The 70906-nt window shown below is 31.9% G+C and overlaps 3 protein-coding genes across 4 annotated transcripts; all 3 read right to left on the bottom strand.

Annotated features, from left to right (window-relative positions):
- Positions 1 to 20632: 20632 nt before the first annotated feature.
- On the bottom strand, positions 20633 to 22207 carry LOC142639398 (mitogen-activated protein kinase kinase kinase 18-like). The gene has a single exon (XM_075813588.1). The coding sequence runs from the start codon at positions 22082 to 22084 to the stop codon at positions 20633 to 20635; it is 1452 nt and encodes a 483-aa protein (XP_075669703.1). The 5' UTR covers positions 22085 to 22207.
- Positions 22208 to 25633: 3426 nt separating this feature from the next.
- On the bottom strand, positions 25634 to 31832 carry LOC142640652 (aspartic proteinase-like). Of its 2 annotated transcripts, none has more exons than XM_075814834.1 (14): positions 31691 to 31832; positions 29919 to 30298; positions 29743 to 29803; positions 29309 to 29403; positions 29089 to 29201; positions 28820 to 28988; positions 28686 to 28725; positions 28475 to 28539; positions 27788 to 27901; positions 27623 to 27687; positions 27353 to 27506; positions 27154 to 27273; positions 26119 to 26207; positions 25634 to 25945 (listed from the first exon to the last, which is right to left on the bottom strand). In XM_075814834.1, the coding sequence occupies exons 2-14, from the start codon at positions 30288 to 30290 to the stop codon at positions 25861 to 25863; spliced, it is 1542 nt and encodes a 513-aa protein (XP_075670949.1). In that variant the 5' UTR covers positions 30291 to 30298; positions 31691 to 31832; the 3' UTR covers positions 25634 to 25860. The 2 variants fall into 2 exon arrangements, with proteins under 2 accessions (XP_075670949.1, XP_075670948.1); XM_075814833.1 differs by lacking the exon at positions 31691 to 31832 and adding an exon at positions 31658 to 31682.
- Positions 31833 to 55612: 23780 nt separating this feature from the next.
- LOC142641043 (WRKY transcription factor 6-like) lies at positions 55613 to 58540 on the bottom strand. Its single transcript, XM_075815400.1, has 6 exons — positions 58140 to 58540; positions 57932 to 58024; positions 57669 to 57833; positions 57080 to 57481; positions 56588 to 56701; positions 55613 to 56391 (listed from the first exon to the last, which is right to left on the bottom strand). Exons 1-6 carry the CDS (start codon positions 58428 to 58430, stop codon positions 55771 to 55773), a joined length of 1686 nt encoding a protein of 561 aa, XP_075671515.1. The 5' UTR covers positions 58431 to 58540; the 3' UTR covers positions 55613 to 55770.
- Between the last annotated feature and the right edge of the window lie 12366 nt (positions 58541 to 70906).

Genomic DNA, 70906 nt, shown 5'->3' with positions numbered 1-70906 from the left:
TCATTGTTCCTTTTTTCTCGATCAATATTTTCAGTTTACTATTCACAACACTTTTCTTGTGGAGTAATGCTATGAATACTATAAATTTTACAAATTGACGTATTATCAATCATAAAAAATTCATTCAAACATTTATTTATTATATAGTTTACGTGGCATACATTCTTATCACATTAGTTTGTGAGCTTTCTATAGTAGAATTTATAGTCGTTTTATCTTTGGGAAATTTTATATCCTTAACGTTTTAATGACACTTTACAATAAATCTTAAGTAACAGGTTGTTACTGGTTGTTATTGTTGAGAAAAAAATTAATTTCAGTGGTGGGTTGAAATTTGAACCAGTAACAACTTACTACTTATGATTTGTTATGAAAGTATTGTAAAAATTTTGCTTATCACATTTTTTTTTTCATAGCAATTCAATTAGTGGTCCTCATAAGTAACACATTATTATTAAGAGAAAGAATATTTAATGTCCTTTTAATACTCCCCCCCCAACTAAAATCCTAGTTTCTTCATTGGTTTAGATATTTGGTTTTTAAGGTATTAATTGCAACAAATTGATGTTGTTGTAATAAGTGATGGAGACATGAATTTTTTTTTTCAGGATCAAAGCTATTACACACAAAGTATTTCTGTAACAAGATCTAATGTATATTATTTGGATAAAATTTAGTTATAAAATTAGTTGTAGCCTAAGACTACAAATTTACTTAATATCTTTTTATTAAAGGTGAATTTTGACAAATTCACTATTGGATTGCATTTTCTTTTTATATCCTCCATACTTGCAAAATTTCAAGAAAATTAACGATCAATAGCTATATCATCAATAAATTTTTTAAATTGCAAGTTTTTGTAATTTAAAATTATGTACAAAATATAAGCTTATAAATCATATAGTAAATAAAATCTGATTGATACCAAATTTAAGATGTGTACTAAGAGCGTAAAGAACATGTAGTTCAACGGTTAGATTTTCAAAATATGTTATAATATTTATTTTATTGAGTGAGTTTGTAACCTTAAGCTACAACAAATTTTGTATCTAAACTTCGTCTATATTATTTTCTTTTATATATGTATAACACAAATATGTCAATACGTAAGTCTTTACAAAATATAAAATAATATTTTTTTTCTTTGAGTTAGTTTGTAAACTGTGAATTATCTTTTAAATAATATTAATCACAATTAATATTTTTAAACATTTTATATCAAGATATTTCGTTAAATGTTTTATAGATTACATGATTGTTGATACCCATTTTCGCGACACATTTCTATAAACCCGATTCAACCAAGCTCGACTTTCTTGTGGGCTCAATTCATGTATTATATTTTATTTTATTCTTTTAAGTATGGCTCAAGCTCATGTGATTTATGGGGGAAATTAGAGATGTGTGGTTTGGAGGGCATGGGTCAGTTCCTTTCGGACCTTTTGCATGAGCCCAACCTATGCGTGCTACCAAGTGGGCAAGGGATACCGGTAGCACCTCAAGCTTATGGAGGAGGTCTTGTATCCAAAATTTTCACCCAAAAACATATTTTATGCTCTGGGTGACTGTGGACCAAGTTTCTGTCCAAACCCCTTTTTTCCTTTAAACATAGTTGGCTCCCATTGGCCAACTCCATATGCTAGCCCTCACTTAGGTGAGCCTCCCAATGGTCTGAAATTTCTGACCAAAGGCAACCAATTAGAGAAAACCCATTTTATTTCTAAAATCATGCTAAACGCATACAAAACTCTTCCCTAAACAAAAGCAACCCAAGCCAAAACACCAAAATAGTATCATAGGGAATAAAAGCCTCTTCCATTACTCAAAAACCAGCAAGAGCAACACCCCGAACTCTATATAAAACTCTCTCTTCAGCTCATAAAAAAACCAACCACATTCTACCTAGATACCTAAAACTTCAGAGTAAAAACCCATTCATCCAATTAACAATCTCACAATTCTGAATCTTAGGGGTGGAAATCTGGGTACAGGGGAACCTTCCCTCTCTTCCTCACAACCTCTCTCAATTTCCTCTTCTCGATGACTGTAGGTCGAAGTTTCAGACTTGTTGAACCACGTTTTTCTCATAGAGCTGAAACTTGAGAGCAAAAACCCACTGGGCTAAGAAACATTCTCACAATTCTGAACCTTAGGAGTGGAAATATGGGTATAGGTGAACCTTCCCTCTCTTCCTCACAACCTCCCTCATTTTCCTCTTCTCGGTGACTGTGAGTCGAAGTTTCAGACCTATTATGTTTTTATACTTTTTCTACACTTTTGTTTTTAGCATTTTGATTCTCTCTTGTAAAAGCATCATTAGCCTTTTGTTCATTATACATTTGGAATTTTGGGCTTGATTCTCCACAATAAACACTTCTAAAGAACCCAAGGGGAGATTTGTGCCATTCTCACATTTTTTTTGCCCTTGTCACAAAACGTCCCCAACAATGATTAATTTGTATACACTAAAAATTTTAAAAAGTAAGAAACATATAAAATTTAATCAATTTTAATAAACATCATTTTACATTCCTCAAGATATACAAGTCAATATATATATATATATATATATATATATATATATAACAATTGTACAGCCTAAAGAAAAACCAAATTTTTTTCCCTATAGATAACAAATGTAATATGGATAGGTAAACTCCTAACAAAGAAATTCGCGATTGTCATTTCTTCTTAAAAAATAGTGTCTATATCTCTAATTCTCCAATTAAAAAATGAAATAAATGGTTTTAAGTTTTGAAAAACGAAGAAGACAATCCAAAATCATTATAATAATAATTGTTTTTTTTTTTTAAATCATTCTAATTCATTGTTTTAGGAAATAGCCTTGTAAAGGACAGATAGTCATCGGCCTTGCTTTCTTCTTTTTTGGGCTTGGAATTGTTTGTTTCTTACCTTAGCAGCTTGGGCTAGCTGCTGATTGTAATGTCTACGGGTCCACTCATATCTCCTCCGTACCCTCTTAAAGTTTTTAAAAAATAGTGTGATGGGCCAGTTTCTCTTGGGCCTTCTGTTTTCTTTTTGTTTAATATTTTCCTTTAATTTTTTTTTTTTAAAATGGTGTTGAAATGAAGGGCTAACGAGTAGGGCAAACCTCATTTCTTTAGATTTAGGTCTTATAGATTTTTTAGGGTACTTTACTGAATAAATTTTCTTAAATCTTAACCACACTTTAATAATTTAATGGTCTAAATTTTGCCATGTCAATATTACATTAACAATAATCTTAATTGTTTTGTTTGCAACATTATTTTATTATTTTAAGAATATTTTTAGTGAAATGCTTACATGATAGAATCTAGACTATTAAATCATTAAAGTGTGGTTAAAATTTAAGGAAATTTATTGATAGAGTACCTTAAAAAATCTAGAGGATCTGAATCTCATTTCTTTACCAGCCCAAATTTAATTATATTAATTCAAACAAAATTATATTAAAGTCAGTAAGACACTATGGTTATTAAAAAAAGGCCTTTTTCCTCTATGCCATAAAAATTGGTACAAGTAGGAAAGATCTTTTTCCTCCAATTTGATGGATGAAACTTAAGTTTACCAAACTCGAATTCCATTTGGGTAAATTTTTACGGTCCGGAACTCGAGTTTAGCAAACTCGAGTTCCACATGGTTTTTTTTTTTTTTTTAATTCTAAGTTAGACCTATAAAAGTTGGACTTCGAGTTTGTTAAAGTCAATTTTGAGTTGAAACTTGAGTTTAGTAAACTTGAGTTCTAGAATCAATCTACTTAACTAAATAAGTTTAGATGCACTTATTCACCTAGAATTTTCCCAAAAAGTTACTATTCAGCAAATTTTGCCAAAAATTGTGCATGTCGTGAATTAGGATCCTAACCATTCATTTTTTTTTTTTGAAACTCTAACCATTCATTATTAAATAGTTAGTTAAGATTTTGTTATATAATTTTTAGCTTAATAGATTCCAAAATAATACTAATAAATGTTTGTTTAGATACCATGATGTGAAAAAAATTTAACAATTGTAATCTTAGATTTAAAGAACTATTTTAGGGTTAATAACCTTAAGAAATCTTATCTGTAGTTGTTTTATTAATGTTCTTGTATCTTTAACACTCATAATTTTATAATTTGTTTATGTTTTTTAAACATTGAGACTAATTTTTACTGTGTACACAACCTCAAGATGATGCCCTCAAAGAATGCATATAAGAATTGAGCCCCAGCTATATATATATGGTTGAAGAGGCTGAGTATTATTACTAGACAAGTAGAAAATTTTTTTGGTTTATAGATTTATGTTGTGTTTCTATTTCTAAACGTAAAGCTTATTAGTGAAATTCTTGTCCCTTGGATTGCACAGGGTTTTCCTTATTCCTTGCGTTGATGATAGACAGACTACATTATTAAATTAGAGAGCTTCAGCATCTGAGAAAAAACTTGAAAAGGACAAAGAAATTTGAGGAAATTTGAGGAGACGAAAAAACCACAGGTTAAGCAGCTGGAATCTGAATCAAAACAAAGCCAAATTAAAACAGACAAATGTCCCATAAGCCAGCGGAAGAATCATAAAAGAAACAGTTAAGAAGCAGAGGTTGGTGGAAGGCCTTATAGTTTGCTTGAAGTGGAATATCTCTCATTAAGACCCAATATGGATGTATGTGCACTCGTCCCAAAAAAGTATACATATGTTATATATATATTTTATTTATGTTAGAGATGCAACAATGCAGTGCATCATATAATTAGATTAATAACTCCTTGGTATTCACCTGTAAATTACATGTACGTTGTGCTAATTAATTGTTGTAACTCAATTGCATTTTCCTGTTTCAACTTCTCAAAGTACAAAGATGGGAATCATAAAGTATTAAGGTGCTCCTATAATCCAGTTCTGTGAAGAGAGGTTGCACAATTACTATGGTTTGGAAGGGCCACTTCAAAATTTGATTAACAGCCTGTTTGGTTAACTGGTTGACATTGACTGAATTCATCAAATTTTGTATAGGGAAGGTGATTGTGTAAAATGATCATTCCGAGTGGAACATTGAAGATTTTGATTCCCAAGACAGCTCTGATCTACTTGAACATCCGTATTTACCTCATATTGAAATGGTCTAATTCAACACAAGTACCTCAGATAGATTAGAACAGAAGTAACTCTATTTTTTTTTTTTTTCTTTTATCGAACAGAAGTTCTTACAGATAACAGAACCATCAATTATCTTCTCTTTTAGCCAAAAAAAAAAGGGGAAATAGAAGCAAAAAGCTAAAATGTATGTTAGCATCCTTTATTTGGTCTAAAAGGAAGGCATGAAGGGTCTGATTTCAAACCATTTAGGCTCTTCCTTTATTGTTTCTCAAAAAAAAAAAAAAAGATTTTCCTCTAAAGGAACCTCTCTTGAAATCCATTGAACCAAAGAAATCCATTTATTTATTTCCAAAGCCAATGGAAGAATATATAATAAAGCGAAATTGCTCAATTTATGCTTGCTTTTCGAAGTTGTATGTACTTTCAGCAGATGCACCTTCCATCCACCTTCAAAACAGATACAATACTAATTGGATACAAGGAGTAAATAATGATAAATCAAAGGGAAAAAAGGATTGAGTCCAAGAAAATTTTAAGAATTGATTTAATAATTACAAAAAATACAACTTCCACTTGAAATAGTCTTGAGCTTTTCACACACCAAATGTTAACATACAACCAAAGTTAGAAGAACCTCTCTTGAAACTCTACCATGCATGAATATCGATCGCCTCTTTCGGCCTTGACCTTGAATGCCAATGCAAAAAATTTTATGTCCAAAAATCATTTTAAACAATGGATATGCAGTCATAAACAAGAAGAATTTAACAATTGATAGATGTTCCATCTCTCTTTCTTATTCTCTCTCAAGAAATCACTTTCTTCTATAATGGAAATGACTGTCAACCTCCAAGTTTATATAGGCGTGTAAATATTCCAATGCTTTCATTACAGCAATATGCTCACATTACTCATATTTACTCATATATATTATTGTTCCTCCTCGTGTAAAACCAACTAAGAATTTTATTTTATTTTGTTTTAATTTAATTTTCCCATAACTCCCATGTTTTACAAAATAACATTGCCAATATAACATGCCAAAATTATCTATGATTGGCAGCGATGATTAAATTTTCAAATGCAAGTCCTTCATGCCTTTCCATTTTAAGCAAACGCAAAGGACAAGTAATCTATATTTGGCAAGGAACAAGAAATAATAATTGTAGAAATTTCGCTGGGTAATTGAGTTAGTGATAACTACTTGTGCATTCACTTTGCATGGAAGGAAAGATTCGAGAAGAATAATAGGAAATTTTTTTTTTAATCTTCCTTCATTTTTTAAAAAACATAATCCATTGTTCATATATCTAATTTTTAAGGCATTAATTGCAACAAATTGATATTGTTATAATAAGTGATGGAGACATTAATTTTTTCAGGGATCCAAGCTACTGCACACAAAGTATTTATGTAACAAGATCTAATATATATTATTTTATTTTTTATATATATATATATATATGTATATGTATGTATGTATGTATATATATATGTATGTATGTATGTATGTATGTATGTATAACACAAATATTTCGGTCATGTTAGTCTTTACAAAACTTAAAATAATATTTTTTTTTCATTGAGTTAGTTTGTAAACAGTGAATTATCTTTCAAATAATATTAATTACAATTAGTATTTTTGAACATTTTATATGAAGATATTTCGTTAAATGATTTATAGATTACATGATTAATTTGTATACACTAAAAATTTTTAAAAGTAAGAAACATATAAATTTAATCAGTTTAAATAATAAGCATCATTTTAGGTACCTCAACATATACAAGTCAATATATCTAACAAATAAATAAAACAATAGTATAGCCTAAAGAAAAAAACAAAATTCTCCCCATAGATAACAAATGGAATATGGATAGGTAACTCCTAATAAAGGGGTGAGGTGTATTCAACGGCGGCTTTAGAAATTTTTTTAAGGTGGTCACTAAAAAATTTAAATTATACAAAATCTAATAAAAAATAACTTAAATATTTGCTACAATTATGAGTCGAGTCACTAAGAAGAGTAAATTTTTTGTGACTACAAAGCCAAAAAGAATATAAATGTTATCACAATAAAGGAGAACTGACAGCCACAATATTTTTCTTGGTATCATTTTTTAGGGAAAAATTAAATTAGAGATTATTTTTATTCAATAGGTTGAACAAACTACAAATTTGAATGTTTAGCGATTTTTATCTTTTTGTTTTATAGCACGCTTTTTGTTGAATAATTAGATAACTTGTTGTTGTTTGGTCTTATCTTGTTTATGCTTGTTGTTAGTTGGGCAAATATTTATTGTTATTATTTAAGTTTTTTTTTTTTGGTAATTTTATCAAAGGGATTAAGGATTATGTTTGGTGGGGCAGAATTAATTTTGGAGTAATGCTATGTCCAGAATGTTTTTACAATAAATTTTATGCAAAAAGCTTTTATTGGTGGGTAAAAAAACAATATTGATATTGAGTTAAATTAGAATTAGTAACAACTTATCACATTGGATTTGTTGTAAAATTATTGTGAAAATGTTGTGAAAGTTGTATTATTCTTATTTTTGTTGAATCCAACTTTTTGTAATTCTCAAGTTGGGGTGTTCAGCATTTTTGTTAGGGTGGTCACTATAGGTTAGTTTATCATATAATTCTTTTTTGACAAATGTATAGATGCAATTTTTTGCAAGTTTATGACCACCCAGGCTTGCAAAGTTGCATGTAGAGCCACCGGTGGGTGTATTCACCTATCCATTGTTGGTGCATTGTTCATGCTAAGTAAAGAGACTTAGGGTCCGTCCGTTTGGGTAGAAAATAGGGAGTATGGAAAATAGAGGAAGGAAAATATTGTTTTCTATTGTTCGTTTGGGAAAGGAAAATAAGAAAGAGAGAAAATTGGGGAGAAAGTTTTCTCTTCGGGTCCACTTTTTTTTTTCTTCCAAATCGGAAGGAAAATCTAGAGAGAAAAGTGTTATGGTAACATTTTTACAAAATACCTTATTCCCACCTTTTTTTTTTTAATGTTCTCTCTCTCTCTCTCTCTCTCTCTCTCTCTCATCCTGACCTGAAACAACGTTCTTTTTTTCTTTTTTTCAACGTTACCTAAACTCTCTTCTTCTTTTTTTCACGTGACCTGAACGTTCTTTTTTTTTTTTTTTTTCAACGTTACCTAAACTCTTTTCTTCTTCTTCTTTTTTTCACGTGACCTGAAAGTTCTTTTTTTTTTTTTCAACGTGACCTGATCTAATTTTTACATTATAATAATAAAAATAAAAATAATAATTTATATATATGATGTTATAAATTTAGATTATGTATTGAGTATAAATAAATCTATTTTTTTACATATTATGTAACAAGGACATAATAGTCAATTTATATAAATTACATTTTTCATCCTTCCATTTTTCTCTCTAACTGAACAAAAGAGTTTTCCACCCTCCCACTTTTCTACCCCTCCAACCAAACACACAAGAGGGAAAACTAAATATTTTTCATCTTCCCACAATTTTTCACTCTTCCACTTTTCCACTCTTCCAACCGAACGGACCCTTAGGTACAGGTGGAAATGGTCAATGCTCAATGGTACGGTGAATTAGAAAACCATAAATTAAAAAAGAGTTATAGTTTTCATCAAAAACATCTGTTCTCAAATAGGCCACCAAAGGTTGTGGCAGGCAGCCTTTCTTTTCGCTGGTCACTCTAGGACATTTTAATTGGGCTGCCAGCAATTTTGTAGGAGTGGAGAGAGAGAGAGAGAGAGAGAGAGAGAGAGAGAGAGAGAGAGAAATTAGGGAATGATACTACATAATTCTTATAAATGGGTACTGGACACATTTATTGTTGGGTTGGTTTATAAACCTCTCTTAGTAAAATTAGTAATAACTTTATAAAATAACACCATGCGTTGTTAGCATGATGGTTACTCCATTGGTCACTAATTTTTACTGTGTATACAGCCTCAAGATGATGCCCTCAAAGAATGCATGTTAAAACTGAGCCGTAGCTATGGTTGAAGAGGCTGAAAATTATTGCTAGACAAGTAGAAATTTTTTTGGTTTATAGATTTATGTTGTGTTTCTCTCGTTAAACTAGAAGCTTATTGGTGAAAATCTTGTCCTTTGGATTGCACAGGGTTTTCCTTATTCCTTGCGTTGATGATAGACAGACTACATTATTATATTAGAGAGCTCTAGCATCAGAGAGAAAACTTGGAAAGGACAAAGAAATTAAGCCAGGATTCTGAGCAATTGGAAATGAGGAAATTTGAGGAGACGGATAAGCCACAAGTTAAGCAACTGGAATCTGAATCCAAACAAATGTCCCAGAAGCCAGCGCAAGGATCATAAAAAAAACAATCAGGAAGAGGTTGTGGAGGGCCTTATAGTTTGCTTTGTAAAGTTGTGTATTTTACAACTATTTTATGTTGACTTTAATTCTGTACCAAATTTTATTGTAATTTTGTTCAATCTTTTGTACCCTATATTTTATGTGAGATTTATTTGTAAGGGTTGTGTGTAAGAGAGAGAGTGTGAAGACTCAAAAGTATCTTTTGAAGACAAAAGAAGTTTTCACGGGTAGCTCGCGACTAGCCATCCCATGAAGTGAGGCATGTGCCCAGCACATGATTGGAATACGAAGAGTCATGACAGATGGTGACGGTTTTCGCGAGTGGCTTGCGGGTAAGGCCTTCCTATGAGATACTCGTAAAACAATCAGTTTTGTTATTTTATATTATCTGCTTCACTACATCCTCATACACACTATATATATCATTATTACCTATATATTGAGTAAAGAGTTTTTCAGAGAGAAAACCCTAGTATCAAACCCTTAAGAGTGTGAGATTGTCATACCCACAATTTTCTACACCATCCATTGTGGTTTTCTTCTACTCCTACCTCTCTATTTCCAAATCCTTGAGAGGTTGATAGCTCAAACACTTACCACACTTATACTGAGTGTCCAGTGAGGTTTTAGTGTTGCTAGGAAGTATTGGAAGAAGTCAAGCTTTGGCGGATGCAATCGGGCGCATTGTGGGATCCAGAAAGCTAGACAAGATACAATTCCAAGAAGCCTTGTTGGAGTAGGAGCTTGGAGAGCTTAGGTGCACTAAGTAGACTAGGCTTGAAGGGTTTTTTGTTATTCATGTATCCCAACTTATTGTCTAGTGGATCGATTTACTGCTTGGAGGGCGGCAGAGAGGTTTTTTGCCGAGTTTTTCGGTTTCCTTTTTGATAACACATCGGAGTGTTATCTTGTATTTGCATCACTCTTCCCTACTCTTTTAACTTTCATTTTACTGCTGTGTTTTAATGAATATGGTTTAAAATAGTTGTATTGTTTGTTCACTCGCATTTATTCTATTCCACACTTAGTTTAAGTTAAAGTAAAATCAACCGAGCCGTAATTTTTAATTTGGGATCTAAACAGCTTTCGTATTTTTAACACCAATCCAAGCTTTCAGGCTTGAACGGTAATATATCACTCATTAAGACCCAATGTGGATGTATGTATGTTTACTTATCCCAAAGAAAAAAGGTATGTATTTTATTTATGATAGAGATGCAACAATGTTGTGCATCATATTAGATTAATAACTCCTTGGTACTCACCTGTAAATTACATGTACGTGGTGCTAATTGTTGCAACTCTCAATTGCATTTTCCTGTTTCAATTTCTCAAATTACAAAGATGGGAATCATAATGGATTAAGGTGCTCCTATAATCTTGTGGTTTTCTGCAATTTTGTGAAGAGAGGTTGGACAATTACTATGGTTTGGAAGGGCCACTTCAAAATTCAATTAACAGCATGATTTGTTAACCGGTTTACAATGACTGAATTCATCAAATTTTGTAGGGAAGGTGATTGTGTAAAATGGTCAATCCGAGTGGACCGTTGAAGATCTCCAAGACAACTTTGAACTACTTGAACATCTATATTAGTTTACCTCATATTGTAATAGTATAATTCAACACATGAACCTTAGATCAGAACAGTAGTAACCCTTTATTTTCCCTTTTTCTTTTGGAACAGAATCATCAATTCTCTTAACTCTTGTCCAAAAATGCATATTAGCATCCTTTATTTAGTCTAAAAGGAAGGCATGGATCGAAATATTTCAAACCATTTAGGCGGTTCCTTTAGTTATGAAACGACAAAGCAAATAAAAATAACAAAAGTATTATCATATATATATATATATATATATATATATATATATATATATATATATATATAATTTCTAAAGCCAAATCAATAATATATTATAACGGAAAATTGTTCAGTTCATGCTTTCTCCTCCAAGTTGTATGTAGTCTCAGCAGATACACATTCCATCCACCTTCAAAACAGATATGGTAAATAATAAATCAAGGTAAAAAAAAGGTTATGTCCAAGAAAAATTTAAGAATTGATTTAACAATATCAAAAATACAGCTTGCACTTGGAGTCTTGAACTTTTCACATACCTAGTATTAACATACAACTCGAGTTAGAGGAACTTCTCTTGAAATTCTATCATGAATATCGATCGCCTCTTTCGGCATTGCCCTTGACTGCCAATGCAAAAATCTTTATGTCCAAAAATATTTTTAAACAATGGATACATTGGATAGCCAGTCATAAAGAAGAATAATTTCACAATTGATAGGTGTTCCATCTCTCTTTCTTATTTTCTCTCAAGAAATGACTTTATTCTATAATGGAAATGGCTGTAAACCTCCAAGTTTATATAGGCGTGTAAATATTCCAATGCTTTCATTACAGCAATATGCTCACATTACTCATATTTACCTACCATACATAGACTTATTAATATGCTCACAATTTCAAAAGTTGTCATATATATTATTGTTCCTCCTCGTGTTAATTTAATTTTCCCATAACTCCCATGTTTTACAAAATAATAGTGCCCAGATAACATGCCAAAATTATCTATGATTGGCAACGATGAATAAATTTTCAAATGTATGTCCTTCATGCCTTTCCATCTTAAGCAAACGCAAGGAACAAGTAATCTATATTAAGTAATCTATATTTGGTAAGTAAGGAACAAGAAATAATAATTGAAGAAATTTGGCAGGGTAATTGAGTGACTGATGGTTAGCTACTTGTGCATTCACCTTTCATGAAAGGAAAGACTCAATAAAAAAAAAGATTAAAAATCTTCTTTCATTTTTTAATAAACATAATCCATTGTTCATATATCTGATTTTTAAGGTATTAATTGCAACAAATTGATATTGTTATAATAAGTGATGGAGACATGAATTTTTTTCAGGGATTGAAACTATTACACACAAAGTATTTCTGTAACAAGATCTAACATATCTCATTTTCTTTTATATATGTATAACACAAATATTTCGGTCATGTTAGTCTTTACAAAATTTGAAATAATATATTTTTTTTTCATTGAGTTAGTTTGTAAACTGTAAATTATCTTTTAAATAATATTAATCACAATTAGTATTTTAAAAAAATTTATATCAAGATATTTCGTTAAATGATTTATAGATTACATAATTAATTTATACACACAAAATTTTAAAAAGTAAGAAACATATAAAATTTAATCAATTCAAATAATAAACATCATTTTTCGTTCCTCAACATATACAAGTCAATATGTATAAAAAAAAAAAAAAATAGTACAGCCTTAAGAAAAAACATTTTTTTTTTCCCTATAGATAACAAATTTAAATGCAATATGGATTGGTAACTCCTAACAAAGAAATTCGCAATTGTCATTTCTTCTTAAAAAAATAGTGTCTATATCTCTAATTCTCCAATTAAAAAATAAAATAAAAGGTTTTCATTTTTGAAAAACAAAGAAGACAATCCAAAATCATTATAATAATAATAATTGTTTCTTAAAAAAATCATTCTAACTCATCGTTTTAGGAAATAACCTTGTAAAGGACAGATAGCCATGGGCCTAGCTTTCTTCTTTTTTGGGCTTGGAATTGTTTGTTTCTTACCTTAGCAGCTTGGGCTAGCTGCTGATTGTAATATCTACGGGTCCACTCACATCTCCTACAAACCCTCTTTAAGTAGGGATGGCCATTTAAATCCGACCCGCGGATACCCGGTCTAGCCCGACCCTAATGGGCCGGGTTTTACCCGGTCCGATAAAGAATAGGGTCGGGTTTGGATTTAAAAAAAAAAACCCGAAGCGGGTCCGGGTCGGGTCCGGGTTTTATCAAAAAAAAAATCCAGACCCGACCCGGATAAATACCCAGTTAAATACCCGGTATATGAAATTACTAAAATACCCCTTATATATATATATATATATATATTTTCTGATTTTGTATGGAAAACCCTAATCTCTACTCTCTACTCTCTCACACTCACACCAGCCGTCTCTCAACTCTCTACTCTCTACTCCCTAATCTCTACTCTCTACTCTCTACTCTCTCATACTCTCTCACACTCAGCCCTGCGCCCCTGCCCTCTCGCCTCTCTCACACTCACAGCCAACCGCCCTCTCGCCTCAACCCACAGCTCTCGCCTCGCGGCCTCGCAGCCTCGCCTCGCCTTGCGGCCTCGCGGCCTCGCCTCGCCTCGCCTTGCCTCAGCACAGATTTGAGGCAATGATTGTTTTTGCCTTTTGAAAAGCTCAGCTGGGTTTGATTTGGTTTTGTTCAATTTTGTCATGTTTTGATTTGTGATTATTGTTTATGATCTGGGTTGTGGTTGTTGAGGAAATTTTTTCAGCACAGGGAAAAAAGATTGGTTGGGCTAAATTTGGTTGGCCTCGCGGCTTAATTTTTTTTTTTTGGTTGGGCTAAATTTGGGCCCAATAAGTTAAACGGGCCCGCGGGGCCCGGCGGGGCGGGTCTGGGCCCTGAGAAAAAAACCCGATTATTATTCGGGCCGGGTCCGGGTTTTGGGTATTGGCTCGCGGGTCGGGTCCGGGTATGCAAAAACCTGGCCCGAACCCGACCCGTTGCCATTCCTATCTTTAAGTTTTGAAAAATAGTGTAATGGGCCAGTTTCTCTTGGGCCTTCTGGTTTCTTTTTGTTTAACATTTTCCTTTATTTTTTTTCTTCTTTAAATGGTGCTGAACCGAAGGGCTAACAAGTAGCGCAAACTCCATTTCTTTACCAGCCCAAATTCAATTATATTAATTCAAACAAAATTATATTAAAGTTGGTAAGACACTATGGTTATTCAAAAAAAAAAAAAAAAAGGCCCTTTTTCCTCTATGCCATAAAAATTGGTAAAAGTATCAAAGAGCTTTTTAACTTAACTAGTTTATAATTTTTAAGGGTTTGATTGGTAAGAGGATTTTTGTTTTTGTTTTTAAAACAATATAAAAACAGTTTTTTTTTTAAATTGAATTTGAAACTAGTTTTTAGATAATAATTTTTATATTTTAAGTGTTTAGCTCCTACTTTTAAGAACAAATTTCAAAATACTAAAAACAAAAAATAATTGTTTGGAAGACCATTTCTATTTTTGAGATTTTAAAAAATATATATTTACAAAAAGTAACGTGTAAAATCGGTTAATTTTTTGTGTGGATAATAATAAGAGAATAGAGCTCATCATTTTTTTTAATGATAACTTTCAAATTTGAAGTGTGGGGATTCTTTTTGTGATAAAGATAAGCCCCTTAATTTAAGAAATAAAAGAGTTTAGACAAATATGTGAGGTCCAGTGTTTTCAAATTATTTACAACTATGTCACTAAAAACATTTTCTATATCATGAAAACACCCCTAAGTGTTTTCAAAATCATGTTCTAAATCAGGAAAATAGGTAACAAGTTTTAGAAAACTGTATTTAGAAAATATTAGCCAAACAATAAATTTAAATGTGGGACCCACCATTTTATGGATTGCAAAACAGAAAACTATATTTAAATAATTTTACCAAACAGGTTAAAGTTCAAATCTCCCTACCTCCATATGATCAATAAAAAAGAATGGTAAAAAAAAATTGAGAGAGAGAGAGAGAGAGAGAGAGAGAGAATTCAAAAAATCGTATATACAAAAAAATAAGTTAAAATGCTGAAAAGAAAAAAAAAATCCAACTTCACACTAATCACCCTAGAAAAAAGGAAATAACTAAATAAATAAATCCCCTCCCTAATCCCACGGATAAGGTCAATAAAATTGTTTTCAAGTGCCTTGTCCCTAATCCCACGGATAAGGTCAACCAATAAATCTAGATATATTCCTAACAGGCTAATAAAAAAGACCTCAACTCACCAACCAATGACCCAATACCTAAACATGTTTTTTTCGAATATCCACTTGCCTTCCCAAAGTCACTCTTGGATTCCACATTTTTCTTTAGTTGCATGGAGACTTTGACCTGCAAATTAAAGTGAGCCATTGCTTTGCTTCACTATCAAAAACAAATAAATTAGTATTGGATAAATAATGATAGAAATATATTTTATTTAGTCAAATAAATTAGTTTGGATTATGATTAGTTTTATATATTAATAGATTATAGGATGTTAAAATTTATTTTTATCTATTTGGAAGTTAATTTGGTATAAATTCAAACTGTATTTTGATAAAATAAAAAAAATGAATAGTAGTCATAAATTTTAGAGGTTTAAATTGTTAACTAGTTTAACGTAAAGGTTCAAACTTCCTTTTAAGTAGTCAAATTATCAAATTAGGAGGCATTGGTTTCTTCAAAGTAACAAACAAAAAATGTTGGATGACTTGTCCATAACAGTTGCACTACTAAAGCTATTCCCAAAGTGCTGTACACAGCGTAGAGGCAGGGATATTGGTCGATGATAGTCTTGAACCAAAAACAAAAAGGATCTTGGTGGAATTAGCACACCTTGCTGCAAATCCTAAACCTAACCAAAATAGCTTCTAGAGAGTAGAGACAATGCGACCATCGTGGAGGATGTTAGGATCCAATTCCAAACAAAGATGTCCCATCATATATATTACTGAGTTGCTTGTGAGTCGTGACCACCATTTAAAGTTGTGCAAGAGCAAGCAAAAGTGACGACCAAATGCTTCATCTGCAGAGTCTAGGCCTAATTTACTTATTTTTGCCACCAAAAAAGAAAACCTTTGCTACAGATTTTTGGATAAATTTAATCATGTGATTGCCCAATCTACCCCTAACAATAACTAAAGGGAGCATACCACCTAATAATAATTATATTATCTGCTTGGCATATTGGCCAATCTTCCCCTAATAATAATAATTAAATTCAACTATGTTACTGATTGTATCCAAATTTTGATGTGTGGGTCAAGACTCCTTTTTAATAAGTGAAGTCTAACACATGGTATTTTTAACATTTTTATTTTTATTTTTTATAAATGGGAAATAGAGTAGAGGCATGGTTTGAACTCATATCACCTACTTCAATATATACCATAATAAATTACCGATTATCCTAAAAGCTTAATTATTAATAATTAGGCTTGAATCAATACTTAAGGAGAAAGAGAAACTATTATAACAGAGTGTTGGAAGAGTTATTAATTGGAGGCTCTCACTATCAAATTTGTTGTTGATGGTACTGATTAGGCAACATTGTGGGGGCATCGGTACAAGATGGTAGAGAGAGCCAAAATAAATAAATAAATAAATAAGGTGAGAAATGGGTATTGTGTAATTTTCACACTCTAAAAAATTGGTTGATTATTCTGATTGAGATTGATATTATTATCTTTTTCCAACACCGAGTCTAAGAAGAAGAAAAGACTTGAGATGCTATTTTCAGAATTATTCCAACCACCATTTACGATAGAGGCCTGAAAGTAACAAAAAAAAAAAAAAAAAAGACAAGAGGAAGAAGATGATGATATGGACAAAAAAAATGAGTTAATGCTGTTTTTTTTTTATTTTTTCCTTTAATAAGAAAAGTTAATATCTAAATCACTAATTTCTAAAGAGTAATAATGATACTACTATGAGTGTTTTTTGACCTTTAAATTTAATAGTAATTAATGGTTCACAAGATGTGTAACTCTTGTGAAATTACACCAAATGTAACTCTCTCTCTCTCTCTCTCTCTCTCTCTCTCTCTCTCTCTCTCTCTCTCTCTCTCTCTCTCTCTCTCTCTCTCTCTCTCTCTCTCTCTCTCTCTCTCTCTCTCTCTCGGCAACATTTGCAACTATGGCTCCGGTCAATGAATTTATGTATAAAATTCCATATGTAGTACAAACACGTGTTTTTAATTTTTATAGAATTCCTAACTCAATTTGTAATCTCATGTTTAGGTCAGACATACCTTTCTCAATTGACTTTTAGTCTAATCCCGATTACAGCATGTTGTAATTACATCTTCATAATATCTCATTTGTTCCCAAGTTGCTTGTATTTGTATTAATTTATCTCTTTTTATTATTATTATTTTTTTTGTTGAGGAAAGTATAAATTTATGTCTGTTATCCTAAATATTTCGGAAAATAAGGCTTTCATCATTGGCTCCTGCCCCTTTTTAAATGGTACTGTGGTAGTAGTCGATTCTTAATTCTGTCTTTGTTTGTACATGATACATGCGGTCATCATTGATCATACCTAAACAATATTTTATTGTTGGATTTTTTTCTTTGTAAACATATGCTTCTTTTTCTCATTCTTTTATCATTTTTTGGGGCCTCAAGTTATGCATATTTTGCAAACCAAATAAATAATTTGTACTTTTTGAGTTTTCTCTCTCTTCAAATGTAGGTGTTCAACTCTTACAGTCCTTTTAGCATCTTATTTTTACTATTATTTATGAGTCTCACTATACTTTTTAGTACTATTCATGGATCTTATTGTACTATTCAGCTAACTTTTATCTTTATTTACTGTACTTACAGCAAAAAGTTTCTAATTTCAACTAAATAAGTTGTTCTCAAACATACGCTAAATATATGTAATCTTTCCATTTCATACATAGCAGTATGCTTATGAAGTGTCCACTAGAAGGCTTAAATTCAAGATTTTATGAATTACATGAGACTTCAAAATTACCAGACTAACTTTTACAATTACTTATACACATACTTATTGTTATACTTAAATTTGTTGTTTAACTAGATTACTTTTATTGATGAACCTATTAGATTACTTTTAAATTAAAGGTCAAATACTAGACACCTCTATATATTATAAGGTCAGTACAATATACTAGTAATTACTTAACTTGAAGACATTGGAACCTACCCCAAATTTCTCATGAGTCATAACCCAAATTCATTTTTGCATAGATGAACTTGACAACAATATTTATGTTTAGCTCTAGTGAGTCGGTGGTGAATATAAATAGTTTGATAATACAATAATAATATGGATAATATAAACCAAATCACTAATAATAAAAATCTTATGTTAATGAGTATTTTTAGGATATTTTTTAATTGAGTACTTTAAAAAAAAATTGAAATAATTTTTATGAAAAATATAAAAAAGTTGTTATAAAATTTCTAACATTATGTAAAAAAAAGAAAGTCAACGAACTGGTTGAATTCTTGAGTGCCGTCCACATAATTCCACGAATTCATCCATTCGAAGAACAAACGACAAAGTATTCACCAACCGATGACGAGAAAAGTGAGCCATGTTGACCTCCAACTTTTTTTATTTTTTGGCTGAATGCGTGTTGACCTTCAACTTGTGCTGCCAAAGTCTCTTCTGTTCACATTGGAAGCTTCTTTACTTATTAAAAAAAAAAAGAAGTTGACCTGTTAATTAAGATGACTTTGTTTAAAGTCTTCTTTCAGTTTATTTTAACAATGACTTTGTTTAAAGTCTAGTCCTACAGATCTAAATAAAACTTGAAGGTTCATACTCTGGCATTGCTTCACTTGCAAAGGACAAAGGACTAGATTCAAAGTTTTTGTTTTTATTTTTGTTTCTATGGGAATAGAGAGCCAAAATTTTACTCGAGGCATTTTTGGGGAGATCTCTATAACACTCCACATGTCAAACACAAGGCCTCCGGAAAACCAATATGTTTACAGTATTTTACAACATAAACTGAAAATCTAAAGAAATAGCAACAATTTTATTTTCTTTTAAATGATAAGATTTGAACTCACTGTTGCATTATATGTATAATTTACTATTGGGTTAAGATTTATGTGGATAAATGCAACCATAAACGGAATTATCATGCATTCTTTATGATTGATTGCTTTTCTTTTTAAGCATTCTTTATGATTGGTTGAAGAAAATATCAAATATGTTAGCATTAGTTAGCAGCTAAGTCCCATTTACATTTCCCACCAGACTCAACTATTTTTACTGCAAACTTTTACCAACTAGAATTTCCTGTATAACTCAGGAAAATCACAAGGGGCTGAACATTAATATAATCAACTAAATTCCCGGTTATTCAGCCAAAAAAAAAAAAACACTACATGTGTTGTGATTATCCTGGGAGCAATACTTATTATTGAGTCTCATCATGTATTGCACCATTCATGTAAAATGAGTACGGATTGCTCCCGAATTATTAAATAATTTTCTTTAAATTAAAAAAAAAAATACTAGCCCAACTATGGATACATTAACCATCGCACACTCTTGGTATAAGGTCACTTCACAAGTATAAGTGTTTGCGGAGTATAAAAAGACAATGTCTAGAGTTTAAGTCTCCAAAAGAGAGTTTCACACACATATAGACTTAAATTAAGCTAAAATAAATTTTCTATCTTGTATCAAAGAAAACTATGGATACATTAAAATTCAAAATAAAAAAAAGCTATGGATACATTAATGAATGTAGACAATGTACAATAAGAGTGACGGATTGGAATTATGCGAGAAAGATGCTTACAACCCACTATTCATAACAGTGAGGAGACAGCTAGCTAGTTGTGAAATTTGTATAACAAGATACTTCAATATTGGATCCAAAATAAAGGGGGTGACGTGCATTCACCTATCCATTGTCTGGTGCATTGTTCATGCTAAGTAAAGAGACTTAGGTATTGGTGGGAATGGTCAATGCCTCAATGGTGAATTAGGAAGCCATGAATTAAAAAAGAGTTATAGTTTTCATCAAAAACATCTGGTCTCAAATAGGCCACCAAAGGTTGTGGCAGGCAGCCTCACTTTTCACAGGTCACTCTAGGACATTTTAATTGGGCTGCCAGCAATTTTGTACGAGAGAGAGAGAGAGAGAGAAATTAGGGAATGATACTATATAATTCTTATAAATGGGTACTGGTCACATTTATTGTTAGGTTGGTTTTTAAACTTCTCTTAGTAAAATTAGTAATAATTTTATAAAATAACATTGTGCATTTTTAGCGTGATGATTACTCTACAAAAGTACTTGTGAGATGTTCAGAGTAGAGCCTAAAATTCAAGTATATAGAAGGAAGTTTCACTCACATGCTTAAAATAGACACGGTCTATTCTAGACACGGTCTCAAATAAGCCACAAAAAGAGGGAATCACTCAGGAAGGGCAGGAACTCAATTGACCTCTCAGAGTCTCCACCAAAAGTCTCTTTTGTTAAATATAGAGACAAACTCCAAAAAATAGAAATTGACCCATTATGGACTTGCTCAAAGTCAGTCCTCTACACCAAAAGAGGGATAGAGAGGGTTAAAAAAAGGGCTGTTTCACATCGGAATAGATAAATCAAACCCTGCAAGTTTACCTTGACTTTCCAGCAAAATTAAAGGAATTGAGGGATTGTAAAGAAATTCTATTTGCAGAAACAGGATAAAGATCATATTGAATGAATTAGGATTCAAATGAAGTAACTTAGATGCAAGAATACGAAAATTTTCATTATCAGATTCAAAATTTAAAATTACTAATACAATATCATCTTTGACACCATCATATTCCATTACAAAGTCTCTCCTAACACTAATGGCACTAATACTGTCAACAGAGTATTCAAACAAATCCTCATCAAACACTAAGCCTCCAAACTCTTCCATTTGAGTAACTTGATCCAGGGCTAATTCAGATTCAGCTGTAATTTCATCCGCAAAGAACTCGTCGAATTTTTCAGCTAATTTCTCATTTTCCTCTATGCCATTGCTTCTCACTGTGATCCAATCTTCATCCCAAGTCCAGTTGGGCTCACATGAAACTGATGAAATAGTCCCTCCAATCAACCTTTTGATCCTTTCAGCTGGAGAATTGGACAAAATAACTTCATGGGGTACATTCCTAGGACATTCCAACACTACCATTGAATCCCAAAGACCCTGTTCCAATACACTAATTGGAGAACTCGTAGTAAAGTCCTTAACTTCCACAGAAAGAGAATCCAATTCTGCAATAAATGGATGCTCAAGAAGCTTTTTAGCTGTCCACCTTTCCCATGGATCCCTCCTCAAACACTTGCTCAAAAAGTCTTTAGCTTTACTTGACAACCACCTTGGAATCTCTGGCACCTCACCGGAAAAACCAATCCGATAAAGAGCTGATACCGGATTAGTCATCTCCGGCCATGGGATACTTCCAGTAGCCATTTCAATGATTGTGCATCCAAGAGCCCATATATCAGCTGCAAAACCCTGCTCTTCTCCACGTGCCACTTCCGGCGACATAAACATCGGAGTACCGGAAATTGCTGATGTGGCAGAACCTCCATTGCCAGCAACTCTTCCCACCAATTTAGCACAACCCAAGTCGGCAATTTTTGCACCATCCTTGCCAATCAATATGTTCTGGCTCTTCATGTCACAATGCGCCAAGCCATTCATATGAAGATATTCCAAGCCTTGTAGAACTTGCTCTGTGTATGATCTAATCATAGGCTCAACTAGACACCCTCCTTGCCTTTGAATTGCATCTTTAAGCGTGCCACCAGGTACATACTCCATGCAAAGATTGTACATAGGCTTGTTATTTTCATATGAAATGTCATAGCCTATGTACTTAACTATGCGAGGACAACATAGTTGAGACAAAAGATGTTGTTCTTTCTGCAAGAACAAAGAGCAAGAGAGCTCGGTGGTCTTGACCGCAAAGAGCTCACCGGACGGGGCGGCCGTGGCTAGTGAGACGGTGGCGGTGGAGCCGCGGCCTATTGCTGGTCCTCTAGTCCACTCCATGAAGATAGAGAAGCAGCAGAGAGAGAACAAAGGAAGAAATATGAAGATCTATAGAGAGAGGTTTTGGTTGTTGGGCTTTAAAAAATGAGGTAGTATATGTACAAATTTATATATGTGACTTTGTCCCATTTGGCTTTGGTATAAACACACAAAATTTTACACGTTTAAATATTCTTTCTTGTGGGCTTGGTTGTTGGCTAATGTTACTACACTTTAAAAAAAAAAATTAAAAATTAAAAAAAATATCTTAAGGATTGAAGATTCTTAGAAACCCACGTGACAAAAGGAGGGAGAGGGATTAGAAATTTACACAGCTAGAGCTAGCCGTCTTCGGACGGCGGTAACTTGGGTTTGGAATAAAGCCATCCACATGGTGACACATAAGCATGTGCAAAGATTGCGCTGTTTTAGAGGGGTCATGACAACATGAACACTCTGGTGATTATTTGTGATTACCAAAAAGAATAATAGCATTACTTACACAAGTGATTTTGCGGCGGCAAAGGGGCAAAGCTAAAGGCAAGAAAGAAAGAAAGAAAAATGTGACTGTGTGTAATGTATATTCCAACGCGGAATTGGTGAATGTGCTGTTATTATTTTTTTATTTTTTGAGAATGAGTGTGCTATTAGTTGGAAATTGCTTTTGTTAAATCAAAATATGCGAACCAAGCTAAGTAATATACCAATGTTAATTTATATACTTAGTGACAAAGGGAAAAGGTTATAGGATCTGAATTCTGAAAAGAAAAGGTAAGTGTCATTGAGAGGCTTTTTCCAAATGGGTTTGGGAATATATTGAACTGTAAAGTAATTTTCAAAAGAAACACGGTTTCATATTCATGTTTTATATGTTAAATGTTTTTTTTTTTCTGATTAAATTTCCTTGGAGACTCCAAGTAGGCTCCTAGTTACTATATCTTGACGAGTTAGTTTATGTTGGAGGTCAAAGTCTCCTGTGTGTATTATTTATTGCATGATCAACGCTAGAAACCAGAGAAGGGTAATTAGCATGAATTTTTCAATGTGAAATTGGAAGATTCTTAGTGGAATCCGGTGGATAAACGCGTAAACGCACTATAGAAGAAATTACCAAGAATTTTTATTTTAAGGTTTTGGCTTTTCAGCAAAGCAAAAACAAAGGCAGAATGTACCTAAACCAAGTCTAGACGTTAAGATTCTGAGTAACTATCTACAACTGTATCCCAAGTCCAAAAAAAAAGGAGTGGATTTTGGTTAATGGGACGGTGTGTAGTGCTGCAAAAGGATTCTGGATTTGGATGAGTAAACTCTAAGCAATGCCAAATATGAGTCATGCCTTTTCTTGACCTCCCAACATTACCATATTCTATCCTTTGCCTTTGCCCACATTCAGTAGAATAAAATATACCAATGTTACACAATGTGAAAACTCTGTAAAAATTGAAAGGGGAGTGGATAAGTTAAGTGTGGTTCGTTGTGTCGGTAAACAAATCCTTAATGCGTGCTGTGTTTTACACTGCTCTTTGGTCTTTTAGGGCCTGTTCGGTTAGAGGAATGAAAAAGTGGAATGATGGAAAATTGTGAGAGGATAGAAAATATTTAGTTTTCCCTCTTATGTGTTTGATTGGAGGGGTGGAAAAGTGAGAGGGTGTAAAACTTTTTTGTTTGGTTGGAGAGAAAAAGTGAAGGATGAAAAGTGTAATTTATATAAATTGACTATTATACCCTTGTTACATAATAGATAAGAAATAGATTTATTTGTACTTATTAAATAATATGAAATTTACCACATCATATATATAAATTTTTATTTTTATTTTTATTATTATAATGTAAAAATTAATATCATACGAAAAAAAAAACCAAAAAAATCAACAAGAAAAAAAAAATTAATGAGGAGTATAATGAGGACGATAGATCAGGTCATGTTGAAAAAAAAAAAAAAGAAGAAGAAGAAGAAAAAAAAAAAGAAGAAGAAGAGAACTTGGGAGGAAAAAAGGCAAGATAAATTTGAAGGTACTCTTGTAAAAGTGCTACACTAGCACTTTTCTCTCCAGATTTTCCTCCCAATTTGAGAGGAAAAAAAATGAAGGTCCAAAGAGAAAACTCTCTCGGATTTTTTCTCCTTCCGATTTTTCTCCCCAATCGAATAGTGAAAAACAACATTTTTCACCATATTTTCCTCTCTATTTTCCATCTTTCCTATTTTCACCCCAAACGAACACACCCTTAGCCTTACAGCTATACAAGCTGGCCAAACAGGTGTGTTCTCTTAATGCAACCCCAAAAAGGACAGAGATACAACTCACTCACTGAACCCCCCCCCCTCCCCCTTTTCCCCTTTATCATATATCCTTTGTGTAGAAGAAATCAAAACAACAAGGCAACAAATTTTCTTGGGTAGATCTGAGTGTTACAAAGATAATCTTGCATTTTTCACGTAACAAACATGGAACTGACTTGGGTTCAGTATTTGTGTGCATTAAATACGTTGGGATTTAGACAAGTATCAAAAAATTGTCACGAATTCACTTCTCCACAGATCTCAATCCTTGGCTATTAAACATTTCTCAAGATATACTGAATCTCAAGAATCCAGCCCATATATAATATATATACCCAATGTTTGTTTTGCTTATTTAACTTATTTGTTTATGTTATTTTTTTAAGCACAATTTTTTAGTACAAACGTTATCCTTCGTATACTTTTTTACCAATTTTCTAACAAATAAACAAAAAGCTAATCCAATCCCTCTGATAAACCTTCCTTCCTTCTGCTCCTTTACTTTGATAAGTTGAAATAAAAGACTTTACAAAACGTATATTTACTGGTCTGTCGTGCATTTAAATCAGTCCCGTCTATTCTCTTCTGATTGTCTCTATTCTTTGTCTGACATTACCTTGTAGCTTTCAACCTGTGCCCAATAATTCCCTGGTAAATACTAAATACTCCAAAATAAAATCTGTCACGCCACCAACAATTACTGTCAAAATATAACTTCCTCCCAATAATTCTAATAATAAATTCTATCCTTTAATATTTTGCCAAATACCCACCGTGAACCAATGAATATCAATTCCAAATCGAATGAATTATTTCTGAATTAATACTCTCATCACTGCACATCCCTCTCTTTATCCACCACCACAAGCAATACAACAAGCAATACAATAGTCATGCCACTAAACCCTGATAAAACATCTTCTAGACATGCAGGCTGTGCCCAATGCATAGTCATTTCTACTCTCTCAAAAACAAAAACTATCCACGTGTTTTTTTTTTCCTCAAAATTTATTACTTGTTTAAATATGATTTAATAAATCAAGTTTTTAATACACAGACAATCTCATGAACCACCACATAATGCGTTAGAGAAGATTTCTCTGACCCGGTTTAGAGGAAAACTTAATCTTTTTTGAAATCTGACTGTTCAACTTGACACTGCCTATCGAAAATCTTACAATTATAGAACTATTTGCAAGGCAATCTTTCACCAGTTAAGCCCAATTTGCAGTAGCTTGTTGCTCAGTTGCCTTTAGAAAAAGGTAAAATAATCAAGACAGAGACCATAGATACATGTTTATAATATTATAAGTATGATTCTTTTAACATGATTAAAACAAGTTTGATGTGCATTGACAGAAACAAGCTCCACATTATGCCCACACATATTTACATGTAATTGTCATTTGGAGCTTAAGTTCAACACCAAGGACGATATTACAGTACAGCTAGTATTTCAGAATGCAATGTGTTCGGAAGAGATGGATAGACAACGACAAACTGAAACGGTAGATTAGGCAGCTTCAGCAAACCCAACTCTCTGATTGCCATAGTCAAATACTGTATGGTAGCGACCCATGAAAACATCCCCCAGGATCCTGTGATGCACAAGAATTGAATGGATATAATAAGTTCCAGTCCAACTTTACCAGCAGTGAGATTATGCATCTTATTTTGAATATCAATATCCAATAAAATCATTGGATGGACTTATTATGACACACATGAATCTTAAAAAGATAGTTAAACAACAGCAGAAGTTGGGTAATACCAGAGAGGTCCACGAGGAGGTGGCACATCCAGAGCGGTAAATCCACTAATGCATTGAGCTGCTTCTCCCTCACCAACTTTAAGGACATACTGATTGAATCATCCAAAAGAAATAAACTTGAGGTTTGAGAATAATGCACTTCAAAGGTAACAAATGCCCAAAATAACCAAAATGAATTACATATCCATGTTCACAAACAGGAAATTGGCTATAGTCATCACTGCGCCATAATACAAGAGGGGCAAACAAATAAAAAAGAGAGAATCTTAGGGGCTGTTTGGATCATCAATTTCCATAACTCATAACTCTGTTTCTATAACTCATAACTCAAAAATGGTGAGACCCATAGCGAGATGTCCGTTTGGGAGCAAATAACTCAGTTTCCATAACTCTGTTTTCATCACTCAATTCTCTGATTTTTGAGTTATGAGTTATGGAAACTGAAAACACATTTTGGCTGTTTTCAGTTTCCATAACTCATAACTCAATGGCATTTCCGTAAATAAATACACATGGGGGACCCACTCAGCCGCAACTTTTGACCAACTTACTTTTCTTTTTTTTTTTTCACTGGGTTCGGTCTTCAGTTCTGGGTTTCCTCTTCTTCTTCTTCTTTTTTTTTTTTTTTTTCACTGGGGTTCGGGTAATCTAGGTAATTAAAAAAAAAAAAAAAAAAAAAAAAAAAAAGCTGCACCGTGACAGGTATGGAACCCACAAATAGTGTGAAAAATATTGAGTGATGGTGCCAAACCGATGTAGTATTTTAAAGTGATGAGTGATGAGTGATAAGTAATGAATGACGGAAATTGAGTGACCAAAAAAAGCCATCCAAACAGCCCCTAATTCTCCTAAGCCTTGCTACTGAGCATGTTGCAATTGGAAGAAAAAATTGCTCTAACACCAACTGGAAAAGAAAACTAATAGCATATATAGCATATTTTCATGACAGGAAAAAATCATATAGGATGCACCCAAAATCAAAGCAACAACTAAGTTCCAGAACCATTTAAGAATATTTAAATAATCATATCAAACCTGCTCAGGGCTGAGATCAAAAACCCTTCCACCAATTGTAAGGGAAACATTAGGCAATGAAGACAAACTGCCACAATCAACTGCCGATTCTCCCATTGGACTAGGCAGCCGGTCACAGAGCTGCAATTATGAGAGAGTATGAGAAAAGCACGCAATGGCAGAAAATGGGGAAAAAAACTGGATTGAAGGGTTACTTCACCTCATTCACATAAGTTAGTATACGGTCCTGTGTTTGATTCTGCTTAAGTTGGTTCTGCATCCAAACAACTGTCATCTCACATGTAGAGCACATTGCATCGCGCAAACCGTTAGATGCTTTACGAGTGTTATCCACAACGCTCTCAATGTCCATACTGACCATGACATATTTGCAAAAATATTAATTAGTTGAAGAAAGCACCCATAAGAATTGGTCAAATTAGTGATAGAAATGTATATTTCCAATTGTAAGAAACCATTTGACTCTTACCTTACACCTCGAGTCCCATCGAAAGTGCACAAACCAATCTGTGAGCAGATTTTCATTGGTTGGTCCTGGCAAAATATAGTGTTGGTCATTAGAATTGAACAAGCATATATCATACAACAATTAGTTAAGAGAATGGTTTCAATAGCATGTCAACTTTGTAAATACCTTTTCTAACAGCATCTTGATTATGGTTTCTCCATATTCTGCAACTACAGCCTTGCACTCTTGACTTACAACCCCAGTGGCTCCTATTGCATGATTGACTTCAGTGATGATAGTCTGCAAATGAGAAAAAACAATATCGATCAAACAAAGACAAACAGGATGAAAGTGTGCATATGTAACACTCTTTTCTGATGAATTTAAATAGCATGACCACTGCATTTAAAAAAGAAAAAAAGCATGACCACCATAGACACATTCAGGGTAACATCAATCACCAAGTAAAAAGTTGACCCATGACCTGAATTATCCTACTATGTAAGAAGCAACACAGAACAACAGCAAAAAGCCAGTGAAATAAAAATCACTTTTCCTGTTAAGAGTAATATAAAAAAAAACAAATCTCAAGCAGGAGATAATGCAAAAAAAATCCATGATAAAAAGAGACGCACAAACACAAATTTTTTTTTTTTTTTTGATTGGACAAACACAAATCATCTGCTTCCTCATTTTTAGGTTAGCCCATATGGTAGATGACAAGTGACAAAAGAGGAAAAGAATGGACAATAAACAAACATGCACATCCAAGAACACAGCAGAAAAAGGAATTCTGTGTAGCAGGTATGTTTAAGGCATCAAAATCAAGTGTACCACACAGCTTTGAATCTACAAGTGAGGAGAGGTACACACCGTTGGGCCTGCCAACAAAGATGTTCCAGAATCTGCAATTGCTGAACATCCACTGGCACAAAATCCTGAAATAGACATGTTTGAATGGAACTAGTAAATGCTACAGGAACAGCAACAAAAACTAATAAAAGGCTAAAACCCACGTGTCCTGGGAAAAATAGTTTCATGCTCCATAAACCAAGAAAGCAACCAAAATTTCTATAATTCTTACCAGTTGTTTGACCATCAATCAATACATCGCCCATGTCAAACTGCCAACAAAAGGAACAGGAACACATTTAGAAAATTGAGATTATCTATAACAAGTCATTGATATTACAAGTGCATGAAATTTGGAACACCAACCTGCCAATAGCCTTTCTGTGTCACAGGAACATAAGTATGCTTCCCCTTGTAATGGTTAGGATCCACCCCACCAAAAACAATCTCACCCCCTTCTTCTTCATCAGTATTTCGGTTAAACCAAAATGAAAAAACCGGTTCCTTAACAAGACCTTGTTTAACCATGTTGTACCTGGAGCACTTTAATAGTTACCAAACTTGAAATGGAAGATCAACAAAATCAAAATACAACAAGCAGTAACAAATATGATAGTGAAGGTGCAATAATATACCACACAGGTACAGCATTTCCAACTGAAATCTCTTTAAATCCAAGGCCAAGTATGCCATCAAACTTGGCCACCAAGAATGTGATGCTGGGCTCCCTAGTTGCCTCAATAAATTCCTGAGAAAGGCCACCTTTGTCAATAAAGGGAAACAAGCAAGAAGAATTTGTGTGTGTATGTAGAAAATATATGTATGTATAAAATAGTAACAAGACCTTGAAACTACCTGATTCTTGACGACAAGATCACCAACTTTCACATGGTCTTGACTAAAGTACCCAGAAATAGCTCCGGTTCCATAATGGATATCAGCTGGTTTACCTGCACAATGTATTAAAAACAAAATTCTTTCTTTAATTTGTAGGAAAGTGCCACAGATACAAGTAGGTATCCATTTGCCAAAAACCCAAGACACTCAATTCATTCATCCTCTCAATCTACATGCCCAACATATTGCAGGCCTATGGAAACAGAAACACAAAATACTGGTGCCCATTTGTCACTAAACACATGAGCATTGCTAATATAAAATAGCTTAACTCATGATATGGGATACCTATCAGTAGAAGAATTGAATGCACACTAAAAGATTGAAAGAATTCCAATAAGAACTACAAGTATTTCAAGACCAGTAAACTGAAAAAGGAAACAGACACAAACCATTCTTCTTGTAGGTACTTGAACTGCTTGACTTGTACTTGGAATGGAAATAGCAAGCAACCTGGACCCAGATGCAATATCATGACATTATCTCCTATTGAAGATTATGTAAAAAGTAATTCAAAGAATAAATCACACTCGAATATCCAAAAAGAAATTGAAGCATAAAAACTCACCGAGAAGTAACACTTAGAAGAGGGCACCCACAAATTAGAACTACCAGTGTCGAATATTACAGTGAACTTCTGAGGGGGAGTACCAACACCAATCTCTCCAAAGTACTGGGCATCCATGTAATTCTTTAGAGATACAATATCAATGTCCTCTGGATCTCCTGAGTTCCCACGGAGATAATATTTCCGAATAGAAGCACTCCGGACCTCTCCATCTTTTGACTCGAGCTGGGCAGCAACCCGGTTATTTTTATCAAGCTTCATCTTCTTCAATCCAATTCTGACCAACCCACCATTGGAAGCAGAGAACACCAGAGGAAACAAGAGGAAGCAAAGGAAGAAGGTGGCCACAACTGTTTTGAGTTTGGTACCCATCTTGCTACCTGTCAAGTGAGAAGACAAATTCTTATGTGAAGGCAAAACACTAAAAAACTAATAATAACTTGTAAGCTGGGAAAAAAGAAATCAATTTCTACACAAGTGATTTACAGACCAGCCCAAGTCCACCTGAGCTTGAGGCATTTCCCCACATGCTTAGGCACACACACCGGCTTACAAAAGCATACGCAATCACGTTATTAGACACAAGTTCTCACTAAAAATACCTTCTTCTTTTTTCTTTTTTTAAATCTAGGACCTAAATATGCAATTTAAAAGTCCCTAAAATACATCAAAAGCATAATTAAAGGAAGAACTTCATATTGTTTCATTTTATCATAAAGGGAAATGTAATCTTTGATTCTTGCCCTCTCTTTTGTTCATGAGATCACAGAGAATGAGCATAGATATAAACATAACTATTACTGATTTCTGGCAATTGATTTCCGATATAATTCATCATCTCAAATTAATAAAATCCATGCGTTTGTATTACACCTGATTAAATGAAGGTTTAACCGTTTAACTTCTCTCTAGTCCCAAAAGTGGAAATCCAATTTTATTCCCACCCAATTTCTCAGCAACCAACAGAACAGAACTAAAGAAGCCCCAAGTTTCTAACACGCAACAATCACCCTTGTATAACAACAAAAAAAAGTATCTTACCCAACATGTATAAGCAACACTCTAATGTGAGACCCACACAGAAAACACACGTAGACCCCATATGCATGTTATGGTTACATGTTACGTGCACCCATGGCACAAGACACAAACTTGCACAACAGAAATAGCTATACCAAACATGGAAAACTAGAGCCATATCTTACACGCCAAGCTAGAGTTCCAATCAATCAAAAACACACAAACAAACAAACAGCTCGTCGTAGATTATGAGTTTTCAGTAGCAATCAAACCTTATATTTGTTTCCCGATAAAACAGTGACATTTATTCATTACAAAATTACAAAATTTTTTTTTTTTTTAATCCGAAATGTAAATTTCAACTCGATCAAGTCAAGGTGGCTGCGATTCACTACAATCAAATCGATTCTACGGAGGTACCTAAACCTAGCTTTAAGTTGATCGACCAAAAAATAAAAAACCTAAAAATCTAAGAATTCAATCATTTTAATTTCCCACCGTTTCTCAGCAACCAAACAGAATCGCGTACAGAGAAACTCAACCTCATAACAATCAATCATCAAATACATAACAAAATTAAGAAAATAGAAGGTGCAACAATTAAAGCAATATCAAGCAATCACAAAAAAATATATATATACAAATCAGTACAAAAATCAAAGATCGTGATCGATTCAAAAAAGTAGGGAAATGAATTTCAATTCAGAAGAAGATATTACAGAGAACGATGGAGAAAGTTTGAATTTACTCACACGGGTCACACAGCTCTTGACTCTTTGAAGAAGAAAACAAAACAAAAGCACCGAACAATTTAGAAATGGTAAAGCTCAACAAACTGTACGGGATGGTTCGGTTAGTTTTAAACGAGGGAGATATTTCAGTGTAGGCTGGTATCTTTTAATCTGGACCGTACACGTTGATTCGATGCCAGAATGGACGTACGACAAAAAAAAGTATATTCTTTTCTGATTTATGAAGGAGAATTTAGAAATGGGGCTGTGGTTCTGTGAAGTGATGTGCATGGAACTCAACAAATAACCGATAAGCATGATTAAGATTAACCCAATCCAATCCAAGGTGATAGATTAGTTTTGAGAAGTGCTAAACTTCACAACATTTTCACAATTAATTTTATATAGTAAATTATTATTGATTCTAATTTAAGCTCACTACTAAAACTATTTTTTCGCCCATAAGTAACAGTCAGTGATAACCTACTTTTAAAGATTTGTTATGAAAATATTGTTGACTACAACAAAATGTATTTTCAGTGACGAAAATTTTCTTCACTAAAAGTCCAGTTTTTCGTCGCTAAAGACCTTTAGCTACAAAATCTACTAATTAGCGACAAAACTCATTTCGTTCCTGGTGATGAAAAATTTCGTCACTAAAAGTCTTATTAGTTTTTTTTTTAAAATTTAGCAACGAAAACATTTCATCGCTAAATATTTTCCTCATTAAAAACACTATTCAGCGACAAAAATATTTTGTTGCTAAAAACGCTTTAATTTATTAAATCATATTTAGTAACAAACAATTTCGTCATTAAAACTATTTTTTAAGAAAATTTGGGTACATATAGGCTGCGTTTGTTTCGGCAGTAAATAGTTTCCGGAAAAAGTTTTACACCACTGGGCTTGTTTGGGTTGTCTTGGAAAATTCAGTCAAACGGAAAATGATTTCCGTTGACTGTAAATCATGCCCCAAAACCTTGTAAAACCATTTCCGTTCTTATTTTCACTTCAAACCATTTCCGGGCTCACAGACTTGCAGAGAGAGAGAGAGAGAAGGAAAAGATTGTGCCAAGCACCGGCAAGTCGCACCCTAGCACTGGCTCCAACCCCAGATCACACCGGTCTTGTCACACCCCAGCACCGGCGAGATGTCACACCCCAGCACCGGCGAGATCGCACCTTCGCCATCGCCATCGCCGATTTGATTTGCGCCTTCACCTTCGCCGATCATGCCTTTGCCTTTGCCGATCGCGCCTTCGCCTTCACTATCGCCGATCACGATCTCGCCTTCGCCATCACCGATCAAGATCTCGCCTTCGCCATCGCCGATCACGATCTCGCCTTCGCCATCGCCAATCGCGCCTTCGCCTTCGTCATTGCCGATCTCGCCTTCGCCTCAACGTCGAACCCAGTCGCCTCTCTCTCTCTCTCTTCGTTCTTCTCTCACCAGATTTGATGGAATTTTTTTTTTTTTTTGGTTTTGTTTCTTTTGTGTTTATGTATTGAGAAATTGTGTTTATGCACTGAGAGATGATATTATTTATTTGTTTGGATGCTGAGAATATGTGAGAAAATGTGAGCAACAAATAGAAAATGTGTTTTTTATAGTATTTTTAAGAACACAACCAAACACCTGAAAATATTTTTCAAAATATTTTTTAAAATGCCACCAAACACCTAAAAATATTTTCCTTTTCCGAAAATATTTTCCCCTAAAAATATTTTACACTTGGAAAACATTTTACGTCCATCCAAACACAGCCATAGTAACGAAAACTTTCGTAACTAAAATTATTTTTAAGAAAATTTAGGCACATATAGCAATGAAAATTTTCGTCACTAAATCTATTTCTTAAAAAAATTTGCTACATTTAGTGATGAAATATTTCATCACTAAAACAATTTTTTTTTTTTTGCTATATTTGGTGAAGGAAAAATTCGCCATTAAAACTATTTTTCATTTTTCATTTTTTTTTCTTGTCTTTGACATTAACCTATCATTACATTATTAAAACCTCACATTTGAATAACACATTTATTTTAACAAAACATTTATAAGAAAACGATCCATACATTCCACAAGTAAAAATAAAATAAGTATCCAATTCAATCCATTCATACAAATTGTTTGCAACACATATAATAACACAAGATGTTTTATAATAATACAAAAAGTTTAGCATAATATAATTAGGTTCAAAAGATGTCCTCATATGTCTTCAAGTAGTGCCAAAAGAAAATGCTCTAAAAGCCACCAATAAGAAATCTGCACAAATATAAAAACAATAATACATTAAAATCGTAAAGTAAAAACATTAACTATGTTATAACAATGCATTAAGAGTAGCTACACCAATGAATAAAAATCATAACTCCTAATATATAAGTTGTAGAAAGCAAATATAGATTTTTAAGTGTAATATAATATAATTAGTTTCAAATAATGCATTAAAAGTAGTCACACCATGTAATGCGACTCAATTGCTAAGATAAAATACTAACCAATAAGTCTTTTAGCTTGAAGACAAACCACCCTTATAGGTAAGAGTGTCATCATAACCCTTACTCTTCAAAAAGTTAAGGATATTCTTTTGCACCACTTCTTACTTAGCTTGTGCCTCTTGATCCCTACCTCTTGCCTCTTTGAGCTCAATTATCTCACTTTCTAGATGATGGATTTATTCTACAGAGGAACTAGAAAAATTGCCTTACCCAAAAATGAAAAAGAGAAATAAAGTTGTGTTTACTTACACTATCAGTAATCAAACTCCAAGCAAAACCCCAAAAATATAACTTTGTACTTTGACACTTGATAAAGTTGCTTATAACATTAAAGACAACAACTACACAATTTTTGAGTTTGCCTAAACAAAATTTGTACTTTGACACTGTATTAGGTATAGCTTTGTGTATTCCTGGGTCCTATATATCCAAGAAATCAATATATAATTTTATAATTTCAATTCTTACCCTAATTTTTCTCATAAACCAAATGGAGCATCGCAGATCAAAATTAAAATGGAAAAGGCAAAGTTTTATTTATACAAATATTTTTCCCAAAGTACAAAATTCTACACCACATACTGCATTTAATGCCAAAAAAAAAAAAGAAAGACAAACAAACAAACAAACAAAGTGGGCATCCTCTAAAAACCAACAAATTGTCAATCCACCTTCTCAAAAAAAAAAAATTTGTCAGTCCAAGGCTACAAAAAGAGTTAGAAAAGCTTGTAACTTTAACCAAATTGACAAGGACATCCTTGACATGTGCTATTTTATCACAAAATTTACAATACAGGAAGGTACTAACAAATACGTCAAAAGTAGTCAAAGTGAAAATTAATAAAATAAAATCCATTACCGTTTCTCTGAGATTCTCACCGTGCAAAGCTTGAAGAATATCCAGGAACCTATCCAACAACAAAGCATCATACTCCACTAGCTTGTCATCCTTAAACATCTCTTTGGTGCCAGAAGCCTTAATTGAGCCTCAATTGGTAACTTTAACCAAATTGACAAGGACATCCTTGACATGTGCTATTTTGAATGTGTTTGGATCCAAATTAATTGTGACTGCATTTTGTGTTTTGAGTTTTCTGCCTTTTTTTTTTTCGTTTCTGCTGCGAGGGACAGTGCGCACTGTTCACGTACTTTTTCACCAATTTTTTATTAAAAATGGGCCCCGCAGTACTATTCACACATTTAAAAATTATTTTGCTACAATATTTTTAGTTTTCAGCAATAAGTTCTATCCAAACGGACCCTTTATCACAAAATTTACAATACAGGAAGGTACTAACAAATACGTCAAAAGTAGTCAAAGTGAAAATTAATAAAATAAAATCCATTACCGTTTCTCTGAAATTCTCACCGTGCAAATCTTGAAGAATATCCAGGAACCTATCCAACAACAAAGCATCATACTCCACTAGCTTGTCATTCTTAGACACCTCTTTGGTGCTAGAAGCCTTAATTGAGCCTTAATTGGTGAATATTACTTTAGCAAAATAAGGGCAACTCATGCGTAATGTATTCTAACATCTAAGTCTATAAGCTACTTAGATAAAGTCATATCCCATTCATTAATGCACAAGTCTATATTAATACTTAAACAAATATAAATTGCACAAGCAAACACTCCCAATATCAATTTATACCACCTTATAACACCATGCAAGTCACCCGCTTGCTCCATTTCAACAACCCACCACAATACTAATCATCAACATCACAATATAAAATGTTTACAAGTATTGAAAAAAATGTTAATATAACCATACAAAAGTAACTCAAAAATATCCATCCACAATTCCAAAAAATAAGAAACACTCCTAATATGATTTTGAACCACCTTATATCACCATGCAAGCCACCCGCTTGCTCCAACACAACAACCCACCACAAAACCAATTATCAACATCACAATATATAATGCTTACAAGAATTTAATAAGAAGTTACTTATTATGCTCAAGCCAACACACACCTCTACCAAAGAAATCCAAAGTGACCACAAACAAATAATGTTTAACCTGCCAAATCAATTAAGTAAATGACAAAGTCTAATATTTTAATCCTTTTGAATCTAATCATAGGACCCTACATTAAATTTCTCAACAATCACACCAAAGTTAGGCAAATTCAAACCTAAAAGCCTACATCGAAATCTTATGCTAATAAAAATAAAATAATAATAATAATAATAAGATTAGAAAAAAAAAAAAAAAAACCCACACCTGTTCTTTGTTGATTCAAGCCTCCACTAATATCAACCAACAAATACCAATGTGAAATTGCTTTCACATTAGCCCCTGCAAAATCAAAAACCCCAAAAAAAAAAAAAAAAACTGTCTTTAGTGTCCAAAATCAACAAATCCACATAGTGACAAAATTTCACAATAAAAAGATAAAGATGGATAACAAATAACATGAACTAAATTGGCAATACAAAAATAAATTAAGGTTGATTAGTGATGCATCTACACACACAAGCATAGTGACATAAATACCCCACAATATGACTCCTTAACAAACCAATTGTTCAAGAGATGTTCCACGTCAAAGTGTACCAATATTTACAATATGTCCACGTCAAAGGTGAAGAACTACAAGTCGAGGTGGCCAAGAGTACATTAGATTGAAGAGGGACATAAGTGCATGAAAGGCATGGCCTTCTCTCTTCAACAGTCCCTCAATCAAAGCCACTGCATTCTTAAAAACCAACTCACTCATACCAAAAATAGAATTAACACACCTTAACAAAGTTTTAGCAATCAAAGAGATTAGAATTGGTAAGTTATATTGTGTATTCTGGCTCTCTATATTTCTTTTGATCTTTTGACAATTTTTAAATGTAGGGAGAATAAATAGGTAACTTTTATACCCTTGGATTGAAGTTTATAAGCAATAGCATAATCCCCAACCACCTAAAAAGGTACTTTTAACTTGTAATGACACAATTTTTTTGCTTTTTCACAATTTTTGTTTTTGATACAATCAAAATGAAGGGTTGGTACAAGTTTTTATTACAAGGCCAGGAGATATTCATACGTGAGTCAGAAGTGATCCATACCCTTGAAGCCACAAACACATTCAACTAAGGCCCAGCTTCAAGCTTCAAACAAAACCAAACTCCAACTACATAAGCCTAATCTGATAATCAAATAAGACCCATTCCAATCTTAAAAACTTAAAACCCACATTGAAACAAAACAAAATTTCTTATTGAACCATTAAACAAAAAAAAACACTTCAACCACCACCAAAATCAAATCAATCGGAACTACCAAATCAAAACTACAAAATAATAATAATAATAATAACAAAAACATAATTAAGAAATATAAAGTAAAATAAAAAAGAGAGGTTTATACAAAATAAAAAAGGAAGAAACATACTGTCAGATCTTCGTGAGGCGGTTCAGATCTTTGGAGGAGATGGAGGTGTCGCCGGTGGCTATCGATGGAGGCGTCAATGGTGGCTGTCGATGGAAGCAAACGGTAGCAGTGGTGAGGTTATCCGCGAGGAGAGGTGAGGTTAATGGCGAGATGGTCTTAACAGCGGCGAGATGAGGTGAGATTAAAGACGGCGAGGCGAGGCGGAGTGCGACAGTGGAGCAAGGATTGTTGGTGTGGCGAGGTGGAGTGCGACGGTGCACAGAGAGAGAGAGAGAGAGAGAGAGAGATGAGGTGTTTTCTAAAAAATGACTAAATGAGGGTTTGTTTTGCTCTTTTATATTAACACTTTTAGTGAGGAAAATGCAGAGAGAGAGAGAGAGAGAGAGAGAGAGAGAGAGAGAGAGAGAGAGAGAGAGAGAGAGAGAGAGAGAGAGAGAGAGAGAGATGAGGTGTTTTATGAAAAATGATTAAATGAGGGTTTGTTTTGCTCTTTTATATTAACACTTTTAGCGGCGAAATTATTTTCGTCGCTATTGACTACCTTCAGCAATGAATTAGAATTTTGTTGCTATAGACCACTTTTAGCGACAAATTAGATATCCGTCGCTAAAATGCCTTAAGGATAAGTAGACCGATCTTTTAGCGATGACTTTATTTCGTAGCTATTGGGGTCTTTTAGCGACGAAATTTGTTTCGTCACTGATAATCTCCCAGCAAAACCTGCAGCAATGAAATGATTTTGTCGCCAAAAACTTAAAAATTCAGCAACGAAAAATTTCTTCGTTGTAGACTAATTAAATTCGTGCCTTAATTTTCATGTTTGGCACCCTTGTTTCAGATCAACATATAGCGATGAAATTTGAATTTCGTCACTAAAGGTTATTATTTTTTCATTTATAGCGATGAAATTCAAATTTCATCGCTAAAGGTTATTATTATTTTTTCATTTCTAGTGACAAATTATGAATTTTGTCGCTAAAAGTACGTTTTTAGTGACAAAAAAATTTTCCTTACTAAAATTCGTCGCCAAAAATACATTTTGTTGCAGTACATAACATTTGTCATTAGTTTCAGGATCGAATAAAATGAATCAATTTCTTCTATGATTTTTAAAATCTTATTCTTATATTTTGACATGAGCATATAGAAATTCGGTAAAGTGGTTATCATTATTTTAATAAAATTTTGTATGGGAATTTATTTAAATTATAAAAAAAAATGTGACAAATTCAATTCAACCATCTTAAAAAAGAAGGATAGAATTTTGAAATTTTATCTTTGAGTTATTTTGAGAACTTTATACAATGTTGACCCCTAAATTAGGTTGAACATTTTTTGTCTTGGCATAAAAATGGGCAGTTTTAATTTTAGAATAAAGTAAAATTGCATAGTATTAGAATCCAAGATCATCAATTTTTTTTTCAAGGAATAAACCATCAAATGTATTAAGAAAGTTGGATCGCCAATCCACACTTATTGGCCTTTATGTGAGGAGGCATGATGAGCTAAACTCTTTGCTCGTGGTTTTTTAGACATTTGTTTCAAAAAAAAAAAACTTTAAACCACATACTTTCACAGATATACCAAAAACCCAATTAGATCCCACATTCACACCCTTAACCTCTCTCTCTCTCTCTCTCTCTCTCTCTCTCTCTCTCTCTCTATATATATATATATATATATATATATATATATATATATATATATATATATATAGTTGCTCTCTCTCTTTCTCCCTCTAATTTGATATGTTGTTGGCTCTCTCTCTCTCTCTCTCTCTCTCTCTCTATATATATATATATATATATATGTTGGTGCAAACACAATGATAATGGAAATAATACAAAGAAAAACTGAATAATACTTCTGAATTTTACTAATTTAAAGAGAGAAAATACACAACACTATTTGGACTGAGGCACGACACTTACTCTTTTTAAGGAGATTCAAGCTCTTGGTTGGCTAAACTTTGTAACCGGTGCAGATCGTCTCTGACTTGTCTCCCTCAGGATACAACAACCCAACAAGTGTTGTATGGCTAGAACAACCGCTGCACAAAGTGTTCAAGCTTAAAGCTCCACCAGAAAGAACACCTTTCTTTGCCAAGAATCTCTCTATTTTTTTTTAGTGTATATTGCAGCAACTTGGGTTGAATCTGATTGAGTCTATTTATAGGCTCAATGGGCCTCACGAAATTACTATCCAAATAAATCCGATTAATTAGGTCCATTATTTTGATGTAGTGGGTGTTACAAGATTAATTGTTGGATATTAATTTGATGGGTTAGAGTTACACAATTAATGGTGAGATAAGGAATGAAACGACCCAAACAGATAGTCCATTAAGTGGGTTAATGACTCTTCATTTTCCATAATAAAAATGGAATATTAATTCGGGTCATTTACTCACCAACGGATATGGTAATTACTTTGAATGAGATGTCAAGTAGGAGGATCCAAGAGACTGATTTATTTCTATTTGTGACACCTCCACCCTTCACCTCCCTCTTGCGCACGTATGTTAGCCCATTAATCACTAAAATTAAAAAGAACAAAATAGTCTTTCTCCTTTTTAATGTGGGATTAAACATTTTCACTAATTCTTCATCTTCCATATTCATTCTCATATCTTTACATTTATTCATTTTAATTATTTAATATTAAAATGCTCTAACAATCCCCCACTCATTTTAATATTAAATTTTTTAGTTAAAGAAAGATTGCCAGGCAAAGATGGGTCACTATGCATCATGAAGGTGTGCTCTGCATTAAACTTTCACTTAGTAAAGTAGCAATCTCAACTCCAGAGTCGTAGTGGTCTCCGACTTGAACTAAGACTGCTTTAGGGAAATTAAGCGTCACTGCTTACACATAACAACCCAGGTGTTGACATGAGCTTTTATAGTTAGCACTTTACGGCCGTGTGCTGATCCCGGTTTAATGAGTGAATTTGAGGTTAAGTCCAAATCTCATAGGGAGCGTCCCCACCCCCACACTCACATAGGTGAAATTTCGTCAAAGGTGCTCCTGTAATTTTGACACCCCACTCATACGAGCTACAAATTTCATTAAGAGTATTTTACTCAACCTCTCTACATTACAGGATAAATGCATTTACATCATAGGGATGAACAATTAAAAAATTATTTACAAAATAAATAATTAAAAATAAATATATAGTGCATTTCTTATGATCATCGTATGATTTATTTTTCCCATTGAACCCAATTCTCAGGATCTTTGATCCTTGAGTTGAGTATTCTCATACATGGCTCATGATTCTATAGACTTTAGTCTCATCCTCCTTGATGTATTCCAGACCCTACTTTTGCCAAGACCTTCGTAAATGGATCTGCAAGATTATCATTAGATTTAATATAATCCACAATTATGATGCCACTACTCAAATAAGATCGCATGGTACTGTACTTTTTTCTTACAGGTCTGGATTTACCATTGTAGTAACAGTTTTTAACTTTACCAATTGCGGCAGTACTATTACAATAAATTAATATAGGTGGAATTAGCTTTTTCCAAAGTGAAATTTCATATAACAAATCTCTAAGCCAATTTGCCTCTTCACTAGCTGAAGCTAATGCTATTAATTCAGCTTCTATTGTTGAATTAGCAATTATTGTTTACTTTTTAGATTTCCAACAAATAGCACCACTACCTAAGGTAAAAATATAACCAGTGGTAAAGAGAGAACCACCTGACAAAGTATTCCAATCGACACCACTAAAACCTTCAATCACAGCAAGGTACTTTTTATAAAATAAACCATAGCTTTTGGTACTAATTAAAAATCTCATGACTCACTCAATAGCTAGCCAATGATCTTTACTAGGCTTGCTAGTAAATTTGCTTAGCACTCTTTCTGCATATGCAATGTTAAGTCTAGTACAATCAGTAGCATAACGCAAACTACCAATGATGCTAGCATAATCCTTCTGATTAAAAATCTCATCATCATTATTCATAGGAAATAAATGAACACTAGAATCAAAAGGAGTAGCTACACTTTTGTGATTATGAAAATTATATTTTCTCAATATTTTTTCAACATAATGTGATTGATCAAGATATATTCCATCACATGCTTTTGTAATTTTCATGCCCAAGATAAAATTAGCCGCACCAAAATCTTTCATATCAAAATGGCTTTTAAGAATATTTTTTGTCTCATTTATAACATGCATATTTAAGCCAAAAATCAACATATCATCTACATAGAGGCTAATAATAACATTTAAATTATTCCATGATTTAGAATAAATACATTTATCACATTTATTTGATTTATAACCATTCTTAATCATGCAGGAATCAAACTTTTCATGCTACTGTTTAGGTGCTTGTTCTAAGCCATATAGGGATTTAGTTAACTTACATACCTTGATTTCTTGTCCAGGCTCTATAAAGCCTTCGAGTTTATCCATATAAATATCTTCCTCTAGGTCCCCATTTAGGAAAGCAGTTTTTACATCCATTTGATGAATTTTCAAATCAAAGATTGCAACAATAGCAATTAACAATCTAATAGATGTAACTAGAGAAAATGTATCAAAGAAATCAAGATCAGCTTTTTGTTTAAAAACCTTTTGCAACAAGTTTAGCTTTAAACTTATCTATTAATCCATCCGATTTTAACTTTTTTCTAAAGACCCATTTACAACCTATGGTCTTACAACCCGGTGGAAGATCTACTAATTTCTAAGTTTTATTAGAAATTAGAGATTCAATCTCATCATTTACGGCCTCTTTCCAAAATATAGCATTAGATAATGTTAAAGCCTCTTTTAAATTTTGGGGATTTTCCTCAATGTTAAAAATATAATAATTAGGACCAAAATCTTTTTCAACTCTAGCTCTTTTACTCCTTCTAGGTTCTATTTCAAAATTTTCTTAATTTTGTAAATGTGAAGTAGAAGAACTAGGTTGTGACAAAATATTTTCTTCACCCCCACTATTTTTCATTTTAAAATGAAATTTTTCTTCATGAAAAATTGCATCACCAGATTCAAAAATTATTTTGTTTTCAAGATCAAAAAATTTATAGGTTGCACAATTAATCGCATAACCAAGAAAAGCACAGGTAGTAGCTCTTATACCTTATTTTGGTATTTTAGGGACAGTAAGCCTTATATAAGCAAAACAATCTCATACGTTCAAATATCCCAAATTTGGTTTATGTCATTTCCACATCTCAAAAAGTGTGGTATGTGACTTTTTATGTGGCACTCTATTCAAAACATGACATGCCGTTAAAATAGCTTCACCCCAAAAATGTAAAGGTGCACTAGATTCAATTAACATGGCGTTTGTTAACTCAATTAGAATTCTATTTTTTCTTTCAATCACACCATTAGAAGCATGTGAATATGGTGCAGTAGTTTCATAGATAATTCACAAAGACTGAACAAATGAGTTGAATGCACTTGATTCATACTCACGGCCACTAGCACTTCTTATTCTTTTTATTTTTCTACCGAATTGATTTTCAACTTCTTTTAAAAAATCTTGAAATTTTTCAAAAGTATCACTTTTATTTTTCAACAAATAAATAGTTGTATATTTTAAGAAATCATCAATAAAAGTGACAATATATTTATTTCCCCCACGAGTTAAAATTCTCTCAAATTCACATAAATCGGAGTGAATTAACTCAAGCAATTCGGTATTCCTTGCAACGCTTTTATAAGGCCTTTTTGTAATCTTAGCTTGACTATAAGTTTCAAATTTTTCAAAAACTTTTGACAGTCTTGGAATTAATCCTAAACTACTCACGATTCCCACATATTTACTATTCATATGACACAAACGAACATGCCAAAAATTAATAGAAGAAAGCATATAAACTGAATTGTAAATGCTTTATTATTCTCAACATTCAATTTAAACATTCCATTAGAAGCATAATTCTTGCCCACAAAGAATCCATTTTTAGTGATTACATAATTATCAGGTTCTATAGTTTGCTTGAAGCCAGCCTTGTTAAGCAAAAAACTTGACATCAAATTCTTCCTCGTAGACGGAGTGTAAAGTACATCTTTTAATATTAGCACACATCCAGAAGTGAATTTCAATTCAACCTCACCACTCCCAAGAACCTTGGTTTTGCTAGAGTCGCCAAGCATAACAGTTTTTTCTTCTTCAAAAGGAGTGTACAACTTGAACCAATTTTTATCATAGCAAACCTGCCTATTAGCACCAAAATCTGCCCACCATCCTTCAACATATTGCACCATATTGATGTCTGTAATCATAACCACTAAAGGCTTTTCAATTACGTTAGCCTGCGGGATAGATTCATGTTTCTGAAATTTGCAAAATCGAGTGATATGCTCACTCTTGCCACAGACAAAACATGATCTATTAAATTGATCTTGTGAAGGGGGTCCTTGGTTCTTATTGTAATTTTTATTCGAGTTTCCCCTTCCTTGAGGTCTATTATTATTATTTTTAAAGGCTCTCTTTTTAGGCTTCAATTGACCATTTCTAGGAAAATGATTTTTGGGCATGTTATTATTAACTGAAATAAGATTTACCTTTGTGGTGGAATTACCATTGCTCTCTTGTGTCATGAGTGCATCTTGTCTTCTAGCCTCCTCCTCCACATAGATGCGTGTGATCAAAATCTCCAAGGATGTCTCCTTTTATTTGTGCCGCAAAGTCTTTTGGAACTCCCTCCAAGATTGTGGTAGTTTGTCAATTATGCCAGCTACTATCAAATTGTCTCCAAACTTTATGCCTTCGGATCTCAATACTGCTACAATCACTTGGAAGTCTTGTGATTGATCCACCACCGATTTTTCATCCACCATTTGGTAACGGAAAAATCTACTAGCAGCATACTTCTTGGCACCTGCCTCCTCGGTATCATACTTGCTTTGTAAAACTTTTCAAATTTTCTTAGCAGAATTATAAGTTGTATCATAATAATCATAAAAATGAATGGCAAACAATTCAAAAGATGAGAGCGACAATTGTATTCATCTTTTGTATATTTATCTATTTTTTCTTGATGGAGACTATATTCTTCCTTACTCATCTCATTGGTAGGACCTTTGATGGGTTCTTGTCAATGAGGATGTAGGCGACTTTGAGAAGGCTCAAGTAGAAGAGGACCTTTCCTTTCCACCTCTTGAAGTAGACTCTCTTAAAGCGAAAAGGGCTTGTTAAGATCTTCAACAGGCTTATTTGGTTTCTCTTGTGTAGGCTCCATGTGATGAATCTCCTTAAAATTGTTGGTGCAAACACAATGATAATGGAAATAACACAAAGAGAAATTGAATAATACTTCTGAATTTTATTAATTTAAAGAGAGAATATACACAACACTTTTTGAACTGAGGTGCGACACTCGCTCTCTTTAAGGAGATTCAAGCCCTTGGTTAGCTAAACTTTGTAACTGGTGCAGACCCAAAACAAGTGTTATATGGCTAAAACAACTTCTGCATAAAGTGTTCAAACCCAAAACTCCACCAGAAAGAACACCCTTCCTTGCCAAGAATCTCTCTATTTTTTTTTTAGTGTATATTGCAGTAACTTGGGTTGAGTCTGAATGAGTCTATTTATAGGCTCAATGGGCCTCATGAAATTACTACCTAAATAAATCTAATTAATTAGGTCCATTATTCTGATGTAGTGGGTGTTACAAGATTAATTATTAGATATTAATCTAATGGGCTGGAGTTACACAATTAATGGTGAGATAAGGAGTTTCTGAAGAATGAAAATGCACAAACGGATAGTCCATTAAGTTGGTTAATGGCTCTTCATTTCCATTTTTGACACTTCCACCCATCACCTCCCCCTTGCGCACGTATTTGGCCCAATATCTGAGACAATTCATGTTAGCCCATTAATCACCACAATTAAAAAGAACAAAATAGTCTCTCTCCTTTTCAATGTGAGATTAAACATTTTCACTAACTCCTCATTTTTCATATTCACTTCCACATCTTTACATTTATGTCATAACATTTATTCATTTTAATTATTTAATATTAAAATGTTCCAACAATATATATAGTTGCTCTCTCTTTCTCCCTCTAATTTGATATGTTGTTGGGTTTGGGTTTTGTTTTGGTTCTATCATTAAGAGGACTAACATGTGATGGGGGAATTTGTTTGGGTAATTTTTTTGTACATTTATGAAAGTTTGGAGTTTAAATTGTCTTATTTAAAAATCCAAAGTTTGATGTGTCCCAAGTATAAAAATACTAGGTTTTTTAGAAACTTCTTCCAATATTTTTTTATTACACGTGTCTAGATTTATTTAGTACCTCTCATTTCATTTCATATACTTACAATCTCACATTATGCCAATTATTTGATGGGTTTGATTAATAAGTGCTCTTAAGACATTTTATAATAGACCAATTAAGGAAAATGTTAATACTACTTTTATAGGAAATATAAAAGATCTATGAAAAAGTCAATTGCCTTTTCTTTTCTCATAAAATATTTCTTAAAATAATTGCTAAACTAATAACTTTAGGATATTTGTTAACTTTTCCTTTATTTTATTACCTACGTTTCAAATTTGTACCCAAAACTTTAGGGCCCGTTTGGATTGGTATGGGAGGGAGGGGGAGTAGCTAGAGTAGAGTTGGCTAAAAAGAAGCTAATTTTAGGTCAATTTCACTTTACTCTGCTTTACTCGCCCTTTTTCTTCCTTAATCCAAATGGACCATTAGGCTTTTGGCCCAAATACTAATTAAAAAAATATGCAAATAGAGTAAAAACATATGGCCCAATAGGCCTTGCAAAATCAGCCCAATGCCCCGAATCGATCCAAACCAATCACATGTGAGTTGGTTTGGATTAATTATTTAGCATGTGTGTATTGATTTAGGTTGGTAGTTTCTCAAGTTAACCCAATGAAATTAGTTTGGGTTGGAAGAGTCCTTCAAAGCTAACCCAAACCAACCGTTCAATAAAGGATATAAAGGCTAGGCTTCAATCTTTTGTTGTTTAGGACTGTAAACATGTCTCCCTTAGTGAGAACTTTAATTGCCCAAGCAACCAATAAAGGATATAAATGCTAGTCTTCAATCTTTTGTTGTTTGGGACTGTAAACATGTCTTCCTTAGCGAGAACTTTAATTGCCCAAAACCAGGTTGCTTGGGCAATTTCTTGCCATAGGCCAGCTCAATGCACTTTGGGCCTTATGCAACAATTTTTTTTTTTTTTTTTTTTATAGATTGATTCAACCTATGACATCCGCTCTTGATGATAGCTTTGTATTATTAGACCAAGACATCAATCGGTTTTTAGTATAGGTGGGGATTAAACCCTAGATCTCTTATTCAATCATCAGAAACTTTACCAGTTGAGCTAACAACAAGTTTGAGGGTAGTATTTTCTTATATTTAATTACTTAATTAAATAATATTTGTTGGGTAATAAAACTTAGGTAAAATTACTTAATTACAACAAATTAGATTTTTTAATTAAATTCAAACATGTGGTTATATTGACCAATAAAACGGAAACAATATTTTATTTTCTAGTGACAATTAAATTTAATATAACTATAGGTTTGGATTCAATCAGAGAGCTGACTATAGAATTGTACCTAAGTTGTACCCATATTCTTTTCTAAAAAAGTTGCATTCATATATACTACAAATTTTACTACATAAACCTTATAACTTAATGTGACACTAATAAAAAAAAAAACACTTTTGACATTCATGTATTATATCATTAAAGTTCACTAATTATGGGTTCCAGTTAACTCAACTAATTAAGTCTTTGATGGTTGAATAACAGACTTGGAGTTTAGTTCTCGCCTACATCAAAAACTTATTGGTGTCTTGGCATTATAATAAAGATGGCAATCACCAAAAGTGGACGTTATAGATTGAAACTCTATAAAATGATAAATAAATAAGTCCACTAATCACATTTCAGTAAACCTTTTATAATAAAACTAACATGTAACCCATGCTTACGCACGGGAATGAAGAATCGTAGTGGTGCTATTGATATTAGCTTGAGTTATTAAACATATAGGACATAGTTTGACTAGTACATATGGAGGTACTAAAATAGATTTTTCTTGCAATTTTTATGATATTGGTTACTTTAAGTTTCTCATTACATTGCTATTACACACATAATTTTGCAATTTACTATCGGATCTACATATACAATATCAATTCACAATTATTATCTGTAAAATTCTACTAAATACAACACAAAATAAAATAATAAATTGGTCAAATTATATTTCTTAAATTGAATGGGGATAGGTGTATGAGATCGTTCAACTCAATTACAGTTTGTTATGTTCAATATCTTCGTATACAAATATCTGAATAGAAACTGTATAAAAAATATATTCATTAGTTTAAAGCTAGAAAAAATAATAACAAAATTTTAAACAATTTAATTTGTATGGAAAGGTAACAAAAGCAAAATCCAATTTTGATTCTAATTGAATTTTCTATAAACTATGGTTTAATATTTATATATATAACCTAGTTAGTAATGGACCGTACATAGTCATGGTATATTACATAAATGACTTATAAACTTAAATTATTTTTAGTTATATGAATGGTTTATTCGTATTGAACTCCTCTTTTTCTACACTAAATTAACTTAATTTGGTACAAAAATTAAAAAAAATTTAGATTAGATGAGACACGTGGCGCAAGATTAAACTCTAATTGAAATCCAATTTTTACACTGAATTAACTCACTAGGCACAAAAATTTAAAACTTAGATTAGATGGAACACGTGACACAAAATTATACTCTAATTGAGTTTCAACTTGAATTCTAATTGAATTTTTTCTCAGCCTTGTCTATATATATCTATATATATATATGCAATAGCTTTATCATTTTCTTGTTTATTTAACTTTGGATATATTTTTCACCCAAATATTTTGCTATGTCTTGTTTATTACTATTAACATATTTATTTATCCTTTTTTAGATTAAATTAAATTTTATTTTTGCACTCTTTTTATTAAGGTTTGCATATCAAACGGATATTTTCTAGTAAATATTTATAATAAAAAACTTTTTATAAATGAATGAAACATAATCTATAATAGAAATTTATAATTTACAAGTAAAACGTATTAATAGAGTGCATAACATTCGAAGGGATATTCTTTCAAACATTATATTTATCAATTAAATTTTTTGGACCTTAATTATTATTATTGTTATTTTTTTTTACACTATGAGACAAATACACAATACATTATATTGACCAATAGATGGGAACTTATAAATTTTCTTTTTGCCCAGTGAATGGCCTTCATTCTTTTAAAAATATTTTTTTACTATATATTAAGTTAGAGTAAATATAATATAGTATATTGGTTAATAGGGACCTTTTTAATTTGGTTGCATTAGGACATTACCTTGCTAGCTAAGTGCCTAAGAGTCCGGTCGGCCTTGTTGCCTTATCTAGACCAGGGGTGTATTCTTGTTCCTCTTATTCTCTCTTTAAATCTTGGTTAGGGCCCGTTTGGATTGATGAGGAAGGAAGGAAGAGTGGAGGGGAGTAAAGTAAAGTTGGTTGAAAATAGACTAATTTTGAGTCAATTTTACTCTATTTTACTCTAGTCCCTCTCCCTCCCCCTTAATCCAAACAGACCATTAGAGTCTTAGAGATGAGGGAGAGCTAGTTTGAGTTCCCTGTGAATTGGTTAATTTCCTTTTAAGTCTTTCAATTATGAAATTTTCTTATTAAAAAAGGACCTTATACAATACACCTCTAATTTTGTTTGTCAAAGACCGTCTACTTTATACTAAGGCTATATAGAAAGTACTTACACAGTTACACTATATCTCAAAGTGTAGATGTAATCATGACAATAGACACACGCAATGCATCTTTTTAAATCTATTCCAATATTAATATTGTAAGAACTTCACAATCAACTTTGCAAAAAAAAAAAAAAAATTGTCTACTTCAACAGAAGAACCAACTTTGTTTTAGTTTATATATTCACTTTCAAAACAGCTCATATCAAATTATTTATTTTACACTTCATTTCTTTAAAATTTTAATTTTTTTTAATTTTTTCTCTTTCTTCACACACAAAAAATACCACCCACTTTCTTCCCTCATCCTCAAGACATGTAAAGAAAGAATAAACAACTAAATATAAAATGAATAGCATCAATGTAAATTTATATAATTATTGTAGCAAACTTGTAAATTTATACAATTATACACAGATTGATGTGTGTCATTTTTAGGTAAAATTGTGTAAATTCTACACATTTTTCTATTATACACACAGACTGATATGAATACTCTTAATGTAAATAAATATGTAAAAAATAATTATGATATGTGTTTTCTTTTCTTTTTTTCTCTCTCCCTTATTACTGAGTCAAATTCTCGTAAATTTTTAAATTTCTCTTTTATTTAAATTCTTTTTTGATTCTTTCTCTCATTGCAGTCTTGATTCTAGTCTAGGTTTGGTAGAGTATATATTAAAATCGTTGACTTTAATTAAGATCTATCAAATTAATATAGATAATCTTCTCCAATATATATATAGATAAATATATACCCAAATATTATCGTGCGTCATAGATAAATTCTTGTAATCTTTTAATTTCTCTTCTATGTAAATTAATTTCCAATTCTTTATATTTTAGTCTAGAATACTTAATTTTAAATAAATAAATGCTGAAAAATACGCCAAACCTTCATGAGTTTATATGTTCATTGACTTAAGGTCTATCGAATTTAGATAGATAGTTCAAGAAGTTAGGTAGATAAATAAATAAATATATAACAATAATTTTATAGTGGATATTATACCAAATTGTTTTGATCATTTTGGGTCAACTAGAGGTGATAATAGTTTAAAATGCTGGGTCTTGGAACACTGGAATTTCAAGAATAGTACATGCTAGTATGCTACCTCGAATAAAATGGTTGGCTATATATATATAAAATGGTTGGCTATTGCTACTTAAGCGTGCCAAGCATGCATCATATAATAATTTTTCCAAGTAAAAGGGAATTTATTTTGACGTGGGTAGTGGGTTCCAGCTAGCTCAACCGATAAAGCCTTTGATAATTGTATAAGAGATCTGTGGTTCAATTCTTTTGAAACTCTCTAAAAAAGTAATAATAATAAGGTATTACAAACACTCGTGTTCATCTAGTTGAGCACTCTAGGATGCAATCTTGATCTGTTTTGTTTTTCCTATTAATTAAATAATTAAAAGGCTCAACGCATGAAAGGCTTTAAAGTTATGATTTATATATATATATACCAAGTAAAAATATAGAAATCCCAAGCAATCTCTAATCTCTATTATTTTCCCTATTTTTAATAGGTAAATAGTAAAAGAATGGAAAAGTGAAGTTTGAATCACAAACATATTGCACCACAAAGTATATCTTTATCAAATACTATTACTTGAACCCATCTCTGTTTGCCTTTTAATCCAATAGCAAATTTCTATGTATTATCTTTACTGCATATAAATTCAATTGAAAGTAGGTTAAGTAACTAATTTTCCAAGTTTGCATGTATTATCTTTGCTATAACTTCTCTTTGTTTTAAATTAATTTGGTTTTTAATGAGAGATTAATGATAGCTTTATTTTTTATTCTAGAAATTAATCAATGTTGTTGAGCACATAAACCTTTTAGAATTTGATTCTTCTAGTGTGTTATTGTTGCTGGTACGTAGAATGATTTACAGCCAAAATATGGATGATAATTAAGTATTTTATATATACACGTAAAAAAGAAAAACAAAGTTTGAAGAAAATTACGAAATAGTTTGAAATACTAAGGTAAAAGAATAGGAACCTATTTTTAAAGTTTCCCCATTAAAAGTAGTAGCTGTTGATATTGATCTCTCTATGATCAAATATAATGGTTGACATAAATTAAGCCAAGAGATTTAGCACATGAATATTCTAATTTCCTTTTCAATTTTCTGCTTTTATTTGGATCTAAGAATAACAATAATGAAGCAAAAGAGTACAGTTGGAAAAGGCAAAATAAAAAAGTGGTAAGGATATAATCAAGGAGATGATTCTCATCAATATTGATTGAAAAAATGCTTGTTTTAGATGGAAAACTTTTAGGTACTTCAAGAGCATAGTGAATAATGTTCCCTCCTTTTACATTCAGTCTACAATAAATATGAAAGAAGAGAGTACTATTCACCGTGCTCTAGTAGTACTTGAAAATATTACCCGTTCTGGATGCATTCTTGTTTTCTTTCTTGGCAACTAATTTAAGTATAAAGCAAAATTCAAAACTATAATTTCATCCATCATTCTTACTAATAATAAGGAAAGGAAATGTCATTAACCTAGAGGCCCTTGGCAACATATACATTGATGAAAGTTGATGCAATTTTGTTTTTACCCAAAAAAAAGTTGATGCAAGTTGGTAATTACAGGCTGCATGGATCTCAGGAAGTCTACTAGTCTTCCTTTGTTTTTTCTATATACGCACTTCTAATCTAGCAAAGTACCGATGCAAACCTCGTTTATTAAAAGGTTTAACTTAGGTGCTAGAAGTCAAAGACTTTCACAGTTCCTTGATCAAAAGGTAAACTTAAGGACTAATCTAAATGCTAGCTAGGGAGTCTGAAAATTTTAGGTTTAACTCTTGCATGTAGCTAGGTATGAAATAAGCGAGACATCAAGGCCACAAGCAAGAAAAGGCCAATAACTAATCCTAGCTAGCATGCATAGCTCTAATAATTAAGTTCTATCTTAAGTTCTTTACCTAATCTTAAGTTGAAAATGGCTTGTCTTGCAAATTAAGCACAGTAAGGTCCAGACAGTTTGCACGCCCACATATATAGTAAAAGATAGGCCGGCCATTGCCACCAGCTTGCACCTAATTAAGTTGTCCAAACTGTAATACCGTTCGGACTGTTACTAACTATTGGAAAAATAGACTGACCGTACGACCAATATAGAATATACCCAGCCCTCCAATGTTGACCTTCATTGCGGTTTAGAGTAATTGCTTAGGCAGCTCTTTGAAGTTTGATGGCCTAAAATCAGGCTCTACAGACTGACCCTACCATATATACCCAATCCTATACTCGATCAGAGATCTCAAATTGCCAACAATATTTCATATACCCTGAATACTGAAAAGATATGGCAAGAAAGGAACCCTTATTTTACCCAGAATAATAACTTGAAATGTGAAATTGATTTCCTACATAAATATAGTCTATTAGAAATATAGATCTAAATAGTGTTAGTCTAGAATTAATCTATCCATATATATCCTTAATAGGCAGATTATAACACAACAATTTTATATATACACTAAATTGAGATGTAGACTCTTAAAGCTTTTTCTTGTGGATTCTATTTTTAGGTGCCATGAGGCCAAACCAAATTAATCATATTTCCTCTTAGGGACATAATCAGAATTTCATCTTTGGGGAAACTAAAAGATGAAAAAAATGGAATTAAAAAAAACTAAGATTTAAAACTAAATTAAAACATGAAAAATAAAAATAAAATCTATTTAGAAAATATAAGAATAAGTACATATGTACCGCCACTCTATAAACATGAGGTAGATTTTCTAGTTACCAACCATTGCCAAAGTTCTATAAAAAGTTGATAACAAATATAGCCCTATATGTTTGTATGCGCGCGTGTGTTCCAATGAGTTTGTGTAGGCACGCATGTGTGTGTGTTTTGGATTTATGTATATACTATTACTACCACCTCCATCAAACTTTTGAGAAAAAAAAAAAGAAATATATTGATATAGAAGAAAGCCAAAAAATGCATGCTCAAGAGAATGAAACTACCTTAAATTAAAAGTAAAATAATAACCTTGCTTAAAGTTGTATAATCTATAATTTCTTAGTTTGTCCTTCCTTAATTTTCAATTGATTAAGAAAAGATTGTTACTTACTAAAATATTATAATTGTTAAAATACCAAAAACGTAAATCTAATATAATAATAAAAAAACTATTATATTCTATTTTATTAAGAAGGGCACATGCCATCTATCTTTTTTTCCTTCCTTGCCAGACCAATTGAATTCTTGGAAAAGTTAGATGTAATTTTTTAAACTAAATATTTATATGATTAGTACATAATTTAATTAAATTTAGGGGGCGGGGGTGTTATAGGTCCGGGGCCATGGCCTCCTTATTGGTCTTATAGTTTAGGTCTCTCTCTCTCTCTCTCTCAACAGTTATGATATAGAGCCTATGCCAATTAGAATTCTCTTACTTTTAAGGTTTACAATACCTAATGCGCTAGCTGTTTTGCTCCAACAAAAGATCGATGACCCACAATAGATATAATTAACCAAAGTGATGAATTGGTCGTGTATATATAAAACAGAGAAAAACCATAGACCACTTCTCTTTTGGTGGGAATTCTTTTTAGCTTTGAGTCTAACCCTTAAAGAAATGTCCACCCTACCTCTTTATTAATTAGCTGCGAAGATGGACTTGAAAACCTGATTTCAAAATGGTCCTTGAGAAATTATAGTGCCGCCACCTAGATATTAAATCACTAGCAGCAAAGCCCTAATGCCCCCAGGCTTTGTAACAATTCGGAATTGAAAGCTGACATTTCATAAAGCCATGCAAGTAGGTAATTGTATAGTGTACATATATATACCAGCATGCATGGAAATGCCTTTTCTGTGACAAATTCAACATAATATATATATCTGAAAAACTTTTGGCCATACATCAGCAAGAATCGCCCAATACACTTGTTGAAAACTTTATATATTCTTTCAGAGAATGGAATATTACATATTGTTGGTTCATTTTGGAGGAACTGTACTAAAAAATAAAAATATGGGGAAATATAGGAAAGGAATATTCTTCAAAATAAGACTTGCTACAACATGACGAGTCGGCAGTTTAAGAGTATCAATACTTTGCAAAACTCTTATAAAAAAAAACACTTTGCAAAATGTTCTAGCATCAATTTCCCGCACAAATGGAAAATTTTAGTAAATGAAATGGAGTAAAGAAATAAAGCTGTAGTTTGATACTTTAGGTCTATATAGTACAAGCAGCATCCTCATGAATATCCATTTATATTTGAGAGATACAATTTAGACACCGATTTTATGGCTTATGTCAATTTTAAGTTAATTAGAAAATTAAGCCCAATTGTGAATATAATTAACCAATTGACATGCAGATGCGTGGATAGATTGAAAAAGGAAAAAAAAAATCAATAAATCTCAATCACAACACAGGCATCCCAAACACACCAAAAATGTTTATACTTTATAGAGAGAAAAACCCAAAATATAGCCCCAAAAAAAAAAAAAAAAAAAATCTCTGAGGCCTATAGCACCAAACGATCCACTAATAAGTATAGTATCAGTACAAAACGATCCACTAATCAAATACAAAACCCTCTAAGCTAAGTAATGACTTTGTACTTGAGCCTCTAGCTTTAGTTAGCAATCGATTTCTCAATTCTATTCTCCTTGTTAGTCTTCGGATCCGTAAGTTGAGCTACCAACGGCACAATCAAGTCTCCTTGATCACTTCAAGGCCTATCCAACTAAGAGTACAAATTACAATGAAAAGTAGTAAAAAAATTAATACAAGAAAATAAGGCACCGAATATGCCAACACACTAAGATCCTAACATAGTTGGTTATGTCCATTGCTCTCTCTCTCATGTATAGTGCTGTGAAGCATGCCTCATATTCTTTGGATTCGATTAGAATATAAAGAACAAGTTGCACAGACGTGTATTAAAATTTCATATCGGATATGTATTAGAGGTTGATCTAAATTATATAATTGACTATAAAAATCCCTAATTACAACCGAATTAACTAGTCCTTTATGTCACTGTCTGCGGTAAATCTCTTATATATATAAGAGATTTACCACAGACAGTGACATACAGAACAGATTGCTTCTTTAGTTGACATAACATGGGTCCCAACGGTCAGCCAAAAAAAACAGTGACGACATATAGATGAGAATACTTTGTAGTTGAAATAATATGTGTCCTAACATTTAATGAAAACAAAAGAGAAGTGCACAATTTGCTAATAGCTAGAGGAGAACACGATCTAATATTATTTTAATCCTGAAAAGAAGAAGAAGAAGAAGAAGAAATTGAGATGATTTTTTTTGTTTTTTGTTTTTTGCTTCAACTAACTGAAAGGTTACAGTGAACTGTTTTATTAAAAAGAAGCTACAGTATACGCTTCATCAATTTTTGTCATTGTTGTTTCTTGCTGTTGGCTGAGTACTGTTACCACTGTGGTTTGAATGAACGTTACCAATGATAGAGGTAATGGCCGCTACTAGAGCTGCAGTGAAGTTAGGGTCTGCTGTGATGGCAGCTGTTGCTGAGCCAATTGCATCACTCAATGAGGGTGTATGTATCTGATTGCTGGATGCAAAGGGAGGAAGCTCCATTCCTTGAGAGCTATGAAGACCCACATATTTTGATTGGTTTTGAAGGGCTTGACCGAAAACTTGTGGCGCAGACATGAAATGTGGCAAGCTTGAAGAAAACATGTTAAACTGGCCTTGTACTGCCCTCTGGAACTGTGAGGCATTATGAGGCTGAGTGAGGTCCAATGTAACAGTAGGAAATGGAGCTGAAGCTGAAAGTGTTGCGAAACTTGGTGAGCTAGAAAGTGCAGTTCTTGCTAGTATGTTTGAATTCATCAGTGCATCTGCACTGGGCATTGATCCTGAGAGTAGCATTGATGCAGCTGCTGATGTATAGGATGCCGTTGCCATGGCAGCCGGAGGGAGTGGATGGTTGTGATTTCCTTCGTAAGTGGTAATAAGGATCGACCGGTCTTCTGCACATCTTTGTACCTATTGAAAAACCAAAATTCCATAATTAGTCTAGTGATAAACAAAATCGAGTATGAAACAAATTGATGTTTCAATTTATTTCATTGTTCATATTAAATATTAGTACAAATTTGAAAGTATATTTAGTGATGGGACATTCGTTGAATTTAGGATATAAAATCTTAATTAAGCATAAAAAGAAGAAAAGGAAGCATACTTGTTTGCGAACAGGACAGCTAGCTCCCATGGTGCATCGATAATAAGCTCGAGGACATGGATTTCCTTTTGCCATCTTCTGCCCATACTTTCTCCATTGGCATCCGTCATTAATCTGGGGCATAATTAAGATTGATCAAATTAAAAGCTAGTTTCAATTATCATTTAAGCATTTTATGAGTAAAATAACTTTTTGATATATATACTCCAGTGGTTTTTAATGTTTTAACTATTTATTGGTATAATTTCCTTTTAAATTCCTTAATAACTATGTAAACTCCCAATTACAAAAGCAATTGGTGCAAGACTAGCGGCTAAAACTTTTCATTTTGACTTTTTGGGTGTGTGCACATGTAAGCTATATACCTTCTTCATTTTGAGACATTAACTTCCTTGATGTTATCAATTATCAAATTAACAAGAACATGATTGTTAAAATCTTTTTCTGATTGTAAAAATTTTGAACATACGCAAGTTCAACAGTACTGCTTACCGTAGTTCCATCTGATCGTGCTCGAACTGAGACACGTGCTTTTCTAATCATTGACAAGGTTTCTGGGTGTTGATGATCAGCATCCCTGGAGGTAGTAAATCTAGGGGCTTTGTTAAGAACCGGCCCTGGAATTGCTTGGTCTGGGCTATCCTCTCTCCCAGTTGTTGTAGTACCATTCCGAGAATCACTCTTATCCAGATCCAACTGAATAATCTCACTACTACTACTACAAATCTTTTGTTTTTTATACTCTAACTCAACCTTGTCTTTCATAGGTGATCTAGAACAATCCCGCAATCCGCCTTCAGAAGGAGTATGTGATGGCTCATCTTTTTCAACTCGATGCAGATCCATAAACTGTCTTGTTAGGCTTCCTCCATTGCTTTTATCTCCATTAATCACCTAAGCAAATTCATAGAGAATTAATGTACTATTAATTTGGTAGTGCTTATCAAATATCTTCACCTCTCCCACATCGTCTCCCACGTCATATAAAAGTGAGAGTTTTGTGTACTGAGTACAACTTTTTTACATTTATACAATAAATATACAAGATGAGCTTTCTTTATTGTAATTTTAGTAAAATTACCTCATCAACTATTCCTGTTTTGGCCTTTCGAGTCTGTTGGTGTTGCATCAGTGTTGCAAAATGAATCTGCAAGGAATTGTAGTTATCGTTCACCTGTTTAAGCAAAACTTTTAGGCGTTCATTTTCCATACTCATCCGGTCCAATTCAGCCTGCAGAGCTATCAACTACACCAAGAAAAACCTTCATCTTAATAAATCTGAAAACTAAATAAAACAGAAATAACTTTCAAACCCAGATAATAATTTGTATCACAGTTTAATACCTCATTAAAACTTTTCTTGTTACTCGTGTTGTTTGTTCTATCATCCTCATTTGACTTCTCGCTACTAGTATTTGTGGTAAGATTCAAACCAGTCTAAAAAAAAAAAAAACTCCAAAAATCAATTGTTGGGAAAAAAAGAAGAAGAAAAAACTAAAACTAGTGAACACAGAAAAATCAGAAACTTTTCTGCATAAAATTTTTAACTTACGTTAAGTCCCAAACAACCGATCATCACACCTTGTGCACTCTCTTTCTTGACATTAACCCTATGACTTTCCTTAGAACAATTCCTGTCAGTGGGGAAGAAGTCCATTTCATTGACTATTACTGGTTTCCAAGTGGAACTTGCCGGAGATGGAACATCTTCATCACCACTGTTACGAATTGGGTAGGTAGAGATGTCCATGATATCATTCTTGAACCCACTAGTATTATTTGGTTCTGTATAAGAGTTTAATACAGAACCAGGATCTATAGTGGGTCTTCCTCCTTTGGCCATTAATAAAAAGGAAGTAGAGAGAGAAGAAAAGAGACGGTGCGGCCGTTTAGTTTGAAGCCAACTTAACAGGTGCAATGGACTCGGCAACAATAAGGGCTTGGACTAAGACCAAGATGTGTGTGTGTAGGGAGTGATCTTTATAGTTTGAATATTGACACAGATGTGATGATTAGTGAGGTAAGGTGGTGCGTCAAGTGCCCACGTGGCAGCAGTCCAAGGTGTGTGTGTGTGTGTGAGAGAGAGAGAGAGAGAGAGAGTGTTTGTGTTGAGACTTGAAGACTTGAGAGCTCAGGCTATTGTACAATAAGAGAGGAGACAATTTATAGACATTCTGCAAGACCACAACAACCTAACGTCAAATTTTTATTAAGGTTCTATTTTTTCTGTGTTGTTGATTATTATTATTTTTTTTTTTGAAGACGACTGACGTGTATGTGCAAAAATTCAAATATAAACAATCATTTTTTCTATTCATAGTATATTTAATCTTCATGAAGAAATAAAAGGTTTTAGACTAGATTATGTTTTAGATTAATTCTTTATGTTTTCGAACCCATAAATTCTGATTCTTTGTCCATCAACTACATGAAAGCATTAAAACTTGCAAGATCTTTTCTTTTCTTTCATTTTCTTTTTTCTTTTCTTTCCTTTTCTTTTTTCTGGTTATATAAGTACGTGTACGTGTACGTGTATATATATATATATATATATTTGTGGTCTTACAATTTCAAAGTTAAGTTTCTCTTTAAAAAAAAAAATTTAAGAAAGCTTCTTTGTCCCTGTTACATTGGATCTCTCTGACGTTTATTCCAACCTCGCCCAGCAGGCTTTTACTCTTCTACATATAAAAGTCAATTTTAAGGTTAAATTACGAAATCATTTTTATGGACTAGATTCTTCGCTGCATGTGATGGTACTTGTGTCTAGGGTTATAAAAAGAACCAAATAATTACCAGCGAATATATAGCTCGAGTTTTTGTTTTTGTTTTTGTTTTTGTTTTTTTTTTTAAATTTTATACAAGATAAAAATTCTACTAGCCTAATTTAAGTATATATGTGTGTGAAACTCCTTCCTAGAGACTTAAATCCCAGCCATTACCTCCACACCTCACAAGCACTTGTATTTGTAGAGTGACAATCCCACCAAGTATGTGCGGTGGTATAGCTCGAGTTTGGTTTGTTAAGATACTTGCTCGTGTTCACTAATGAATTGACCCAATTTAATTTGAGCTCAAATTTGAAGCTTTATTAATTAATAAATCAAACCAAAGTCTACTTGATATTGTTAGGAACACATCACCACTGATCGTTACTTTACAAGTATAAGTGTTTGTAGGGTGTGAAATCTAGAAGGCAATGGCTAATAAGGTTCAAATCTCCAGAAGGAAATTTTACACATATATACACTTAAATTAGATTAAAGTAAAATTTCTATTTTGTATAAAAAAAATTGTTAGGAACACTAATGATGGTACTTTCTGTAATAATGCAGCTTTAAAGGAAGTCTCAAAATAGACATTTATATTTCATGGTTTATAAAACGTAATTATTACTATTGAAGTGTAGATGAGTTAATTAACAAAATCTTAAAGTAATTTTTAAAATGTAAAGTTAGTAGCTAATGTGCACTAAGAAGGGTAAAATTAAAAACATAGGGATTAAAAGTAAAATTTGTATTAAGATAGTTTATTTAATCAACTTAAGAGGCCTTACAAACACTAAGAGTTTTATAACTCAGAAGTATTGACGAATCTCATCTATGAGGGGACTTAGGATTCAAATTTCTCATTTTCATTTATTATAATAATTTAGACATGTTATATATATTAAAGAAAAAATTGTGAAAAAATTTGAATTAGTTCTTAAAAACTAGGTTATACTTTAACTCAATATCAAAAGTAAATCAACAAATCAAATTTAAACACCTTAGTACCTTTCAACTGGGGTGCTTGTGTCGTGGGAGAAGATTCTTGTGTGGCATAAGTCATGCATGACTCCTATTTCTATACCAATATATTGGGAAAGATTTCTGACAATTCAGACCTTATCCTATTTATTTTAATATCTAATCGAAGTTGAATTCTTATTTCTTAAACTAAAAAGTCAATTGAAGAGGCTAACTTATTTGCTCAACATGTTTTCCTTCAAACTTATGTTTGTCTGTGTAATGAATCTTTCAAATCCTAAATTATAGGGTAACAAAGTAGACTAAGAACAGGAATCTATGACTAAGAAATGAGGATCAAGAATTATACTTGTTTAAGTTAGTTCAAAACAAAAAAGTTTTTTATTTTTATTTTTTATAATTCAATAATTACAATAATGGAGGAATAGAGATTTAAATATTAAATATCTTCGTTTAAAATACCAGAATTTGTTAATTGATTTACAAGACTCTTGGCAATAAGTTGTTTGAAGTATTAAGTAGTACAAATAAAATTCTTTCTTAATTTAATGAAAACAAATGGTATTTGCCAACAGATCCCATATATGAGCGGAAATTGTAAAGCAATGGGGTTTGGTATATTTACAAATATTAAAATATAGCAAATTTGAAATTTATAAAGTTAGTTGTATGTCCTTGGAATGCACGAGTTAATGCAAAGCCCTACGCAATTTTTGTTTTTTTTTTTAATAATACTAAAATATAAAAAAATAACAATAACGTAATTTAAAGTAATAAAAAATATCCAAAATTTATCCAAAACCAAATTTATTGCAATGAAAAAATAAATTTAGAATATATAATGAATTTTTTTTGAAAGATAATTGAAGTAATATTTTTAAAATTTCTTGAAACTTTTTTTTTTAAGGAACAAAATTTCTTGAACCTTTAACAATAGAGTTTACCACTACACACCTTTGGTGCGATAGTCACTTCGCAAGTATAAGTACTTGTAGGGCATGGAAGGTAAGGGCCAAGATTCAAGTCTCTAAGAAGGAGCTTCACACACAAATACACTTAGATTCGGTTAGAGTAAAATTTTTATTTTATATATATATATATATATATAAAATAGTTTTAACTTACAAATTAATGTATTTATTATTTATAATAAGTCAAATTATAAAATTGTAACGCACCATGAAGTAAAACGTAAACCTAACTTTTAATATATAGTATATGATACGTTGAAATCCTCTTCTACTTCATTCTAATTAAGAAAATACATTTGGTTTTACAAGGCATCTCTCCAATTGGGCACAATTCATGTGATTCAGGAAAGCACATAGTCAATGATAAAGACGTACGGCCTGTTTCGTTTGAAGGTTGAATAGACACAGTTTCAGATCATGCGGGCATCTAGTTAAGACTTTTGAATTAAACAGCCTGGTTTCATTCTATTAAGTCTAGACCTTAACACACTTTAACCCCCTTAGTAATCAGTATATATATATATATAGAATATAGTTTTTTTCATAGTTTTATAAACGGACAACCTCGCATGCGCACAATATCATACGTACCCTCCTGTATGATCAGAACATGACTCCGCTTATTACTAGGAGAGGTCAGTCAATCGTTTGTCTAAGTCTTTCTCTTTAGGTGTTTTCTGAAGATAAAAATAATATTTGACTTATAAGTAATATATATATATATATATATATATATATATATATATATATATATGATTATTTTAGTTTAAGACCCACCAAAAAAAAAAAAAAAGCAAAATAATAACCAGGCAGTACTGCAAGATACACACATGTCCATATCCCAGAAACAAATAAAAAAGATGCAATATTTTTTTTTTGAGGGAAAAGATGCAATATTATTATTTTTGAGAAACATACACACATATACATGGGAGAAAGGGATGAGATAAGAGAATATTATCTTTGCATTTTTGCATTAAAGCTGCATGCAAGATGCAATATTATTGATATTACATCTTTGCATTAATTGTGTATTCCTAACAGGGAAAAAATTATGGCATATTAATGATAGAAATTAAAAATTAAAGAAGTTTCTTGATATATTGCATCATGCCTCATGTATGATCAAATTGTTATGGTTGTTCAAGATACTTAATGAATTCCCTTATCCATCACATTTTCAATGTCAAATATGCATGTTGAATGCATATAATGAGACAGAGTGAAGGTCTTGAGCTCCATAATATATAACACATGCATATTCCTTCGGTACGTGACCAATTTGTACGATAGAAGTGCAGGCACGCACGGAGCTACTTTTGGACTTGGGAGGGCAATGCTCCCAGTTTATTTATATATATACATGGTATTAATTTTAGTAATTTTGTTCTATAAAATTACACTTTTCTCTTTAACAATATCATTAATTCTTTTAAGAGTATTGTTATAGTCACAAATATTTCTATAATATTTTTACAAACTGTTAAGGTAGCAAATTTTTATTGTAAAAAAATTTTGTAACTCTAGCATTTTTCTCATTTTAAAGACCGTAAAAAAAATTTATATATCTAAAATCTAAAATAAAATATATAAACTCAAAAAAATTAGCCTAACAACAAAATTGCTAATAATAAAACTATATAAAAAAAAAACCTAATCAATTAATTTTACTCAAAATAAACAATCTATCCTTTAAAAATTAAAACAAAATAATTTTGTTCTTACCAACAGCGCACACATCAAAGACACAAGAATAAAAAATAATAATAATAATAATAATAATAATAATCAACAGCAGGGATGGAACCAAGAATTTTTGTTTGGGGGACCAAGTTGTAGCACTAATATATTTATCAAGATAACCCTCTACACACACATATATACACACACTTTTTTATTTGATAAGTTATATATATATACACATACGCAACAACAACAACAAAAAAGCTTAGTATTTTCAATCAAAATTATATGATAATGATCTTTCATAAAATTAATAAAATTTATTTTTACCATTTTCATAGTGAAATTCTTAAAAAGTTTCATTTTCTATACAAATTATCAAATTTTATACTAATGTAAGTAAAAAAAATCATTGAACTAATGAAATTTTCAAAAACATGAATGATCTAAAACTTGGAGGAACAAGTTAGACTCTAGACATATTTGAAGATATCTTGCTTTAACAAATTATGTGACAACTAAAGAAATATTTCATATGTAGTTTTAGTGACAAGATTTTTTTAAGGGGTCAATGACTTGTTAATCGCCACATAACAAGTTGAAAAAGATAAATTCAAACATGTTTGGTGCCAAATTTTATCAAATATTTAACAAATATAAGAGCACATTTTACAATAAAAAATAGAATTGCAAAAAATAAAGTTATGTCTTTATAATTATTAGACCAATTTTTTTTAAGAGCATCATTTGACTAATTCAAATACTTGGGGGGGCCAAATTTTATTTTTGTAGACTAAATTTTGAAAACATTAAAATAATTATATATATATATATATTTCAAAATTTTGGGGGGCCACCACCCTTCAACATAGTTTCACCCCTGCTCAGCAGCTAGCTAAGCAACAGAGTTGAAGGTCAAAACTGCCACACACAACTAACAACAAAGTCGTCCCCCTTAACTCTAAATTCTAGTTCTGTTCTCTATTATAAAGTAGTATCACACGCGCGGGCGTGTGCGGGCGCACACACACATATATAGCGTACATATCTAAGAGGCAGAGAAGAATGGATTGGAAAGGATTTTTAAGGTATTTTTTATTTGGCATTTAGTAGAAAAGAAAATGAAAGTCTTTCCTAATCATTCCCTCAAAAATGAGAAAAAGAGCTTTCATTCCTTTAATGTAGTCAATGTGAAATATTAATTCTATCCCTACCATAGTTGTCAGTATCTTATCGTGTACAAAAGATTTGGTATCGTAAGGGTGTATCGTAAGTGCTCATGAATCGGCCAATATATAGATGCGTATCATATGAATCGTATCGTATCTGTGAATTGTATGAGACATGGAGGTTTAAAATGGGTTTTTTTTTTTTGTAAAAATTTATGGTTTTATTTTATTTAAACAAGTTGTTAGAATTTTTTAACCCAAAATTATTGGGAAACTTAATTGAGTCTAATAAAATTACAAGTCCAAGAGTTTTTTTTTTTCCCTACAAAATTTAGACTATACTCATAACACTCACTTTCATATATGCAAATTTATTTTCTATGCTATTAATAATGTATTATATGAAAATATAATTATTTTTTATTTTGTTATTATTATTATGAGTCTAAAAATCTAGAATGCCAAGAAAAAATATTTAAAAAAATTATTAGAATAAAACAACAAAAAATAGTAAATGTTGATAATAATAAAGAAAATATCTATGAAAAAATAATTTTGCAAGATGTTGAACATGATGATAACATTGACGTATATGGAGTTGATTTTCCTAGATGATGAAAAAATATTATTATTTTGGTTCATATATCATGTATTATCACTTTTAAGTTTAATCAATTTGAACGTGCATGTTATAAACATAAGTTAATTTGATTTATTTAGTTAGCTTTGTTAAATTTTATTACATAAGTAATGATTAAATTGGACATTAGTTGAAAATATTTCGAATTTATAATGAATATACCTTTTATATATGTATATCTATTATTATTTTATAATTTTATTTGGTGTTTGTGTGTCTTACGATACACGATTTGATAAGATACACGATATAGAAAAATTAGAAATCGATTCATGATACGATTCACGATTTGATAACTATGATCCCTACTTTCTGAAAGGACAAATAAAAAGTAACGGATATTCGTATACTAATAAACTTATTTTCTTTCTTCTCAAAAAAAAAAAACTTATTTTCTTCTCTATTCAATCTTTTTTATAAACTCCTATGAATACATTGAGAACATAAACTTTTTTTTCCCATCCTATTTGATTCCCTTTTTATTTAATCATTCTATCTTCTTCTTTCTATTTTTAGAAACTTCCAAATATAGTACGGTGGTAACTAGTAATAAACAATATAACAACCACAACAACAGCTACAGGAAGAAAATTCACAATCTGTAGAAATGGTGTAAAGGGCAGCGGCACCTCTAGGATTTTTTTTCTAGGGGGTCAGCATTAGCAAAACAAAGAATTTATTGTGGGTACGGAAGTAAAAAAATAAAATGACTAGATTTTTTTTTTCTTTATACACTACTTCCATACAATTTAGTATACAATACAACTATATTTTACAATAGTCTAAAGAAAATTATTAATAATTTAAAGATCGGTAAGACAACAATTATTGAATACATAAACAACTAGAATTAAATAACTAATCATACATTTTTATCAAATAACTAACCATACATTTTATAAACAACAGGTGTAGAAGAAAAATGCAAGCAAAAATAAAAACTTTATTATCTTATCAATGACAAAGTCTGAGAGTAGTGTTTTAACACAATACTTTCATAAAAATATCACAACAGAATCTAGATGGTAGGTAAAAGAGTTATGTTAGTAACGGGTCCAAATAAAAGCCAATGACAATTTACTACTTAAATTTTATTGTGAAAATAATAGTAAAACGATCATATTTAAGTTAATTTGAGTAAAATTTTTTTTAAAATTAGGATCAAAGTGTTCAAGTTTTTATTTTAGAGGGAACAAAACCAAAAAAAAAAATTAATTAATTAATTTTATATATAATTTTGTTTTAGGGGAGGTTCATTTAAACCCCTAAGGTGTGTGTAACGCTGCCCCTGGTAAAGGGTAAGCAATTAACCAATGAATTTCCTTTAATTTCTTACAAACTAAAAAATAGTGATAACCATCCTTCCATGACGACATGTTAAAGTAACTCGTCTACACATTAGTCATTACTATCTTATCTTATAGTCACGGCCTTCACACTTTCTAAAATGATAATGTTCAAACATCACGGAAAAGTTCTTCTAAAAAAAAGAAAAAATATATCACGGAAAAGTACACAGAATAAAGAGCAAAGTTATATCCCCTCTTTCTTTCTTTTTTTTCTTTTCTTTGCAATAATTTTGGTGCCACTGGGGAATCCGAGTTGTCTAGTGGTCTATGCAAAGCTCAGACAATGTGAACTTTAAGACTTTAAAGTGTAACCCTAACTTCAACTAGGGTTCCTTCAATGATTCTACTATGACCAAAATAGTAAAATTTCTACTATTCGCATAAGAAAATCTTCAAAATTCAGCTAAAATGATCAGGTAATTAAATTGAATACATGAATGATTTTTTCTTCAAAATTTTCAGGATAAGTAAGTTGAACTTCAAAGAAAGAAGAATAGATCTAGAGATTCATATATACCAATATTGTCTGCTAGCTTGGGTCAACCTCACACAACCACATAGTCAATCGTATATGATTGAGCTTTGTCTTACATGCACACATCTTGTTATTCCTGTATATTTTATGACATGAATTTGAACAAGCTTAAGGCGATGTGATAGGCTAGATTCACATTTACTTTTGTCACAAGTTTTGTGTGAGTAATGGAATGTATTCTTTTATTTTATTTTATTTAACTCATTTGCTTATGTATAGGTTTTTAACAGTTTATTTTGTCATAATACCCTATTCAGTTTTTTGAGGCAAGGGTGACCCCGCACACAGACACTCCACACACTCTTTAGGGGTTCAAATGATCCCTGTATAATGTATAATATTTTTTGCTCATTTAACTTATTCTAAAAAATATTTTTATACCATGACTTAAATCTTGCGCTCTCATCACAAACATGAAATATTTTTTACTTTAAGAGTAAATAATAAATATTTGTAAGTTGTAAGTGTCTCACTTTTACATATGTGCGTATTATTATTGTGTTATATTAACTTTTTACTATACAGTTAATGATACAAGAAAAAAATAATGTTAATAATTGTTTAAGCATTTGATTGGTTAAGTAAACACTTAGTTTATTATTTATGAATAGAAGAGTGTGATTCTGTGGGTCAACAATTAATATAGTGCCAGTGAGTTTTTTTTTTTTTTTTTTGAGATAGAGAGTTTCAACTTATGGTATCCGCTCCTAATGATAGCTCTTTATCATTATATCAAAACACCAATCAGTTTTTGGTGTAGGCGGGAATTAAATAGTACCAGTGAGTTGAGTTTTCTTATTTAATTTAAAATTTTTTTTATAAAAACAATGACAGATAGATATAATGATAAATGCATAAAAATAAAAATGTTAATTGTCACATCTATAAACTTGTAACAATTTCAAAATTTAAACTAAACTATTATATAACAATTTCAAAATTTATAAACTTATAAAAGGAAAATGTAAAACTTCATGTCTTTGAGGGTTTTTTTTTTCAATAACTTAATATATTCAAGTTAAGTATTTTAATGACCTCCTGAAAAAAATTTCTTGAGCCACCACAGTTTTGAGAGGTCAATTTCAATTCAGCTTCTTTATACCTCCATTTCCTTGAGCTTAGATTTGTGATCAAATATTGACTTCTATTGTTCAAAAGGTTACTTGTCCATAATTGAAGTGCTTAGGATGACTTAGGAGGCTTGATTCAGACATTATTGAGCCGTGCTAATTTGTAAATAAGAACATAGGCATAGACTTGACTTAGGCCAAAGATGCAAGGTTAGGTTTGCCTTTAACTGTGATCGGTGGTTAGCAGTGGGCGAACCACATGCTAGTTAGTGGGTACAATTCCACCCACTTAAATTTAAATTATACGGGGTTAATTTATGTGTAGAATGTTCAAGAATTTTTTAGAGAGTTAATTATTTAAATCTCTCTCTCTCTCTCTCTCCCCCAATTCTAATGGTTGAACACTTGAACTTCAACCATACAAGTGGACTAGAAAAAAATAGACTTTTGCATTGGAGTTTAAATTCAAGACAAAAAAGAAAAAAAAAAAAGTTCGTTTGTTTTATTTTGGGACCACATTTAAGAAATTGTATTTCTTTATTATTATTTTTAATACTTAATCTGCTAATAAGTTAAACCTAATTATGCTCTGATTAAATAAAATATAATGATTTTTTTTCCAAACGGACTCACAAGACAAACAAAAACAAAAGATCACCTTTCCCTTTTAGTACTTGTTACTTAAGAGTTAAGACACATACCTCATCACTTGTTTCTCTTCCTTCTTGAACCGTTCAAGTTTCAACTATTGGAACTCTAAGAAGAAGATGATAATGATAATTGTTGGGTCAAATAATAAGATTATTATTAAGATACTTGGCAAGGCAAACATGGATCATGTGGAAATTGGATTTAAGCATAATTTGCCAAATCGGAAATGGCATGATTAAGGATCTTAGATTGAAAAGATGACAAGTGGCATCGATCTGAAACATGTGGCAGTTGTCTCGAGTGATTATTGAACCAATTACTTTCGGCAATCATTAAAGGTTGCTAGACATTTGCTGAATGATTATTGGGAGGCAAATGCTTGTAATTAAGTTCATTTCTTTTGTACTCGCGTTATCATTCAATCAAGAATTCAGGCAGTTTGATGAAATTTTTAGTTGTTTATTGAAGATTGATAAGTTTATTTCGAATCAATTTAGTGTTATAGTAATCAACTAATTAAGCTTGAATCCTTTACATTTCCTGCAATTTACTATAATTTTAGATGATTTGCTCTAGTTTCATTCACTAGTACTTCGAGATGATTTACTTTTCACTGTTTTACTTCGAGATGATGCATTTCAGCTTAGTTCACTTTGAGTAGGCTTGGTAACTTAGGCAAACAATTCTTAGTCACTAAGGAACGTAGTCATTTAATATTTTCTTATTCTCATTATTAACTTGCACATTTCTTCTAATAATATATTGTAGATAATAGAAATGGATTATTTTAGGAATTTTATTATCAAATGTTTTAAGAAATATCTTTAAATGAGATTTTATACTAGCTTAAGTTGTAGCAAATGTAGTTGAACGCTTTAATACTTAGTATAAAATTCATGTTCGGTTGTTTCTTTAACCAAAAAAAAAAAAAAGTAAGAACTTAATATTCTTCAAGGTTTTAAGGTTGATCATTAGATTATTATTTTTGACAGTGTTGATGGTGGAAAGATTATACAATGTTGTTTCAGATCACGATAATTCATCCAGCAAGTCATTAGTTTTAAATAAGAAGTGAGGCAAGCGTGCAAGTATGAAGTAGAGAAGTGACACATGCCATCAAATTCCATTAGTCGGATTGGCAAAAAAATATAATTGCGACTTCTTTAAATTTATTAGGGGGTTTAATATAGTAAACTTACAAAATTTCAAAGACTAAATTAAAATTTTATGTTAAAAGTCTAATAATTCGACTGATTGGCACTTCTTGATGCTTTCAACGAAAGTATAAAGTTTAATTTTTCATATCTCGTTGTAATTATCAAATTATAAAATAAATGAAAACCCCAGGGAGCAAAATTGCTCTCCTTGGTGTCCTTGATTGTAATGCACCAGCACTGTCCTCAATAAAGTCCTCTAGAGGTCATTATTATTCTCCAGCTCAAATTAAGTTAAAATTTTTTTTTCTACTTTTCTATATTTTCGAAGTCTTGATCGATATGAAGGTATCTCCGATTAGTCTGTTGAAGGTAAAAAAAAAAGAAAAAAAAGAAAGAGAATATGAAAAAGAAACAAACCCAAAGATATATGGTAAGGAAAGGAAGGTTCTCAACATTCTTGATTGACAATCCAATGCTTTTTGCAAAATTCTCTTTTGGGCATTTTTTTTTAGTTGTGTTAAAGGTTTCTGTTAATAGCAACTTTTTTAATTTTTTTAAATTTTTTTTTTTTACAGTCTTATCTTTTTTGGTAGTTTTATGTTATTTTTTCAGGTGGGGTCAACTTTATAAAAAAAATATTAAAATAATCTATAGGACAAGCTCTTTGTCTTTTTCTTTTATTTATCTAATTTTTTTTTATCATCAAATGAGACCCACTTTAGTATAACCTTAACAAGCACCCAAAACAAGATAATTGGATAATGTCATTGAGTCAAGTCAACAAGCGAGATTCTCTGAGTGTGCTTGCTCTATGATGCAAGCCTCAACCTCTTACAAACAAGTAGGCTCCACAAGTGTGGGACCTACATCCTTGTAAGAGGCCATCCCATTTAGTAGGCCCAAGAGAAACTTTCTCAATCACAAGGTTTTGGACAATTCTCTTTGGGTAAGGACAATATTTATTTATTTATTACAACTATTATGAAATGTTCTAATTGGAGCAATATTATTTTTATTTGAGTTTATTATTGACACTATTTTAATTTGAGTTGTGTTAAGGTGCCTGTTAATAGCAACTTTTGACCTTTTTTTTTTTTTTTGCAACTGTCTTTTTTGCATCTTTATGTCATTTTTTTTTCAACTTTATAAGCTGTGGAACCAGCTTTATAAAGAAAAAGAAAAAAAAAACTAATTTTATATCTTTTTCTTCCATGTATCTAATTTTTTTATTAAGTAGAACACATATTAGTCTAACCTTAACAAACACATACTTGTTAACATTTTCCTTTTAATTTTGAACCAATTACAAAATATCATATTAAAATTTGTAAAAAATTTCCCCTTT

The sequence above is a fragment of the Castanea sativa genome, chromosome 6 (genome assembly GCF_040712315.1).
Source record: "Castanea sativa cultivar Marrone di Chiusa Pesio chromosome 6, ASM4071231v1".
Taxonomy (NCBI): domain Eukaryota; kingdom Viridiplantae; phylum Streptophyta; class Magnoliopsida; order Fagales; family Fagaceae; genus Castanea; species Castanea sativa.
This window is presented reverse-complemented; position numbering and strand designations above follow the sequence as displayed.

Coding starts and splice junctions, on each gene's coding strand:
- LOC142640652 (XM_075814834.1), bottom strand. CDS start 30,290: ATGGGTACCAAACTCAAAACAGTTGTGGCCACCTTCTTCCTTTGCTTC. Junction 27,688..27,787: donor TCAAGATGCTGTTAGAAAAG/GTATTTACAAAG, acceptor ATATTTTGCCAG/GACCAACCAATGAAAATCTG. Junction 27,274..27,352: donor TACTAACTTATGTGAATGAG/GTGAAGTAACCC, acceptor TCATAATTGCAG/CTCTGTGACCGGCTGCCTAG.
- LOC142639398 (XM_075813588.1), bottom strand. CDS start 22,084: ATGGAGTGGACTAGAGGACCAGCAATAGGCCGCGGCTCCACCGCCACC.
- LOC142641043 (XM_075815400.1), bottom strand. CDS start 58,430: ATGGCCAAAGGAGGAAGACCCACTATAGATCCTGGTTCTGTATTAAAC. Junction 58,025..58,139: donor TCGGTTGTTTGGGACTTAAC/GTAAGTTAAAAA, acceptor TTTTTTTTTTAG/ACTGGTTTGAATCTTACCAC. Junction 57,834..57,931: donor ACAAGAAAAGTTTTAATGAG/GTATTAAACTGT, acceptor TTCTTGGTGTAG/TTGATAGCTCTGCAGGCTGA.